Source organism: Pinus tabuliformis, chromosome 5_2, assembly GCF_031772625.1.
Source record: "Pinus tabuliformis cultivar Carrire ecotype Pingquan chromosome 5_2, CPIR1, whole genome shotgun sequence".
NCBI classification, from domain to species: domain Eukaryota; kingdom Viridiplantae; phylum Streptophyta; class Pinopsida; order Pinales; family Pinaceae; genus Pinus; species Pinus tabuliformis.
Window position 1 is genome coordinate 15,248,063 of NC_142306.1, and position 71,529 is coordinate 15,319,591.

General features: G+C 38.9%; 2 protein-coding genes and 1 pseudogene across 3 annotated transcripts; 1 reads left to right on the forward strand and 2 right to left on the reverse strand.

Moving 5' to 3' along the window:
- Nucleotides 1-47,301: 47,301 nt before the first annotated feature.
- On the reverse strand, nucleotides 47,302-49,298 carry LOC149157244 (RING-H2 finger protein ATL13-like). The gene is made up of 2 exons (XM_089433692.1): nucleotides 49,102-49,298; nucleotides 47,302-47,944 (listed from the first exon to the last, which is right to left on the reverse strand). Exons 1-2 carry the CDS (start codon nucleotides 49,296-49,298, stop codon nucleotides 47,302-47,304), a joined length of 840 nt encoding a protein of 279 aa, XP_089289818.1.
- A 1,640-nt stretch (nucleotides 49,299-50,938) lies between these two features.
- LOC149157245 (uncharacterized) lies at nucleotides 50,939-51,568 on the reverse strand (annotated as a pseudogene).
- LOC149157246 (uncharacterized) lies at nucleotides 51,547-52,759 on the forward strand. Of its 2 annotated transcripts, none has more exons than XM_089435698.1 (2): nucleotides 51,547-52,396; nucleotides 52,599-52,759. In XM_089435698.1, exons 1-2 carry the CDS (start codon nucleotides 51,589-51,591, stop codon nucleotides 52,619-52,621), a joined length of 831 nt encoding a protein of 276 aa, XP_089291824.1. In that variant the 5' UTR covers nucleotides 51,547-51,588; the 3' UTR covers nucleotides 52,622-52,759. The 2 variants fall into 2 exon arrangements, with proteins under 2 accessions (XP_089291824.1, XP_089291825.1); XM_089435699.1 differs by having other exon boundaries at nucleotides 52,611-52,759.
- The last annotated feature ends 18,770 nt before the right edge of the window (nucleotides 52,760-71,529 follow it).

The window sequence follows — 71,529 nt, forward strand, 5'->3', positions numbered from 1 at the left end:
AATTTTGATTGTTTAAACATAGATCAAACACTGATATTACTGCAACAGATTAATGCATGGGCCAGTCAAAGAAAATTTGACCTCAAGACTATAAGAAAGGATGTAGTCATACAAGTGACATGGGCACTAACAGGGAATGCTAGACTTTGGTGGGAAACATTAAAAAGCTCTGAACAAATGGCAATCTTATAAAATTAAGATCCACTTGAAGCAATGTTAATGGCATTATCCCATGCGTTTCTTGGTAATCTATCAATATATTCTGACTATTATGAACAAAAGTTCACGAGTCAAATGTTGTGCAACCTAGATTTGTTAGATGAATACTATTGCACCATGAAAAAGTTGTACTATAAAATCTTAGACCACCAAAATATTGCACATCTACGTCATTATATAGCATCAATGCCAAGAAAAATTCCAGAGCTTGTTCACCAAGCACTATCCTTAGCTTCTTTACAACAACATATTCTTCAAATTCTTAGGAACGAGTGTGCATCTTATAAGACTTGAAAGAATGTCATGAAACAGCTAAGTTTTAGTCCTAATCTTTGCAACTCTTTCTCAGAAACTTACCACTTTGGATGCTTTAAGAACTTCTCCAATAAGAGTTCTCATATCTCCCAAAGACAAAAGTGTAAGTGCTCCAGCCCACGACGTTGATTCCCTAACCATTCTAAACGAAGGAGCATCAAGGAAGAAAATTCCCCAAGAATAGATATGTATTCAGAAAGAGGTCAAAACCAGCTAGAGAATAAAAAATGTTTCATTTGCAGGAGAAAAGATCACTAGGAAAATAAATGTCTAGAAAATAACAAAAGAGGGATCTAGAATAAGGTTATGGAACTGTTCAACTCCTCACATAATCCAGCTGATTGGGATTTAGTCTGTGACTCAAATTCTAAATTTGAATACTTTTCTGTGAATACTGATTCTGATAGTGACATTGAAAATGCATTTCAAAAAATTTTAGTAATAAATGATCCTACAAGTGAAGGCGATTGTACATATCTCTCTGATTGCCTTATGTTTTATTTTAATAAGACTTAACAACAGATAACTAGTCTTTAGAGATAGATTGATTCACTCAATCCAAGCCTATTTATCCCAAGGAGACGAAGCCAAGAGAAAATTGATGCACTGACTATGGAGTCCCAGCCTGATGAAGACTTTGTTCCTAAAGAATGGTTTAGGACAGATTCTACACCAAAACCCAACAGAGACTCTGACCACAATGATGTCCATGAAGACATCATAAAACTTGAATAAAGTTTATGAAAATATAGACAACAATTGGTCAACATAGTAGAACAGATTCAACTAAAGGTCTAACAATTAGACGAACTCAATTATAAATTTGTATTGTCTATATTTGACAAGACACACACACCAATTGGACTGAGCATAGAAGAAGAACCACAAAAAGAAATCAGTGGCATTGGAGATATTATGGTCATTCCAGTTTCCATCAAGATACCAAGATACAAAAACTATCAGTTGGATTCCCAAAATGACACAAGAGCCATGAGTAGTTGCTACAATTACAAAGCTATCCCAACTTATTACTAGAAACCAACAAAGGTACATTTCAAAGTTATTAACAAACAACTCATGAAGATTTCTTATGTAGCTCATGATTTTCCTATATATATTTCTTCAAAAATTGTATATGTTACTTTGTATAATTACCATACTGGATCTGATATCCTTCTTGGGCAAGATTTTGTAAAAATACACATGCCTATGATTGTTGATAAGAACCAGATCAAATTTAGTGTCCAAAATGAGAAAGTATTTGCCCTTGCGACAAATATATACTCTATTAGGATTCCTCTTGATAATGTGGATACAGTCACTGAAACTATTGAAGACTTGTCAAACATTAAAAATATTATCAAACATACTAACCTTCATGGGCAAGAAGTTCTCAAAGGCATAATGCACAGAAGAGCATCTTGATGCATTTTGGTTCCGAGAAAAGTATTTTTTTTCACTTCCTTTCAGAAAAGGGTTTGATCACAAACCAAAAAAGCATCTGCCAACCACATGAGCTCTACAAAGCAAAATTTGTGCCAGCAAGAAATCAAACAACTCTTGGATAGAAGATTAATTGAACCCTGCAAAAGTTCGTGGGTGTGCCCAACCTTCTATGTCAACAAACACTCAGAACATAAAAGAGGAAAAAAGAGGTTGGTGATCAATTACAAGGAATTAAATGAAGCATCAGAACCCATCAAGTATCCTCTACCCAGCAAAGATATTCTTCTTGCAAAAATCTCAGGCGCTAATGTGTTTAGAAGGTTTGATTTGAAAAGTGATTTCTGGTAGATAGGCATAAATCCTAAGGATAGATATATGACCGCCTTTGTTGTTCCAGGAGGGAAATACCAATGGACAGTTATGACATTTGGCCTAAAGAACACGCCTTCTAAATTTCAGAAACGCGTGGAAGATATTTTCCATAATTTTGATTTTATTATTGTTATATTGATGATTTTTTAGTTTTCAACGGAGACATAAAACATCACAAGAAGCATTTGGAATTGTTTTAGCAGGTTGTTTTTAAGCACAACTTAGTTCTATCTCACACTCAGGATAAGTTCATCATTTCTCAAACCAATATCGAATATCCTGGACTATATATTTCCCAAGGGAAGATTCAACTACAATCTCATGTTCTGCAATCCCTATTGAGATTTCCAGACCAACTTCCTGATATCAAATCTGTCCAAAGATTCTTGGGATGTTTGAACTATATTTGGAAATTCTACCCGTAACAAGATAAGGATACCAAAATTCTTTAGCAGAGATTAAAAAAGGATTCAGTATGGCTACCACAAATGACTATAGCAGTTCAACGCATAAAAGATGAAATTAAGGATTTTCCTTTCATTTTAGAAACGGATGCTTCTGACTCTTATTGGGTTGCTATTCTTCTACTAAAGCATCATAAGAGAGATGAGATTTGCGCTTATGCTTCAAGAACATTTTCGCCAACTGAATTGAATATCCATCCTCCTATAAATAAATACTAACTGTTAAGAATGGGATTGAAAGATTTTGTCTTTTCCCAAAAAGTGTGCATTTTACTGTCAAAACATATGAAAGGTATGATACAAAATAAAAAAATGTTGGAACAAGGGAATTCCCGAGTCCTAAGATGGGCACTCTGGCTCGAAGGATTTGATTTTGATATTATCTACAAAGCAGGAAAAGAAAACTATCTCGCTAACATGATGACCAGAGAAGGAACAAGAGATCTAAAGGTTATATCCATAAAAAAAATCGAGATAGGAGAAATTTCTTCAAAACCCCAATCCCAAATCGATTTATGCCCATTATGTCATTATCAGTTCTACTGGGATTGTTTTTCCCAAAAAAATTTCCATTACCATTAGAGATCTAGAAAATGATTTTAGAAAAATGGTACAATTCCGAGGATGGGAGACAATTATAACATCAACTGGAGCCTCATTAATAATAATCATATCTATATTGGTCAAGCCATGGAAAACCACCCAAAAATTGTTTATATCTTTTATCCAAGTATAACTTGGATGGATTATTATGGAATTCTGCAATATGCCAGAGCTTGGGGAAGAATTTTTATTATAATGTACTATGAAGATGTTGTTTCCCCATTCAGACACTGGAGCCAATGGATGGATTTGTTGATGTATTCATTTGTTCCAAGGAATATGATCTTGGTAAAGTAAGCCCACATTGGACTTTACCTTTTCTTCATAAAGATAAGGAAGAAGGCAGTCTGAGATATGATATCTTTTGATATGATCTTATTTATCAAGGTACCACAATATTGATCACCCCTAACATCTCTCCGACAAGCCATCACTTCAACATCAACATCCATTATTTTTTAGAAATCAGTATTCTACCAGCCAATTTTGATAATTTTATAGCATCTTCATCTTTTTCACCTTGCTTTGGACATGAGCCACCTTGGCTCGCTCAAATCATACCTAGAATAAATCTTGGTCCTCATCATGAAGTACCCACTGATTTTGATTATGAATATGACTCTGATAGAATTCCGAAAGGATAGGATTGGTAGACTCTCATTTCATCTTTCTCGACTTTCGAGGGGTTCACCCATGATTAATATCCTCTGTGTAGCATGGTTTGCTTGCTTTCGTGAGTGGTGCACAACTTACTTGCTTTCGTGGGTTCCTCCTCAGGAATCTCCACTATGTTTACTTTTTCGTAATCTTCTTTACTTGATTTCATGGGTTCCTCCTCAGGAATCTCCATTATGTTTACTTTTCTGTAATCTTCTTTACTTGCTTTCGTGGGTTCCTCCTCAGGAATCTCCACTGTGTTTAATTTTTTGTAATCTTCTTTACTTTCTTTCGTGGGTTCCTTCTCAGGAATCTCCATTGTGTAAAATTTTCCATAGTCCGCTTTAAGTCTTATCTATAGAAGGACCTTGTGAAAGTCATATCTTTAAGGAAAATCCTGGATGATTTGTTTTAGATATGATTCGAAATGAGCATGTCTTTAAGGACATACCTGGATTATTTCTTTTGGGGTTGATTTGAAATGAATAATCTAGAGAAACTAGACTTCCCTAAAAATTCCTATATAAAGGAAGGAAGGGCTCAGTATTAATTACTTGTAAAATGATCAGAATATTTCTATAATAGAAAAGAAGGATTTCGGTGTGAATCACAATTGAGTTTTTGTGAATTTCTCTGTGATTGTTTCTTTGTGAGGTTCTATCAGTGTGAATTGCAATTGAGTTTCTGCGAATTTCTCTATGATTATTTCTTTGTGAGCTTCTACGGTGTGAATCACAAAAGTGGTACTCAGGAATATATATATACATATATATATGCGAGGTTAAGAGGCTCTAAGGAAGAGTTGAGGATCATAGAGGATTCATTCGAATCCTAGAATGAGAATTGATAATTAAAATGAATAAAGGAAATAATAATAACAATAATCCCATTCTTCTGACAATACAAGAAGAGTTGGATTAGAGTGTAACAAACGGTCCACCGAGGCAGGTGGGGTAAGGTTGTTATAGATTTAAGCCAATCCATTTCTGGGTTTTTGTGGGTTCGGTGAGAGCATCTCGTGAATAAAATTTCAAAGCATTCTGAAGAGTATTCAGCCCTGAGATCATCATTCCAGTGAATAGCCAACAAGAAATTATTTATGGGTAGTGCGCAGATCACTTCGAGGACACTTCCACACTTGGGTTTGAGCTCTTGCCTATTTTTTCTTAGCTTTCATAGCAAGCCTAGGTTATATCATTTCAGCTCATTTTATGTATTTGTTCTCAATATATTAATAAAATGGCTCACAATCTTTTGTTGGTGTTTATTGTGTTTTGATTTGGGTTGTGATTCCTTATCTCTTTTGTTGTTCCTTGTACAATGTTTTGGTATTACTGTTAATTTTTCCATTAGGAATATTAGAACTTTTATGTAAATGGAGTTTTCGATTGGTATTGTAGTGCACATTTGCTCCAGTTCAGATGCGAAGGAGTTACAAGGTTTATATGCTTTTGGGGTATGTTTATTTCTTGCCATAGGTGCTTCTACACAGTTGGTGTGGGGTATGAAAAATATGGAGCAAAAGAGTGGCATGACCTAAAGGCCTGTTATGGGTCTCTGTGTAAGTCCTCACAGACCCTCTCTTCGATGTTTAGTATATGCTCTATTTAGACATTTATGGTTATGATTGGTAGTTTTTTCTCATTAAATTTTTGGGTCTTTCCTTCTCAAATTATGGAATTCCATTTTTCTAGATCTGAGCTAAGTAAAGGTCAAAGCGGGTAGGCTCAAGTTCCTTTTCAAATTTTTATAAAAAAATTATATGGGAAGACCTTAATATTTCGGGTGAGGAACTTAGACATTGTTAAAAAATGAAAAAAAGTAATGGGAATAAATGGGCATACCAGTCCTTTAAAAAAATATACAATTTGAGGGGAGGGTTCTTGAAAATTTAAGCCGTATTAAAGAATATCATATACAAAGGGAATCCACTATTATACTGAATATGGGGATGAGAGGTATTAAAAAAAGGAACAACCACCTCTTTTAAAGAGGTATTAAAAAAAAAAACCCTCCACCTCTATAGAATAAATACAAAACATCTCGGGACAATACTATCCTTGAACAAATGGAGCTCCCCCCAATAGTGGAAATTGATTTTGCAGAGGCAAATACCCTCTTCTCTACCATGCAAAAAAGGCAACCATTTGTTGATTTAATGGGTTTTGGCCAAAACCAAAAGCATTACATCAATGGATATTCTCCTCATGGACAACTAACTATGACCTATACCTATGCTCCAAAGGATTCTTCATTTTACATTTTGATACAGAGAAAGAATATGATTTTGTTTTAAATGAAGGGCCTTGGTTTTGGGGAAATGTTGAACTCTTTATAACCCCATGGTTCTCAGAATTTGATGCAACAAACATGGTGGTCTCAAAAATGTCGGTTTGTGTAGGCTCGCAAATCTTCCTCTTTCTGTTTTGCACCATAAGGTTCTAGAGGATGTAGGTAACACTTGGGAAAATTCAAAAAGAGGGACAGTGACAGAACTGAGAAAGGCATTTTCACCTTTGCTAGAATATGCATGGAGATTGATTTAAGAAAAGGCTTACTAAATCACATTATTCTGAAACACAAAGATATCCAGTGGTCCTAATTTATGGACTACGAGAACACAATTTCAAATGTAGGTACTATTTCCAGACAAGAAATTTGAAGAACAGATGCCCACACATAAAAAAACTCCCAAAAAAAAGGCAAATAACCTAAGAGGATGGTAGTTTACAAACATATATACTCTTGAGATGGAAGAAGAACAAGAAATCATGGAAAATTTAGAAAAAGAGGAAGGGGGCATTCAAGATCATATTGATACTACTTATAATCAGTGTGGGACATACGCAATCCCGATACAGGTGACAAAATTAGAACAAAAAATGAATCAAAGGGAGGATGAAATAGGGGGTATAAAGCAAGCCCATGTGTCAGAAGGATTAGAATCAGACAAAGAAAACCCACCAGAGTCATCGATGGGTGTTTTGGCCTTGTTTCCAGTGGATCCCAAGCTCGAGGTCTGGCACGTGGTCCAAAAGAAGAAGGGAAAGAAGGGGAATACTGGTGATGCATACATTATTTATTCTCCCTAATTGTACTATATTTATTTTTATTTTTTACTTTTTTGTCGGAAGAATGTAAGCATATAAACTAGTAATATAATCAATGAAATGATTAACCACACAAGGATTTGGGTAGATCCTTGATGAATGCACACTTTTTGTATGTATATATAAAATGTATTTTCTTTTCAATATGAATGAAATAACGAGTTTCTTTTTGCAGGAAAAAAATGTAAAAATTAGTGTTTTTTTGATTTGGTATAAATATCATTTTGTTGTCTTTTTTATTTCTAAACTATAATGTACTAATCATTCACATTATAAACAAAAATAGAGTACAAGCATTAGAGTGAGGAATAATAGCCTATAGGAAAGAAACCACTCAACAACTCCGAGTTTCACCAATTTGGCCATTATGGAAATAATCTAAACAAAAATATATAGAAACAAAGGTCCCAAAATAGGTCCATGCATCTTTCTATTAACCTATGCCTAAGATATTGTCAAAAAATACAATAGATAAAATGAAAAAAATCCTTAACTAGAATATATGGCCTATATTTGTTGAGATAGTGTCATTATTCCATATTCCTCAGTAGTAGTGGTAAGGGGAATGCTAGCTAACAACAAGTCCGTTACTCAATCTACCTTGTCTAAGATGACGGGGTTGGTAGTATTGGCACTTGTATTTTTTTTTTATATAGAAAAAAAGTGCCTCAAGGGCCAGATGTGAAGTTCTTTGATATTGTTGCTAGTTATTTTTGATCATAGGTTTGACGCTCTTCAATTCCCTTGGGGTAAGGCCCCGTAACTAGGGCCGAGGGTTTACCTAATTTACCATCTACAAAATGTGGAAAAGTACTCTGGGTTTCCGTGCTTTCATTAGATATATATATATATATATATATATATATATGTTAAATTTGTAGATGAATATATGGTTGTATAGGTTGTGTTAATTAATTTAAATTTCAATTTAGAATTATATAATCAATGTTGTGGAAATGTTAAAATAAATTATATTTAAAGATTAATTAATACTATCAAAAGATCAATGAAATTAATAGTAATAGATGCATATTTGTGTGCATGTAAATAAATCATGAATTATGAGATACAAAGGCATGCTATTATGATTTATCACCATGTGTTATTTATGTAGTAGCCCTTCTCATTTATATCATCATTTCAACACTAAAGAGTTTACATATAATAATGAACTTGGATGGCTTGTAATAGGGTTTCTAATGTCTTTTAAGCATAAATATAATCCATTTTTATATACTTCATATTGAAATGGTTCTTTTTTTGTATTGCATTTGGCTTGGGACATGGCTTCTAATGTCTTTTAAGCATAACTACAATCCATTTCATATACTTCGTATTGAATGATTATTTTTTTGTTGTATTACATTCATGTGGTTATAGTTGGATGATTAGCAAGGACATATTGACATAGTTATGATTCAATAGCTCTGGGGTTTGAAGGTGTTAATGGCAGGTGGATTTCCCAACCCTTCAACATTTTTTGGTAAAATGATTGAAATGAAATTAGAGTTGTAGAGACTTTAGGATGCATCGGATTTGAAATTCCTAGGCTAGGGGTGATCAATCACTGTCATTTGGTGGAGCCTGGGTGTGATTAGTCACTGTCATTTGGTGCATACTAGGGAATTGGGATCGATCATGTGGAATATGGACATAATTAGCATGTGCATAATTATAGTGAAATAGGGAGAAATATTTATGCAATTGGGATCGATCATGTGGAATGTGGACATAATGAGCATGTGCATAATTATAGAGAATTAGCGAGAAATATCTATACAAGTAGTTCGTCAATTTGTAAGTGTACATACAGAGAATTAATCAGGAATCGTAAAAGAATATTATATTTGAGCTTAGAGTGTATGGGTGATGAAATGCAATTTCTTTTCTTTTACTGCTTTTTATTATGAATTATTATAATTTTTATTATTAATATTTTTCATGGTTTTTATTATTAGTTATTTTTGTATTTTTGAATTGTTATTCAAGTTGAATTATTAACATAATACATTATTTTTGTTTGTATTAAAAAATAAATCCGTAAAGAAAAAAGAAAAAAAATTAAAAAAAAAAACCTGAAAATAAAAAATAAAAAATAAATAAAAAACAAATAAATATATATATATATATATATATGTTTGATACTTGTGAAATTTTTATTTTAAAATTATTATAATATATATATATATTTTTAATTTAATATTAATATCAAAATATTATTATTATAATTATTATTATCAAATATTATTTAATAAATTTAATATCAATAATAAAACATTGTAATATCATTTTTTATTTTTTTAAAAATTAATAAAAAAATATTATTATTATTTTAAAAATATTACATAAGCTATATAGATGATACATGATTGTGTTATTAATGTTAAAATTTATTTGGTGAAGAATTTATTTCTTTTGTTCTATAGTTCAAATTCCTAGAACCCAGTTATAATTGGTTTATTTGTGACATTTATGAAATAATTATATTTGATGAAATAATACGAATCAATCTTTTTAAGTTAATAATTCTCCAAAACTTCTCACTCCAATTAAATAAATAAATATTATTATAATTACATCCTTAAAAAATATTGCAATATATTATAACAATTTAGGTTTTATTATTTCATTTGGAATGATGTTATAAAGATAATACTTTTCATGAATATTTTTATTTAAAAAGTAATGTTACTTTTAAATATTTAGGAAAAACTTTTAAATGTCTTTTTTTTTTTTTTAAATTGATATTAACTTTTTTTAACATAAATTAAATTAAATTAATAAAGAAATTAAGATATTCTTATATTAATTTATAAATAATTTTTAATATATTGATTTTTTTTTTTAATTGATATTAATTTTTTAACATAAATTAAATTAATAAATAAATTAAAACATTCTTATGTTAATTTATAAATAATTATTGATATATTAATTTTTTAATAAAATAATGTTTATAATTTTAAAATATTTTTTTAATATAAAAATAAAAGCTCCGTAAGCTACCAACAAATACGTTGTCAGAGGCAATAAAACCCTGGGACACCATATACTCTTGTATTAGCTATGAGATGAACTGACACCGTGTACTCTTACGTTGGTTATGAGATGAACTCTGGGTTAGACTCGTCTCAATTGCCATTATCAACCGTAATTAATTATGGTTAAGTAAAATTGTTTTATTAGTATGATACAAAAAAGTAGTTACAGTGAGGCCTGGCCTCAAAAGTACTGAACATCATTCATCACACAGTAAGACTGTCTATCATTGACTGCCCCAACAGAGGGGAAACCAGTCCAAGAAATCAAAAAGCCCACACAGGGGTCATCAGTTTTGACCAAAAAACCAACAAAACATTTTAGACATTGCAGAGTCATAACCAGAAAAACACACAAACTTAACCATAATTGCCCAGTCATTAAGAAAAAGCATCCACCAGGCTAAAGCGACACTTGGTTGGCAAAAGCGACACCTAGCTGCCAAGTGTCGAAACTAGAGATTGTTTGGGGCAGGTTCTTCCACAATCGGACACGCATATTTTTCTGAAACATCATCCTCATCTAACGTGCCACTGCCATGTGCTGGATGAACACCCTCGATGCTACCTGTGCCCACTCGCGTTCCAGGCGTGTCACCTAGTTGACTGCCTAAGGCCTGCGTGTCACCAAGCTTGCCTTCCGCAGCTTGCTGGCTGCCAGCCAACTCTTTACCATGAAGGGTGGCTCTATCTTCGTCTGCTTGCTGATTGCCGGGATTGCGAATGCTCCTGATGCTTGGTTCTGCCCTGTTCGGCTCAACATTGTGCTCAGGCAGAGAGGTTGGCGGGTCAGTTTCTTCAATGAAAGTGATTGTAACAGTGGCTATGACGATAGGACAATTCAGGTTGTTGCGAAATTGGAATTGCATGGTATGTGGAGCTAGATGCAGAGGTAGGGGAAAATTGGCAGTGTGAACAGCCGCATCCCCCCTTCCTGTGCCATGGAACCTAGATTTTCCCCTTCCGCTGTGGGTGTTTGGGTAACGCCTAGAGAAGGAGCTATGCGAATTGGGATTGTCAGCTGAGGAAGCAGGGGAGACAGAGTCAGGGCTGGGCATTGCAGGAGGGCGGAAGCTCCCACAGCGAGTGCCTCCTCTCCTGCTTCACATTCAGTGTCGGACCATGGTAGGATTGAAAGCTGGGATAACAGTAGAGGTGATGGTGGAGTAACTGCGCGAAGAATGGACAAAGGCAGTCTGGCTTGAGCTAAGTTGCAGAGTCTGGAGTGGGAATAATGAAATTTGTTGCCCAGGTCAATGCAACTTAGCAACCAGCATCTGCTACCTGTTATAGTGCGCGAACAGGGCTCTGCGGCCAGCGGAGGGCAAACACAATGGATCAGTGGGGGAGGAATTGCATTATGGTCTGCAGGCGCCATAGCTATGAGTGTTGTGGTTCTGTCTCGACCATAGCATTCATTAAATGGCGCCTGCGAGGTGCCTTGAATGCGTCTTAGGTTAGCATGGGGGAAGATGCAGGTGGCTATGTGGCCAGCCCTTCTGCTGCCCAACCGTCTCATCATCTTAATGACCATGATAATCACCTGCATCCGAGTGCGTTTATTCTTCCTGTACCATTTCAATCTGCACCAATTCATTGTATTCTTGTAACTGAAGAGTAGTGGCGATAGTATTAAGTATGCCTGCATGTAAGGTCCTTCCAGTGTCTACTCCAATGTTAGCTAGAAGATCTGCTACTTTGTTTCCATCCCTATGAGTGTGTTTAAGGGTTACTACTCTATATGTTGAAAGCCATTGTTCAATGTGCTCTAATCGTTCTGCCAATCTCCAACAGCTTCCAACTTTGTGTGATGGAGTCCCCTGCAGTATCTGATTAACCATGTTAATGAGAATCTGAGAATCCCCTTCAATTATAAGTGGGAAGAAATCATGGAGTTGAGCAAGGAGAAGCCCCTGCCATATCCCTTCTAATTCAGCCGAATTATTCGTATCCCAACCAATAGAGCCGATGTAGGTTAGAAGAGGAATGCCCTTGTGATCCCAGAAGACTCCTCCGTATCCTGCTTTTCCTGCATTACCTTTAGATGCTCCGTCAAAGTTAAGTTGTATCATATGCTGGGGTGGAAGGATCCATCTATCTGGTGTCTTTCCTTGTGATGAAGTCTTGCCCTGATTTGCTTGCATATGGTTCCACTGAAGGTTCCAGTTTGCCCATATATTCTGTTCCTGTGGAATGGTAGGATAATCTTCTTCATACCATGTTTGAAGCATTAAGGTTTCCCGAAGGTTTTGACACATATTATTCCATAGGACTTCTAAAGGGGAGGATTGGTCCTTGAAGATGCGACGATTTCTTTCTTTCCAAACAATCCACATGAGGAAACCTGAGATAAGTTTCCATAAAGCGTTTAATAGTTTGCTTTTGTAAGGATTGATTGCCCAAGTACACACAGTGTTTGGGATATCCTCCTTAAATCGTCCATATTTTTGGCATCTGAAGCTAACTTTTTCCCATAGTCAATTTGCCAATGGGCAGGAATTTATGAGGTACTCAGTGGTTTCTTCCACCTGTTTGCAGTTGGGACACATAGAAGGCCCATGAAAGCTCCTTTTCCATAGGTTGTCCCAAGTGAGGATTTTATTTTGGCGTAGCAGCCAGAGGAAACTTTTGGCCAAATAGTGGGAGTCCATACTTTGTTCCATAGTGGGTCTTTGACTATTTGATTTCTTACAATTAAATTATAAGCCTTTTGTGTAGTGAAAGTTCCTCTCGCCTCATAACCCCATCTAATTATATCCTTCTTGTCAGAGTAGCATATTTTCCTATTTGATAGCTCTGTTTCCAGATTGTCCTTGATGAGCTGTGTGCCTTGCCTGATGATGTGATCCGAGTTCATCCATTGCCTGTATCCTAGTGTGTGGGTAGGCCTCCAGTGTTGATTTACCTTTACCATCAATTGTCCTTCCCAATCCTGTATTTGGTGGGGTTTGATCAGGTCCTTCAGCTTGGGTCTTTATTGCCATGAGTCTTCCCAGAACCTTGCATTATTACCATTCCTAATTTCCCAGAAGCTGTGTTGTTGAATTAAATCCTTGTGTTGTTTAGCTGCATTCCAGATTAGAGAGCCTAGGCCAACTTCTGTGAGTCAGATTAAGTTATCTATTGGTCGATTATTGGCATATTTTGCTGTCCAAAGGATAGCCCTGGGAGTCTGCGGTTCCGACATCCATTTCCACCATATGCGTGCTCCCATGACCGCATTACTATGTTGAGGATCACGAAGCCCAGTACCTCTGGAAATTTTCGGAAGGCATATTGTATCCCATTTTACCAAAGCCTATTTTCGCTTCTTTCCTGTGTTTCCCCATAAAAAGGCTCTTTGAAGATGTTTAATTTCTTTGAGAACCCATTTTGGCGCTGCCAAAACTGAAAAAAGGTAAGGCCGCATGGATTGTAGCATGACTTTGATTAAGACTAGACGGCTTGCCATGTTTAGCGCTCTATAAGTCTACGAAGAGAGACGGGCTTCCAATTTTTCCAAGAGCAATTGCCAAGATGAGTGCTTTAAAGCAGAATCTATCATAGGAGCGCCCAGGTATTTGGAGGGGAGAGCAACTATCATAAAGCCCATGATCCGAGCAATTGAGGATTGGGTTATAGCAGGGGTATGAAAGAAAAAGATCTGGGATTTAGTCTTGTTAATGCAAGCTCCATAGGCATCCGAGAATTTAGACAAAATGGTTTTTAATTTAAGGGCTTCCTGGATCGAGGGGTGGCCAAACAACATGTTATCATCTAGAATTGTTGGTGGGTGAAGGCAGGGGTGTTGGGAAAGGATAATCCTCTCAATTGCTGGGAGTGAAGAGCTTTCTTGATGCTTCTTCCCAGTCCTTCCGCCATTATGACGAACAGAAAAGGGGAGAGGGGATCTCCTTGTCGGATTCCTCTAGAGGAGTGAAAGGGGGTGGAAGGGATCCCATTGATCAAAATGGAGAAGAAGGTAGACGTTATGAGACTCATGACCCATCTAACCCAGGGGGGGTGAGAAGCCAAAAGCTATCAACATTTTTTGAATATACTTCCAGCTTAAACTATCAAAAGCTTTGGAGAGATTGATTTTTAGGAGCATACCTGCTTTTTTGGATTGCTTTAAGGAGTGAATAATCTCGTGAGTGAAAATGATGCCATCTGTGATTTTCCATCCTTCCACATAGCCTGATTACTCAGGCGATATGAGTAAAGGAAGCAAAGGTTTTAGTCTGGAAGCAATAACTTTGGAGATGATTTTGTATATGACGTTACATAGAGCAATAGGCTGGAATTTGTCCGGAGTTTGAGAATGTTCTTCCTTGGGGATGAGAGCTATGAAGGTTGCGTTCAAAGAGGGAAGCATCCATCTATTAGTTCTGGATTCCTCAATGACTTGCCAGACCTCCTCTTTAATTAGATCCCACAAGCTGTGGAAGAAATTGGATGTGAAACCATCTGGGCCAGGCGCTTTTCCTTCTTTGAGTTGTTGCATGGCTTTCTCCACTTCCTTTAAAGATATTGGCCTGAGGAGGAGCTGATTGTGTTCCTCTGTTATGATCTTTGAGACATTCTGAGTCATTTTCTCAATAGCCTGCACTCGATCTATCTGAGGTTCTTGGTGTACCTGCTTGAAATGAGTAAGAAACTCTTGTTCTACATCCTCATGTTTTTCTAGCCGTTCCCCTTGCAGATTCTGGATATAAGTGATGTTGTTATCCATTCTTCTTTGGATAGTAGTGCGATGGAAGAACTTTGTGTTTCTTTCACCCTCTTTAAGCCATCTAACTCTTGAGTTTTGTTTCCAAAGTATTTCTTCTTGCTTTACTCTTTCAGCTATTTGTGTTTGTAGATATTTTTCCCGCTCTGAGAGGTCTTTAGATCTTCCTTCCGTCATGATCCTCTGCTGTAGTTTTTCCATTTCTTGATCTAGAATGCCTTGTGCTTGGAAGATGTTGCCAAAGGTAAGCTGATTCCATTGTTTAATGTTGTTCTTGAGATTTTTGAGCTTTTATTGGAATTGATACATTTTTGTGCCATCCGAGGGTTTGAAATTTTTCCTAACCGTATTAATCAGGTTGTTAAAGTCTGGATGCGACATCCACAAAGCCTCAAAGTGGAAAGGCCTTCGTGTGGTGTTTCCTGGCCTTTGCCATTGAAATGTGATAGGCCAATGATCTGATCCTGAGATTGGTAAGATCGACGCGAGAAGTCCCCTCCAAGATGGATTGCATTGTCAGATACCAGGAATCGATCTAATCTAGAGGCAATTTTTTGTGCACCTGCTCGTTTGTTATTCCATGTGTATATTCCATTGTTGAATGACATATCTATGAACCAATTATCTTGGATGAAGTTTTTGAAGTGAATACTTTCATTGTCCAGTTTAGCCTTGCCTCCTCTTTTTTCTTCCATCTTTTTTATCCTATTAAAATCTCCTCCTGTGATCCAGATTGGATGAGTTCTTTTAGAGTTGATCAAAGCTAAAGTATTTAGTATGTCTATCTTATTCATTGCTTCCTGGGGGAAGTAGACATTGGTTTGGTGACCATGTACATTTGTCCCTGTAATATGGAAGGTTGCTTTAATGAAATGCTTATTTGCATGAATGTTATTTAGAGTGATAGCTCGTTCATTTCAAACTATTGCTAGTCCTCCTGATGCACCTGAGGCATCCACTACTACCGCTTTGCTGCCTGGTCATGCTTTTGCAAGTGTTTGGTCCAATAATGTAGAGTTACATTTGGTTTCCTACAAGAATAAAACTTGGGGTTTCTCCTGTTGAATCATGTTTTTTATCAGTCTGTATTTCCCGGGGCTGTTGAGCCCTGTGATGTTCCATGAAATGAGCTTCATGATGCACTGTTAGGTAGGGGATTGTAATACTTTGTAAGCTTGGAATATCTTCCCGATTCCACCAGCATTTCCCCAATGCAGATGGTTCTTTGAAGATCGATTTTCCTTCCTCTTTTTTTATTGTCTTTTGAAATGTTTTTACCATCCCATTGACTCCCAGGCTGGATGCCTAGAGATCTTTGCTGCTGTTCTCTAGAGAGGATGACTTCTAAGCTTTCCAGTTGCCTCTCTGGGATCTTGTCGTATTCTTTTTTCTTGCAATCTTGTTCTAGTTCCAGTAATTCCATATCCCCAATGTCGAAGCTCTCCGGCTCCTCTTCCATGTGTTGGGTCTCACTTCGTTCCGCTGTTGTTTCTGCTACAGTTGTGGTTTCCTGTTGCACATTATTAGCCTCCATGCCCTGAGTATTCCATTTCAGGGAATGACTGGGAAAGGCGGAGTTAAGGTCTGTAGATTGCGCAGACTTTTGGGCCTTCTTAGAGCTCGAGGGAGTGGAATGAGGAGTCATCTTGGGGATTTCCTCCGAATGGTCAGGGTTTTAAGAGTTATTTAGTTCCGGCTGATTCAGGGTCTCAAAGCTATTGCTTGTAGATGGCATAGAGGCATTGGTGACAAGTTTTTTAAGGCTTGAAGAGGGTTTTTTGTGATTCTTTTTACGGTTGGTGACTTTGGTAAACCCATTTGAGTCAGGTTTGTCCGGAGTGGAGGAGGTCGAGGTTTTCATATTTGAAGGGCAGTCTCGAAATAGATGGCCAAGGGCATGGCATTTCCTGCATCGAAATGGAACATGCTCATAATCTATTGGTTGTATCCATTCAAAATCATCATGGTACAGACTTACTGCGTCTAGGAGAGCTTTGTTGAGATGCATATAGACACATATTCGGGCATAGAAGGTATAACGCTTGAGTTTCGTCTCCTCCGCAATTTTAATGAATTCCCCTAAACCTTTCCCGATATCTTGCAGTTAGTCTTCATCCCAGTACTCCATAGGGAGGGAATAAAGGCGGATCCAAATTGGTGCCCAGCTTAAATCTTCTTTGTCCGGATTGAATCTTTGAATCTAGTCTCTCAGATATAAGCCTGCTGCGTTGAAAAAGTAAGGTCTTCCATCAAGGACTCTATTTCGGTCTTCTATAAAATTGAAAATCACCGTAAAGAAGCCTTTAGGCCCCAACTGCAAGGTAATGTGCCCTTTCGGTTTCCTCTTGGTTGCTATCTAGCCATGCAAAGCTTTCTCTGTGGGCCAAAAGCCTATAAACTTTCCAATCAACGCATGATCCCTCATGTACTGGATTTGAGTGTTGATCCGGTGACTTGGGAGTTCAATCTTAGGTCTTTTGGCAGCTATAGGCTTACAAGTTGCCGACGTCGCCTTGGAGCTTCATTCCTGTTCGTATTGTCAGGCAAAGTTTTGGGCTCTGTTCTGACATCTTCCTGGTGTTCCTTCCTGACAGCTTTTGTATGCATTGGAATGTTTTCAGCGTCATTGCTGGGAGGCGCCATATCCTCCCCCTGGGGGTTTTCCATTGCTTGCTTACTATTCCTTTGTCGTATAGTGTTTGTCTTATTACTGATGAGCGATGACAGATTGCCGTGGTCTGTGCAGGTCTGCCGTTTGCAGGTCTGTCCCAAACCCTAGTCGTCCATGGTCACCTCTCCGTTCTCCTCCTATAAAAGCACATAATTTTAATTTTTATATGCGAAAATATTTAAAATCAAAGTCCAAATAATAAAATCCTAATGTTTTAAAATATTATTAAAACCATATTAAATTAATGAAATAATTTATATAACAATTTTGAAATAAACATTAAATTCAAAAAATAAAATGTGATATTTGTATAAATTATGTTTTTTTTAATCTAACCTGAAACATGGCTCATCAAATATTTATATTATTTAGGTTGAATTTATGGATGAGATATAATGGGATGCTATGGAATGCAAATAACACTAAGAACGATCAATTCTATGGATGAAGGCCTGATAGAATTCACTTTCTAGAATACCGTGGCTACGTTTAAATTTCTTTAACAAAACACCCTAGAAGGTTGTGGCTACATTTAAATTTAAATTTCTTATTCTAAAAGGTTGTGGCCACATTTAAATTTAAATTTATTTCTTTGAAAACAAAGCACCCAACACCGCGTCCTCCAACCGTCGCTTCCTGCAACCGTCACTAAGGCGAGCGGATTTTTGGGAACGGGTGGGAAATCGAGCAAGGTGGAGCAACACCAACTTTGGTGAGCAATGATCCAACGCTCCAGTGAGCAATGACCCAACTTCCTGATAGCAAGCAATTGAAATTGTGCGGACTTTGGGAACAAGTGGGAAATCGAGCAAGGTGAAGCAACACCAACTTCAGTGAGCGATGCTCCAACGCCCCAGTGAGCAATGCCCCAACTTCCTGATAGCAAGCAATTGAAATTGTGAGTCTCCAGATGGAAGGTGTGGCTCAACATTGGTGGGATTCTCAGTTGGAATCATTCACTCTTGTGGTGGATCTACAGTCCTCTTCATCTGTTATTTCAATAGCACATCATATCCAGACTTAGGATGGACTCTTCTAGTCTTTGAAGAATCATTTTGACCCACTCGGTTATAGACAGAATTTCCTGGGTCTAATACTTATGCATATTGATAGTACCTCATCGCCTATATCTACCAGTCCAAAAAAGAAATCTATCCGGTTATCCAATTATACGCCTCTCATTTCCGCCTATCCACTGGACTGGAAGGATCACCCTTATTCCTACTATGAGGAGATAACAACTCTAGAGTAGCTGGGGAGAAGGACTAGATCGAGTAGTCTCTGATATTGAGGAGGAATTGCCCCGGGCAACCGTCTCTGAAGAGAAGCGCTGCTGGTATTTTTCAAATGCTGAAGTGGAGATGTTTTGTGGGCATTTTCATCTGCTGGACAATTTCTTGTGGCAAATCAAACTGGAATCGACTAAATTGGCAGTATTGAGGAGCTGCATGAGACGCAGGAGTAGGTTAAAGAGTGGCTCCAGAGTGGTTAAAGAATGGCATAAGCTTTAGTCTGATACTTCTTCTGTTGTTTCAATCTCCATTCAACGATGGAAAAGATAGCGTTGATCTACATCTCCTGAGCCACAAATTCAATGATTCTCGAGAAGAATACATTGAAGTCAGCAGGCCTATAAACTATCTTGGAAGGTATACCAAAAATACTTCACTTAAGTCACTAGGTGACATGTGACCCTAACAACAATTTGTGGCTACTTACGCTTTAGATTTGCAGTAAACCTAGAGAAACCTGCAACTAAACAACACATACGATCCAAAACAACAAACAACAATGTATATATCCAATGTAATAACCAAAATGGAAAGACTTTTAAAATGAATAAATCGTTTAATGATAACACCTGGTGAAGGAGATCTACAAAAACGGTCTGCAAATCCCCTTGTGTGGGATGGGTCCTTTGATGTACTTGATGCTTCAGTAATCGATTCTCTCTCTCAATGTGTGAAAAACCCAAAACAATGTGGAGAACTCAAATGGGATCTCAAGTGAAAAGAGACGATAATGATCGCGATGAAGAATGAATGGCAAAGCCTCATATTTATAACAAAGTATTGAGTTAATTTAAAAAATGAAGAATAATAAAATAATATTGATCAAATCAAGATCTAACCGTTAGGAATACTTTATTATATTTTTTGGAGAGTGAAAAGATATTCAAAATGGTCAAATATCTTTATTTATAAATTATTAACAAATAAAATGATCTAATAATTATTTCGCTAGGATTAAAATGGTGTCAAATTGAAATACTTATTAAATAGTGATTTAACAATTATTCCAATAATATAATTAAGGAATAATAAATAAATAGTGATTTATTTAATTATTCTTAGGCGATTTAGTCATATGTGACAAAGAAAAATTATCAAACAAGATTTAATAATTATTCCTAGAGAAAATTAAATAAATAATGATTTATTCCATTATTCTCATGGTTTTTTTAAATTTAATTAGAAAATAATTTAATAAAATTGGTTTACTAAATTATTCTCACGGTGAAAGTGATTTTACTATGGTAAAATTAATCATACATGGTGTATTTCAATCCGCCTAGTTAGAAATGGCCACGCGATCATTTTTTGGTGATAACAACAGTTTCATTTGGTGATCAAGTATAAGAAGGGCAACACAAAAAAGTTGGTTGATATGCTTTCAAGGCCGCCCACATCAAATATTATAGCTTTGGAGACTATTATGCACACAGATCCATTCACCCATGATGCATACAAAGAGGCATATTCCAAAAATGAGGACTTCAAGGAGGTGTATCAACAGTTGCAGAGTTAGAGTCACGTGCACGATGGCGACAACACTGTTGACTACCATCTCCAAGATGGGTTTCTCTACAAGCTAGATAAGCTATGTGTTCCTAAAGGTGATAAATTGTAGCTGATTAAAGAGGCTCACACCTCCAAGGTTGCAGGAAACTTTGGTGTATGGAAGATGTTGGGCTGTGCAACAGGTATAAGTTTACTCTTGATTACACTATATTTTTCCTCCTTTTTATGCATTTGTGCCCTGATGTAGTAAGATGTTGATAGAATTTCGATAAGAAATGAATGAAATTGCTTTTGATATGATTTGACTGTCAAAACTAACTTTCATTGCTTTTTATGCAGAAATCGGAAAAGGGAACAGTTGTTGTTCAAAAGGCTGAATAGCAAAGGCTAAACAGGGGAAAGAGCGCATCTTGTGCGGACAAATCAAGGAATGAATCAAGAGGATCAGCGCAAGTTGGAAGATTGTTTGATAATAGAATTTAGTTGCAAATTCCTCAGGATCCCCTGATCCTGAGGAATCACTTTTATCTCTTTTTCTCTTTTATTATAAAGAAGGGAGAAATGAATGAAGAAAGGATGGAACTTCTCGCCTTTTTACTTCAATTGTAATTTTAATATACCGAGTGTGATTTTGAAGAACACATCGTGTTGTAATGACATTTGAACTTGATGATTAATACATAATTTGAGTTGTTGTTCACTTGCGATATTCTGAAGTAGTTAAGCAGTATTCGCTAGCAGCTTGGGCCCGGTTACTGGTGGATTTCACTGCTGTTCCCTGTTTTATACTTTTACTTTTCCGTTACTACAAGTTTAATTATTCTACTTTACAATTGATTTACTTTCATGGTGTGGATTTCATGTATTTATTTCATTACTTCTTAATTTTGTCAATTGATTTCATTTATTTATGTTGTGGATTGAATTAGTTATTAAATAAGAATCATCTCTCATTAATTAAAAGACAGAGTGTTATTAATTAGATCAAATGCTTTATTTCTATACAGTAGTTTAGATTCAACTGAAAGAACTCTGTTATTGCTATGGTGCACTTGGTTGACGTAATTGCAATTAGAATCTCTTAATTAAGATAGAGTCTTGGTTTTATTTAAGATTGAGTTTTGATGATTGATAAATTCACTAAGATTGAGTTTTGATGCTTAGATAGATTACTCTCCTTGAAGTTAGAAGCTTGAGATTTATGATTTGATCCGTTTACTCTTGTATTGAATTTCATAAATTATCTTAAATCATTACTCTCCGTATATATATCATTTGCACATATTGTGTACACACTTGAAACAAAAAGACGTACCCAGGTTGATAATTAATGTGAGGCAATTAGGAGTTTTAAAAGACACCTTATAGCACCCAACGGAAGACCATGGCTAACTTGCATAGGTATGTGTATTGGCCCAAGATGCAAGAGAAGGTGGCTAGGTTCATAAGAGGATGCATGCTTTGTTGTACCAACAAGCCTAGCAATAGGAAACAAGGTCTATATCATCCCTTACCTGTACCTACTCGTACTTCGGAAATCATTTCCATGGACTTTGTGGGAGGTTTACCGACAACTGGGAATGGACATGACTACCTGTTCGTGGTAGTTGACAGGGTCAGCAAGATGTGTGTTCTAATGCCCTATAAAAAGATCATCAACGGAAAAGAAGCATCAAACTTGTTCTTTGGACAGGTCTGGGTGCACTTTGGGATACCAAGGAGCATCATTTTAGATAGGGACACAATATTTCTCAGCGCTTTCTGGACTACATTGCAGGAGAATATGGACACAAAGTTAAAGAGATCTACAACATTCCATCCATATATAGATGGGCAAATAAAAGTAGTCAACAGGAATTTAGTGCAACTTTTGAGGGGATATAACCAAAGTATTTGAAGACCTGGGATGAAAATCTGGTATATGTACAACATTTTTATAATAGAGCAGTACACACTTCTACATGAAAGTCCCCATGTGAGACTTGTTTTTGATATTTTCCACCTTCCCCTTTGGATATTGCATATGGGCAGCAAGGAGGAGTGAGGGAAGATCTTACAGGAGATGATTTTAGGGCTAAAAAAATTATAGAGAAGATCAGGGAAGTCCATCTACAGATACAAAAAACATTGCAGAAGTCGTAGGAGAAGTATAAGGCTAGGCATGATCAACATAGAACAGAGAAATCATTCAAGGTGGGAGACAGAGTATGTCTACAGTTGAACAAGGAGAGGTTGCAGGGGCTTGGTAAAAAAATAATGGCTCTAAGGCATGTTCCCTTTGAGATACTTGAAAAGCGTGGGTTATAATGCCTATCGACTCACTTTACCACCACATATGCGCATTTACTCAGTTGTGAATGTAGAGAATTTGAAACTCTATGAGCCTTCCATGCTAGATCAAGAAGAGGAATAGGTCCTCCCTTCTGTGGAGGATTTGGCACCAGATGCTCGGGTAGAGTTAACAAAAGATATAGTTTTGCAAAAGAGGTAAAGAACTAAAAGATAGGGGGCAACATGACCTTTGGCAGATTGGGTTGAAGGGACAACTTCCATGCAAAGCTAATGGTACACTAGAGAGAAAGTGGAGGAAAAATTTCCTCACCTCATTCAGTAAAAGCTTTTGAGGACCGAAATTCTCCCAAAATGGGGAGGTCTAATCTTAATTGGATCATTCTATTGTTTTTCATCCATATCCATCCATTTGGAGTGGAAAAAGAGGAGGAATTAGCTCACGACACCATTTTTACTAGTGGGACCTAGTTTGGCGAAATGAGGTCTCAAACCTTCTGGGAGCATTTTGAGGCATCAGAAGATGCTTTTTTGGGGGTAAAAGTTTGTTGCATGAATGCAACACCTTTTAATGCTATTCTAGACACAAAGATCTTTCCAACGCCGCAAGAAGTGCGTCAATCAGAGTCGGTATGCAAAATTTATGCCACTCAGATGTTGGCCTTCTTGTTTTCACACCTATAGTTCGGGAAGATGATGGTCAAACCCATTCTTTATGGAAAAGTGGTCTAGCCACGTGTTTGTGATGTAAAAGACTCTAGAAGAGTCTATATTGTAACTCTAGTTAAGAGTTTATTCAGTCAAAATTAACCACTAGTAGGCTACCAGGTTGTGTTATAACTAGTCACTAGGAGGAAGAGGAATTCCATTCTTTCAAGGGAATTTTGTTCCATAGATGAGAAAAGATAACCAAGAGAGATAGGAGGTAGAGCACACAGAGAGGATCTGTGCAATGTGGCAGCCCACAGGCCACAGATATTACTTCTTTGTACCTGCATCCATATTTCCAGACAAAGAAAGAGAGCGAAGCAGCCTCACCTTCCAGTTGGGTTTTCTCCTGAAAGGGTTTCTGAGAGAACATATCTTTTGTGTGTGTGTGGGTGTGCTTATTTTGTCCTTCTCTACTTTCTGCATAATTTCCATTCACATGCACGCACTAATTACAATTAAATCCACATATCTTAAAGTTTAATAAACTGTAATAGTGTAGAATTTTCAAAGTTTTAATATAATATTGCTAAATCTCTTGTGACGAACTGTCCCTAGTTAAAGACATTAGTATATGTTGGTTGTTGAAATTAAGTATTGCATTGAATTAATTGAACTATGTCTCGTATACGGGGCTAAATTAAGAAGAAAGACTTTGTTAAATAATTTTGAAGACTGAGATTTTCCCTAAAGCGTGTATGCATAAAGACTTACTTTTATTTTAGTTCTGTAGGCACCGAGAATATATAGATATGTAGCTAGTGCGGGTAAGCATTGGTAAAGGCACCAAATTTTTTTGTGGTTGGGCTAATACATTTAAATTCATCATGAATCTGATAAAGTAGAGGCATTGATTCACACCATAGAACCTCACAAAGAAACAATCACAAAAAAATCACAAAACGTCAATTGTGATTCAGACCGATAGAACCTCACAAAGAAATTCACAGAAACTCAATTGTGATTCACATCGAAATGCTTCTTTTCTATTATAGAAATATTATGATCATTTAGAAGTAAAATTGAGCCCTTCCTTCCTTTATATAGGATTTCTTTATGGGAGGATGGATATTTCAATTTAGTTGGAGAAAATGTTCCTGAAGCATAAGCACAAATCTCATCTCTCTTATGATGCTTTTGTAGAATAATAACAACCTAACAAGAGTCAAAAGATCAATTTCTAAAATGAAAGGCAAATCTTGTTCAGGAAGGGGCAAAGATGGTAAATCCTTAATTTTATCTTTGATGCGCTGAACTGCTACAATCATCTATCGTAGCCATACTGAATCATTTTTTAATCTCCGTTGAAGGATTCTGGTATTATTAGCTTGTTATGGGTAGAATTTCCGAATATAGTTCAAACATACCAAGAATCTTTGGACAGATTTGATATCAGGAAGCTGGTCTGGAAATCTCAATAGGGATTGCAGAACATGAGGTTGCAGTTGAATCTTCCCTTGGGAAATATATAGTCCAAGATATTCGATATTGGTTTGAGAAATGATGAACTTATCCTGAGTGGGAGATAGAACTAAGTTGTGCTTAAAAAAACTTGCTAAAACAATTCCAAATGCTTCTTGTGATGTTGTATGTCTCTGCTGAAAACTAAAAAACATCAATATAACAATAATAAAATAAAAATTATGGAAAATATCTTCCACTTGTTTCTGAAATTTAGAAGGCGCATTCTTCAGGCCAAATGTCATAACTGTCCATTGGTATTGCCCTCCTGGAACAATGCGGTCTTATATCTATCCTAGGATTTATGCCTATCTACCAGAAATCACTTTTCAAATCAAACTTTCTAAATACATTAGCACCTAAGATTTTTTAGAGAAGAATATCTTTGCTGGGTAGAGGATACCTGATGGGTTTTAATTCTTCATTTAATTCCTTGTAATTGATCACCAACCTTTTTTTTCCTCTTTTCTGTTCTGAGTGTTTGTTGACATAGAAGGTTGGGCACACCCATGAACTTTTGCAGGGTTCAATTAATCTTCTATCCGAGAGTTGTTAGATTTCTTGCTGGAACAAATTTTTCTCTGTAGGGCTCATGTGGTTGGCATATGCTTTTTTTGGTTTGTGATCAAACCCTTTTCTGAAAGGAAGTGAAAAAAAAAATACTTTTCCCGGAACCAAAATGCATCAGGATGCTCTTTTTTCCATTCTGTTCTAAGCTTATGTGCAATACCTTTGAGAACTTCTTGCCCATGAAGGTCAGCTTGTTTGATAATCTTTTTAATTTTTGACAAGTATTCAATAGCTTCAATGATTGTATCTACATTATCAGAAGGAATCCTGATAGAGTATGTATTTGTCGCAGGGACAGATACTTACTCATTTTGGACACTGAATGTGATCTAGTCCTTATAACCAATCATAGGCATGTGTCTTTTTACAAAATCTTGGCCAAAAAGAATATCAGATCGAGTATCATAATTATCCAAAGTAACATATACATTTGTTGAAGAAATATATATAGGAAAATCAGAAGCTACATAAGAAATCTTCATGAGTTGTTTGTTAACAGCTTTGAAATGTACTTTTGTTGGTTGCCAATAATAAGCTCAGATAGTTTTGTATTTTCGGCAACTACTCATGGCTCCTGTGTCAATTTGGGCATCCAACTGATGGTTTTTGTATCCTGGTATCTTGATGGAAACTGGAATGACCATCCTATCTCTAATTCCAATGATTTATTTTGTTGGTTCTTCTTCTGTGGTCAGTCCAATTGGTGTGTGTGTCTCTTGTCAAGTATAGATGATACATATTTAGATTTGAGTTTGTCTATTTGTTAGACCTTTAATTGAATCTATTCTGCTATGCAGACCAATTATTGTCTATGTTTTGGTAAACTTTCTTCAAGTTTTCTAATGTCTTCAAGGACAACATTGTGATCGAAGTCTCTATTCGGTTTTGGTGCAGATTCTGTCCTAAACCATTTTGTAGGATCAAAGTCTTCATCAGGTTAGGACTCCATAGTTAGTGCATCGATTTTCTCTTGGATTCATCTCCTTGGGATAACTAGGCTCGTATTGAGTGAATCCACCTGTCTTTGGAGACTAGCTATTTGTTGTTGAGTCTTATTAAAAGAAAACATAAGGCAATCAGAGAGATATGTACAATCGCCTTCACTTGTAGCATCATCTGTTATTGAATTTTTTTGAAATGCATTTTCAATGTCACTATCATAATCAATATTCACAGAAAAGTATTCAAATTCAGAATTTGATTCAGAGACTAAATCCCAGTCAGCTGGATTATGTGAGGAGTTGAATAGTTCCATAACCTTACTCTGGATCCTTCTTTTGTTCTTTTCTGGACATTTATTTACCCAATGATCTTTTCTCCCGCAGATGAAACAATTTTCTTCTCTGGCTGGTTTTGATCTCCTTCTGAATACATATATATTCTTGGGGAATTTGCTTCCTTGATGCTCCTTTCGTTTAGAATGGTTAGGGAATTTATGTCGTGGGCTGGAGCACTCACAATTTTGTCTTTGGGATATATGAGAACTCTTACTGGAGGAGTTCTTAAAGCATCCAAAGTGGTAAGTTTCTGAGAAAAAGTTGCAAATATTAGGACTGAAACTTAGTTGTTTCTTGATATTCTTTCGGATCTTGTAAGCTGCGCACTCATAATTTGAAGAATATGCTTTTGTAAAGAAGCTAAGGATAGAGTATCTATTGAGATACTTTGAGAAGATAGTGCTTGGTGAACAAGCTCTGGAATTTTGTCGAGCATTGATGCTATATAATGATAAAGATATGCAATATTTTGGTGGTCTGGGATTTTATAGTACAACTTTTGCATGGTGCAATATTATTCATCTAGAAAATCTAAGTTTCACAACCTTTAACTCATGAACATTTGTTCATAATGGTCAAGATATGTTGATAGAGTACCAATAAACTCATGGGATAATGCCATTGACATTGCTTCAAGTGGATCTTCATTTTCTAAGATTTCCAATTGTTCAGATCTTTTTAATGTTTCCCACCAAAGTCTAGCATTACCTGTTAGTGCCCATGTCACTTTTATGACTACATCCTTCCATGTAGCCTTGAGGTCAGCTTTTCTTTGACTGGCCCATGTATTAATCCGTTGCAATAATATCAATGTTAGATCTATGTTCATACAATCAAAATTAATGAAAAAGGATGATCCTTGGTCGTTAAAAGGAGTAGTTTCTTCTTGGGCTTCTACTAATGACATGTGATGAGCCCATTTAGAAAATGGATTGGTTTGGGACTAAGATCCAATATCAGACCCTGTAGTTCTTGCAGCTTTATGTGAGAAATTAAATGATTCATCTCTCTTATGTTTAGAAGACTCACCAATGTCTTCTTGTCCTGCCATCTTGATTCCATAAGTTTTGAACTTTTCTAACTTGCTTTTAATTAGATCTATCTTTTCTCTAGCTAATCTAGCTCCATCTGTTATTCTTCTAGTATCTACAAATTCAACATAAATAGATTTCAAAGATAAGATAGAAGATGACTTAGAATTTTTGAAATAAGAAAAATTCGGGCATTTAGCTTCGACTTCTTCATAATTGGGATGAGATTTGGGTCTAGGTAAAGAGTCTTGAAAGATAGACACTGCCTTAATGATAAATCCTAATTGAGTTATGATTTCTTTTAGTTGCTCCTCTTGCACAGTTTGATGAGCATACATAGTATCATATGTCTGGTGTATCATTCTGACATGATATTTGGCTAAATCATCTAAGTTTTGAGCCAACCATATAGACTGATAATTATTGTAATTGAGAAATTTGACTGGCTTGGTAGGTTCAGCTTCTAAAGATGATCGATAATGCAAGAACTGAAGATCACTTTGAACATAACCATTTTTGAATTTTGGAGTAGTATTTGTTGGCTTTAAGCTTCTCTCAAGAAGTGTGATTCTGTTTCTGGGTCTTTCTCTGGGAAGACCGTACATTTTTAAGTCAGATGTGGGAATCATGACACAGTCAGGACAATCAGAATGTTGACCATGGTGTGGTTGGGAACTGGATGGAGTATCAATAGTTTGATATTTATTTTTGGGATTTTTTGTATTATTTTGACAATACACACAAGACTGAGAAGTGATGGATTTATGCATCTGTACATGACTACCAAAACTAGTAGTAGGTATAGTAGAAATCGACAATATTGGAGGAATAGGAGTTTTGTTAAGTCGTGCTGATAGACTTCGATTTAATGGGTTTAGATTATGGACTCTGAGACTAGTTCTACGATCTCCTATGGGTACCACTCTCAACTGGTCGGATGTGTTAGATAATTGGGGATAATTTTTTGAGAGAGGCTAGTACGAACTTGACCATTCTTCAGGAAGAGTTAGCTCACTAAATCCAATCTGGAGTGGAGTTACATTGCCAGGGCTGACTATAACTCCTTCTTTGAGTGTTCATTTGTGTAGTTTGGAATTTATGTGGGGCATGCTTGATGTGAAAAAATGGATACAAATTGTGGTATGAAGCTGAGCTATCTGGGTACTAGGAGAAAAGTTAAACCCATGGAATTGAATAAAGGCTTGCAGGAATTCATTAATGTAAGGGTTTGTCAATGAGACCAGATAGTGAGGAATTACTGATGACCACGCAAGACCATTATTTAAATACTTTGGAAGCCTCCTATTAATGCATCATTAAAATCATTAGGTCTATAATCGATGACACAAGTTAAACATGAAGTATTTAGTCTAAGTCACACCAGAGGATTGATTCCGAACTGTATAAGCCCAATATGAATGTATTTAAATCCATTTTCAAGGCCCCACTCTACATCTTCCTTATGGATCAAAGGAACTTGGTAGAATTGCTCAGACAAGGAAATAGGAATATTCACAGAGGAAAATCGAAAGAGACTAGTACCTCTAAATTTAAACACTGACATATTATATATCTTATCCACATCAATATCTGGCAGAGTCCGGTTTGGCTAAGGATCAAATTCTTGAGTGATAACTCGTGTATTATACAATACATCCTTATTTTATTTATTTAATAACTGAGACAACCAAGACCATTTTTCTCATGTGCTTCTTTACGTGATTAAGAAAACAAATAATTTTTCCTAGAATCCATATAATCCAAAGAGAGAAAGTAAGAGACACCTGAAAAATCACAAGAATACTTTGCAATTCGTGGTCTAACGCCTTCATGCCTAAAACACAACCTCAACTGGTCTTCAACGGGGACTTATCAAGATGTACGACCTTCAACTTTCACCTACAACAGGTAACCCTTTCTACCTCTACATTGGTTTGGCTCTGATACCAAGTTTCGTTGATCCATAAGGAAGATGTAGAGTTGGGTCTTGAAAATGGATTTAAATACATTCATATTGGGCTTATAAAGTTCGGAATCAATCGTCTGGTGTGACCTAGACTAAATACTTCATGCTTAACTTCTGTCCTTGATTCTAGAGCTAATGATTTTAATGATGCATGGTCATCAGTGATTCCTCGCTATTAGGTCTCATTGACATACCGTTACATTAATGAATTTCTGCAAGCCTTTATTCAATTCCATGGGTTTAACTTTGCTCCTAATAGCCAGATAGCTCAACTTCATACCACAGTCTGTATCCATTTTGTCACATCAAGCATGCCCCCTATAAATTCCAAACTACACAAACGAGCACTCAAAGAAGGAGTTGTAGTCGCCCTTGGCAATGTAACTCCACTCCAGATTGGATTTAGTGAGCTAACTCTTCCTGAAGAATGGTCAAGTTTGTACCAACCTCTCTCCCAAAATTATTCCCAATTAGCTAACACATCCCACTAGTTGAGATTGGTACCATGGGAGATGGCATAACTAGTCTCAGATTCCAGACTCCAGACCCATTAAATCAAATTCTATCAGCACGACTTGAAAAAGCTCCTATTCCTCTGAGATTGTCAGTTTCTACTATACCTACTACTACTTTTGGTAGTCATGTACATATGCATAAATCCATCACTTCTTGATCTTGTATGTATTGTCAAAATAATACAAAAATTCCCAAATATAAATACCAGACTATTGATACTCCATCAAGTTCCCAGCCACACCATCGTCAACATTCTAATTTTCCTGACTGTATCATGATTCCCACATCTGACATAAAAATGTACGGTCTTCCCAGAGAAAGACCTGGAAACATAGTTACACTTCCTGAGAGAAGCTTAGAGCCAACAAATAATACTCCAAAATTTAAAAATGGTTATGTTCAAAGTGATCTTCAGTTCTTGCATTATAGATCATCTTCAGAAGATGAACCTACCAAGCCAGTCAAATTTCTCAATTACAATAATTATCAGTCTGTATGTTTGGCTCAAAACTTAGATGATTTAGCCAAAGACATTCTTTAATTCAAAGATCATGTTAGAATGATACACCAGACATATGATACTATGTATGCTCATCAGAATGTGCAAGAGGAGCAATTAAAAGAAATCATAAATCAATTAGGAGCTATCAATAAGGCAATGTCTAGCTTTCAAGACTCTTTACCTAGACCTAGATCTCCTCCAAATTATGAAGAAGTCAAAGCTGAAGGCCTGAATTTTTCTTATTTCAAAAATTCTAAGTCATCTTCTACCTTATCTTTGAAAGCTATTTCTGATGAATTTTATATACTTCAAGAATAACAGATGGAGCTAGATTAGATAGAGAAAAGCTAGATTTGATTAAAACCAAGTTAGAAAAGTTCAAAACTTATGAAATCAAGATGGAAGGACAAGAAGACACTGGTGAGTCTTATAAACATAAGAGAAATGAATCTTAACTTCTCACATAAAGCTGCAAGAACTACAAGGTCTGATATTGGATCTCAGTCACAAACCAGTCCATTTTCTAAATGGGCTCATCACATGTCATCAACAGAAGCCCGAGAAGAAACTACTGCTCTTTTAACAGCTACGGATCAACCTTTTTCATTAATTTTGATTGTTTAAACATAGATCAAACACTGATATTACTGCAACAGATTAATGCATGGGCCAGTCAAAGAAAATTTGACCTCAAGACTATAAGAAAGGATGTAGTCATACAAGTGACATGGGCACTAACAGGGAATGCTAGACTTTGGTGGGAAACATTAAAAAGCTCTGAACAAATGGCAATCTTATAAAATTAAGATCCACTTGAAGCAATGTTAATGGCATTATCCCATGCGTTTCTTGGTAATCTATCAATATATTCTGACTATTATGAACAAAAGTTCACGAGTCAAATGTTGTGCAACCTAGATTTGTTAGATGAATACTATTGCACCATGAAAAAGTTGTACTATAAAATCTTAGACCACCAAAATATTGCACATCTACGTCATTATATAGCATCAATGCCAAGAAAAATTCCAGAGCTTGTTCACCAAGCACTATCCTTAGCTTCTTTACAACAACATATTCTTCAAATTCTTAGGAACGAGTGTGCATCTTATAAGACCTGAAAGAATGTCATGAAACAGCTAAGTTTTAGTCCTAATCTTTGCAACTCTTTCTCAGAAACTTACCACTTTGGATGCTTTAAGAACTTCTCCAGTAAGAGTTCTCATATCTCCCAAAGACAAAAGTGTAAGTGCTCCAGCCCACGACGTTGATTCCCTAACCATTCTAAACGAAGGAGCATCAAGGAAGAAAATTCCCCAAGAATAGATATGTATTCAGAAAGAGGTCAAAACCAGCTAGAGAATAAAAAATGTTTCATTTGCACGAGAAAAGATCACTAGGAAAATAAATGTCTAGAAAATAACAAAAGAGGGATCTAGAATAAGGTTATGGAACTGTTCAACTCCTCACATAATCCAGCTGATTGGGATTTAGTCTGTGACTCAAATTCTAAATTTGAATACTTTTCTGTGAATACTGATTCTGATAGTGACATTGAAAATGCATTTCAAAAAATTTCAGTAATAAATGATCCTACAAGTGAAGGCGATTGTACATATCTCTCTGATTGCCTTATGTTTTATTTTAATAAGACTTAACAACAGATAACTAGTCTTTAGAGATAGATTGATTCACTCAATCCAAGCCTATTTATCCCAAGGAGACGAAGCCAAGAGAAAATTGATGCACTGACTATGGAGTCCCAGCCTGATGAAGACTTTGTTCCTAAAGAATGGTTTAGGACAGATTCTACACCAAAACCCAACAGAGACTCTGACCACAATGATGTCCATGAAGACATCATAAAACTTGAATAAAGTTTATGAAAATATAGACAACAATTGGTCAACATAGTAGAACAGATTCAACTAAATGTCTAACAATTAGACGAACTCAATTATAAATTTGTATTGTCTATATTTGACAAGACACACACACCAATTGGACTGAGCATAGAAGAAGAACCACAAAAAGAAATCAGTGGCATTGGAGATATTATGGTCATTCCAGTTTCCATCAAGATACCAAGATACAAAAACTATCAGTTGGATTCCCAAAATGACACAAGAGCCATGAGTAGTTGCTACAATTACAAAGCTATCCCAACTTATTACTAGAAACCAACAAAGGTACATTTCAAAGTTATTAACAAACAACTCATGAAGATTTCTTATGTAGCTCATGATTTTCCTATATATATTTCTTCAAAAATTGTATATGTTACTTTGTATAATTACCATACTGGATCTGATATCCTTTTTGGCCAAGATTTTGTAAAAATACACATGCCTATGATTGTTGATAAGAACCAGATCAAATTTAGTGTCCAAAATGAGAAAGTATTTGCCCTTGCGACAAATATATACTCTATTAGGATTCCTCTTGATAATGTGGATACAGTCACTGAAACTATTGAAGACTTGTCAAACATTAAAAATATTATCAAACATACTAACCTTCATGGGCAAGAAGTTCTCAAAGGCATTGCACACAATCTTAGAACATAATGCACAGAAGAGCATCTTGATGCATTTTGGTTCCGAGAAAAGTATTTTTTTTCACTTCCTTTCAGAAAAGGGTTTGATCACAAACCAAAAAAGCATCTGCCAACCACATGAGCTCTACAAAGCAAAATTTGTGCCAGCAAGAAATCAAACAACTCTTGGATAGAAGATTAATTGAACCCTGCAAAAGTTCGTGGGTGTGCCCAACCTTCTATGTCAACAAACACTCAGAACATAAAAGAGGAAAAAAGAGGTTGGTGATCAATTACAAGGAATTAAATGAAGCATCAGAACCCATCAAGTATCCTCTACCCAGCAAAGATATTCTTCTTGCAAAAATCTCAGGCGCTAATGTGTTTAGAAGGTTTGATTTGAAAAGTGATTTCTGGTAGATAGGCATAAATCCTAAGGATAGATATATGACCGCCTTTGTTGTTCCAGGAGGGAAATACCAATGGAAAGTTATGACATTTGGCCTAAAGAACACGCCTTCTAAATTTCAGAAACGCGTGGAAGATATTTTCCATAATTTTGATTTTATTATTGTTATATTGATGATTTTTTAGTTTTCAACGGAGACATAAAACATCACAAGAAGCATTTGGAATTGTTTTAGCAGGTTGTTTTTAAGCACAACTTAGTTCTATCTCACACTCAGGATAAGTTCATCATTTCTCAAACCAATATCGAATATCCTGGACTATATATTTCCCAAGGGAAGATTCAACTACAATCTCATGTTCTGCAATCCCTATTGAGATTTCCAGACCAACTTCCTGATATCAAATCTGTCCAAAGATTCTTGGGATGTTTGAACTATATTTGGAAATTCTACCCGTAACAAGATAAGGATACCAAAATTCTTTAGCAGAGATTAAAAAAGGATTCAGTATGGCTACCACAAATGACTATAGCAGTTCAACGCATAAAAGATGAAATTAAGGATTTTCCTTTCATTTTAGAAACGGATGCTTCTGACTCTTATTGGGTTGCTATTCTTCTACTAAAGCATCATAAGAGAGATGAGATTTGCGCTTATGCTTCAAGAACATTTTCGCCAACTGAATTGAATATCCATCCTCCTATAAATAAATACTAACTGTTAAGAATGGGATTGAAAGATTTTGTCTTTTCCCAAAAAGTGTGCATTTTACTGTCAAAACATATGAAAGGTATGATACAAAATAAAAAAATGTTGGAACAAGGGAATTCCCGAGTCCTAAGATGGGCACTCTGGCTCGAAGGATTTGATTTTGATATTATCTACAAAGCAGGAAAAGAAAACTATCTCGCTAACATGATGACCAGAGAAGGAACAAGAGATCTAAAGGTTATATCCATAAAAAAAATCGAGATAGGAGAAATTTCTTCAAAACCCCAATCCCAAATCGATTTATGCCCATTATGTCATTATCAGTTCTACTGGGATTGTTTTTCCCAAAAAAATTGCCATTACCATTAGAGATCTAGAAAATGATTTTAGAAAAATGGTACAATTCCGAGGATGGGAGACACAATTATAACATCAACTGGAGCCTCATTAATAATAATCATATCTATATTGGTCAAGCCAGGGAAAACCACCCAAAAATTGTTTATATCTTTTATCCAAGTATAACTTGGATGGATTATTATGGAATTCTGCAATATGCCAGAGCTTGGGGAAGAATTTTTATTATAATGTACTATGAAGATGTTGTTTCCCCATTCAGACACTGGAGCCAATGGATGGATTTGTTGATGTATTCATTTGTTCCAAGGAATATGATCTTGGTAAAGTAAGCCCACATTGGACTTTACCTTTTCTTCATAAAGATATGGAAGAAGGCAGTCTGAGATATGATATCTTTTGATATGATCTTATTTATCAAGGTACCACAATATTGATCACCCCTAACATCTCTCCGACAGGCCATCACTTCAACATCAACATCCATTATTTTTTAGAAATCAGTATTCTACCAGCCAATTTTGATAATTTTATAGCATCTTCATCTTTTTCACCTTGCTTTGGACATGAGCCACCTTGGCTCGCTCAAATCATACCTAGAATAAATCTTGGTCCTCATCATGAAGTACCCACTGATTTTGATTATGAATATGACTCTGATAGAAGTCCGAAAGGATAGGATTGGTAGACTCTCATTTCATCTTTCTCGACTTTCGAGGGGTTCACCCATGATTAATATCCTCTGTGTAGCATGGTTTGCTTGCTTTCGTGAGTGGTGCACAACTTACTTGCTTTCGTGAGTGGTGCACAACTTACTTGCTTTCGTGGGTTCCTCCTCAGGAATCTCCACTATGTTTACTTTTTCGTAATCTTCTTTACTTGATTTCATGGGTTCCTCCTCAGGAATCTCCATTATGTTTACTTTTCTGTAATCTTCTTTACTTGCTTTCGTGTGTTCCTCCTCAGGAATCTCCACTGTGTTTAATTTCTTGTAATCTTCTTTACTTTCTTTCGTGGGTTCCTTCTCAGGAATCTCCATTGTGTAAAATTTTCCATAGTCCGCTTTAAGTCTTATCTATAGAAGGACCTTGTGAAAGTCATATCTTTAAGGAAAATCCTGGATGATTTGTTTTAGATATGATTCGAAATGAGCATGTCTTTAAGGACATACCTGGATTATTTCTTTTGGGGTTGATTTGAAATGAATAATCTAGAGAAACTAGACTTCCCTAAAAATTCCTATATAAAGGAAGGAAGGGCTCAGTATTAATTACTTGTAAAATGATCAGAATATTTCTATAATAGAAAAGAAGGATTTCGGTGTGAATCACAATTGAGTTTTTGTGAATTTCTCTGTGATTGTTTCTTTGTGAGGTTCTATCAGTGTGAATCGCAATTGAGTTTTTGTGAATTTCTCTATGATTATTTCTTTGTGAGCTTCTACAGTGTGAATCACAAAAGTGGTACTCAGGAATATATATATACATATATATATATATGTGAGTTAAGAGGCTCTAAGGAAGAGTTGAGGATCATAGAGGATTCATCCGAATCCTAGAATGAGAATTGATAATTAAAATGAATAAAGGAAATAATAATAACAATAATCCCATTCTTCTGACAATACAAGAAGAGTTGGATTAGAGTGTAACAAACGGTCCACCGAGGCAGGTGGGGTAAGGTTGTTATAGATTTAAGCCAATCCATTTCTGGGTTTTTGTGGGTTCGGTGAGAGCATCTCGTGAATAAAATTTCAAAGCATTCTGAAGAGTATTCAGCCCTGAGATCATCATTCCAGTGAATAGCCAACAAGAAATTATTTATGGGTAGTGTGCAGATCACTTCGAGGACACTTCCACACTTGGGTTTGAGCTCTTTCCTAGTTTTTCTTAGCTTTCATAGCAAGCCTAGGTTATATCATTTCAACTCATTTTATGTATTTGTTCTCAATATATTAATAAAATGGCTCACAATCTTTTGTTGGTGTTTATTGTGTTTTGATTTGGGTTGTGATTCCTTATCTCTTTTGTTGTTCCTTGTACAATGTTTTGGTATTACTGTTAATTTTTCCATTAGGGAATATTAGAACTTTTATGTAAATGGAGTTTTCGATTGGTATTGTAGTGCACATTTGCTCCAGTTCAGATGCGAAGGAGTTACAAGGTTTATATGCTTTTGGGGTATGTTTATTTCTTGCCACAGGTGCTTCTACACAGTTGGTGTGGGGTATGAAAAATATGGAGCAAAAGAGTGGCATGACCTAAAGGCCTGTTATGGGTCTCTGTGTAAGTCCTCACAGACCCTCTCTTCGATGTTTAGTATATGCTCTATTTAGACATTTATGGTTATGATTGGTAGTTTTTTCTCATTAAATTTTTGGGTCTTTCCTTCTCAAATTATGGAATTCCATTTTTCTAGATCTGAGCTAAGTAAAGGTCAAAGCGGGTAGGCTCAAGTTCCTTTTCAAATTTTTATAAAAAAATTATATGGGAAGACCTTAATATTTTGGGTGAGGAACTTAGACATTGTTAAAAAATGAAAAAAAGTAATGGGAATAAATGGGCATACCAGTCCTTTAAAAAAATATACAATTTGAGGGGAGGGTTCTTGAAAATTTAAGCCGTATTAAAGAATATCATATACAAAGGGAATCCACTATTATACTGAATATGGGGATGAGAGGTATTAAAAAAAGGAACAACCACCTCTTTTAAATAGGTATTAAAAAAAAAAACCCTCCACCTCTATAGAATAAATACAAAACATCTCGGGACAATACTATCCTTGAACAAATGGAGCTCCCCCCAATAGTGGAAATTGATTTTGCAGAGGCAAATACCCTCTTCTCTACCATGCAAAAAAGGCAACCATTTGTTGATTTAATGGGTTTTGGCCAAAACCAAAAGCATTACATCAATGGATATTCTCCTCATGGACAACTAACTATGACCTATACCTATGCTCCAAAGGATTCTTCATTTTACATTTTGATACAGAGAAAGAATATGATTTTGTTTTAAATGAAGGGCCTTGGTTTTGGGGAAATGTTGAACTCTTTATAACCCCATGGTTCTCATAATTTGATGCAACAAACATGGTGGTCTCAAAAATGTCGGTTTGTGTAGGCTCGCAAATCTTCCTCTTTCTGTTTTGCACCATAAGGTTCTAGAGGATGTAGGTAACACTTTGGGAAAATTCAAAAAGAGGGACAGTGACAGAACTGAGAAAGGCATTTTCACCTTTGCTAGAATATGCATGGAGATTGATTTAAGAAAAGGCTTACTAAATCACATTATTCTGAAACACAAAGATATCCAGTGGTCCTAATTTATGGACTACGAGAACACAATTTCAAATGTAGGTACTATTTCCAAACAAGACATTTGAAGAACAGATGCCCACACATAAAAAACTCCCAAAAAAAAGGCAAATAACCTAAGAGGATGGTAGTTTACAAACATATATACTCTTGAGATGGAAGAAGAACAAGAAATCATGGAAAATTTAGAAAAAGAGGAAGGGGGCATTCAAGATCATATTGATACTACTTATAATCAGTGTGGGACATACGCAATCCCGATACAGGTGACAAAATTAGAACAAAAAATGAATCAAAGGGAGGATGAAATAGGGGGTATAAAGCAAGCCCATGTGTCAGAAGGATTAGAATCAGACAAAGAAAACCCACCAGAGTCATCGATGGGTGTTTTGGCCCTGTTTCCAGTGGATCCCAAGCTCGAGGTCTGGCACGTGGTCCAAAAGAAGAAGGGAAAGAAGGGGAATACTGGTGATGCATGCATTATTTATTCTCCCTAATTGTACTATATTTATTTTTATTTTTTACTTTTTTGTCGGAAGAATGTAAGCATATACACTAGTAATATAATCAATGAAATGATTAACCACACAAGGATTTGGGTAGATCCTTGATGAATGCACACTTTTTGTGTGTATATATAAAATGTATTTTCTTTTCAATATGAATGAAATAACGAGTTTCTTTTTGCAGGAAAAAAATGTAAAAATTAGTGTTTTTTTGATTTGGTATAAATATCATTTTGTTGTCTTTTTTATTTTTAAACTATAATGTACTAATCATTCACATTATAAATAAAAATAGAGTACAAGCATTAGAGTGACGAATAATAGCCTATAGGAAAGAAACCACTCAACAACTCCGAGTTTCACCAATTTGGCCATTATGGAAATAATCTAAACAAAAATATATAGAAACAAAGGTCCCAAAATAGGTCCATGCATCTTTCTATTAACCTATGCCTAAGATATTGACAAAAAATACAATAGATAAAATGAAAAAAATCCTTAACTAGAATATATGGCCTATATTTGTTGAGATAGTGTCATTATTCCATATTCCTCAGTAGTAGTGGTAAGGGGAATGCTAGCTAACAACAAGTCCGTTACTCAATCTACCTTGTCTAAGATGACGGGGTTGGTAGTATTTTCCCCAAATGGTTCTACCTATCCCACCCTTAGGTCTCCCTTCAAAGTTAGTTCCACTTTGATCTGTGTAGAGTCCTCAATACATGTAATATTTTTTGTACTCTATCATGTGCTACAACTCTTGAAACATAAACTGGCAAGCATTTTGCATTATTTGGACTTGGGAAATGGTGTATTGTCTTTTAGAACAAAGGAATTCAAAGATGTTGAAAAGGGAAATCAAAGAAGAATTGTGACTCCTTCAAAAAGAGATTTCAAGTCATTATGAATTTAGCCTTAAATAGTTGTTGCCTAAAGTCTGTTGGCATTATGATTCAAGTGTTGTCCTTGATGGCAACTCACTCAGAGGTTGGTACAGGTGCTCAGAGACTGGTACAGGTGATGACAACTTATCTAGTGGACAAATCTCAGTACAGCAGGACAAGAAAGAGATATACGCAGGTTCAGCAAGGCGAAACAGCGTGTACACGCAGGTTGGCTTCAGCAAAAGCGCGTGTATGTGGAAACGTACCTTTGGTCCATGGCGGTTAGTCCTTGGAAGTTGTGCCTATGGTTTCGGACCATTGTGTCTCGACGGGCGTGTCGATCCCTAGTATTGAAGTTGATGGTATTGTGTTACTATGGTTTTGGCTCTTGGCATTGAGCAAGACCTAAGGCTATATAAGGAAAAGATCACTAGGCCAAAGAGAGCAAGTGTGAGCAAGTGTGAGTGATGAAGATCTGAGAAAGTGTGTGATCCAAGTGCTGGTTATGGGTTGGTGATCTGAACCAAGGTTTCACCCATGTGGAGGATGATGAATGATGGAACGAGATCTCAAGGCTTGGAATGATTATCTTCATATGGTTTGACTCTGGATAGACTAGATCTACTGACGCATGTTTATTATTATGATCTGGGTATGCTTTGATGTCTGATATAGCTGCAGAGTTTTAAGGTTGAATTTATAGATCTGTACGCAAGTTGGTTTTGGTAAAAGAGCGTATACACGCAGGTTGGGGTCATCCAAGTAGCGTATACAATGTGAAGTATGATATTTGAATATGGAGCTGGATCTGGTTGTTGCTATGATTGTCTGATGATTGTTGACAGGGTTACAGTGATTCAGAATTGGGTGTTTCAGTGATTGATGATGCAGGTTGTGCTACAATGATGATTGTCTTATGGATCTAGTATGAAAATGTATGAAACATGGTCCCGGGTAGATCGTAGGCCGGCACCTACGTATTGGTAAACATATCAGCCAGTACAAGAGCCAGGGGGGTTGTAGCTCCCTTCCAGGAGCAGCTGGAAAACGAGTGAAGGTTGTAGCCTTCTGTAGGGTTGGCACCTACGTACTAGTAAATGGATCGGCTAGTACAAAAGCTATGAGGGTTGTAGCCCTCTGCAGGTTGCAGCCTGTGTGCTGGTAAATGACTGCACCAGTGCATTGTAAAAGAAGTTTCTTATTAAAGAAGAAAGAGACGAATTGCAGCAGGTGGTTTTCACCCACATTGGGTTTCCACCTTATATCATGGTGTTCATGTGTGTGGCTCTTGTGTGATGTTCTGTTCTGTTATTCTGCACCTGTTTACTGTTAATATGCTTAATAATGATCTGATGCATTTACTGAAGATTAAGATAACTGAATTATAAGATCTCTGGATATACGCGGGTTTCATTAGACACAGTAGCGTGTACACGCGGGTTCACTTAATTGAAGTAGCGTATATGTTTCTGAGTATGAAATAGAAAAGTTTGATTGATCTGATAATACTGATTCACCCCCCCTCTCAGTATTATTTCCAACAATTGGTATCGGAGCAGGTCCTTCAGAGAAGCTTGATCGCTTGAAGGAGATTCGTAGAACAATGGGGAAGAAAGCACGTCAGAAGAAGAAGACAGCTCAAAAGAACAATGACAACCTGTCGTTGTGTGGAAGCAAGTATTCAGATCCAGAAGCACCTCAGATTGAAGATGGACAAGCAAATGAAGCGTCAGATCAAATCATAGATCAACAAGATCTACCTAGCAAAAGGGAGAATGCCCTCAAAGAAGAAATCATCAGATTAGAAGAACAGTTGGAATGTGCCTTCAAAGTTCGAGAAATGCTGCTAGCACTGAATAAAGAGCAAGAAAACGAGATCCTCAAACTAAGGCATCAGTTGGATGAAGAAAGGAAAGTTGGAGAGACCTTGAAGAAGCAATGTCTTGAAAAAGAAGAACAACATCAAGTTGAGGTAAATATCTTGAAAAGCAAATTAGAAGAAAAGGATAAGCTTTTACGATTTCAAGATAGCTCTAAAGTCTTGGATGATATTCTTAGTAGTCAAAGATCTCCTGCTATCAAGACTGGTCTTGGTTTTCATGAATATGTTGAAGGTGAATCTAGTTCACAAGGTGAGGCAAGAAACTCTAATGAGAAATCTGAAATGCCCAAAAAGGAACAACCAAGGAAAGAAATTCCTCAAGGAAGATTCTCTACTCATGGACGTGATAGACGATTATTTCCTCCACTGAATAATGTTGAATGTTATGTGTGTCATAATCTTGGACATGTTGCAGCCATATGTAGAAGAAGACGGTTTCAAGACCATCATGCAGAAAGATCATCACATTCAAGATACTTTAATGGATATTGCTTTTCTTGCAATATGTTTGGCCACAAAGCTGCTGATTGCTACAAGAGGAATATGAAACATGTAAGATGCTATGCATATAACAAGTTTGGACATAAAGCAAGAGATTGCAGGAACAAAGCTCATGATAAGAAGAAATCATCAACATGCGTGAAGATATGGAAGAAGAAGGAAGTTCAGTCAGAAAGATGTGGCACAGCACAGGGTACTCAGCACAGCACAGACATAACAGACTCAGGGGGAGCTGAAGGTATAGAACTTCAGTGTTCTGATTCTCATACGCAAGTTTCATGAAGACAAGTCGCGTATATACGCGAGTTACATGCTGCAAAGTCGCGTATATGGAGAAAGGGCAGCAGAACAGATGGTTATATGGAGAAAGGGCAGCAGAACAGACCCAGGTTCAGTCATGGTTGGCTCAGGCTCAGGGGGAGCAAAACAGACTCAGGAAATGGTTGGCTTACACTCAGGGGGAGAATATTCTTCGAATAAAGCATTGTTGGCATTATGGTTAGAAGGTGTTGATAAAGTCTATGAAGCTAAATGATACATCTTACTGTTTAGGAATGGTATTGCAGGCTGATGCTTATGGTACAGATCATGATGCTGTTGATGGCTTTCATAAGTCTTGGTCTAGATATTTCATCACTATGTCATGTATCTCTTTTATGATGTCAAGGTCATGTAACGGCCTATGTTGGTTTCCCCACTATGCCTGGGATGAATGATGAAATGTTCATGTATTATCATGTATCTTCACATGGTTAGGTGGATGAGTCAATATTGGGATATCCCCACTAGGTTGGGTGATGAATGTATGTTGAGTCTTTTGGTGATAGGAAGGTCTTCTATGATGTATAAGTCTTTGTTCTTCTTGAAGAACATCTTTTGCAGATCTTGCCTACAGTCAAGGGGAGCATGAACAGCACAATTCAGCAAGAGCAGGATGGATAGATTGGTACACTTTGGCATACACAAAGGGGGAGCACATTTGGAGATTTCAGCATGTACTCAGGGGGAGTATGGACAGCAGTATGGACAGCAGAAGGTATACCAAGGAAGAGAATATCTTGGTCCACCCTTTGCCCTTGATGTCAAAGGGGGAGAGTGACTTGGTGTGGTGGTTGCCATCAAGTCCAAAGGGGGAGATTGTTGGCATTATGATTCAAGTGTTGTCCTTGATGGCAACTCACTCAGAGGTTGGTACAGGTGCTCAGAGACTGGTACAGGTGATGACAACTTATCTAGTGGACAAATCTCAGTACAGCAGGACAAGAAAGAGATATACGCAGGTTCAGCAAGGCGAAACAGCGTGTACACGCAGGTTGGCTTCAGCAAAAGCGCGTGTATGTGGAAACGTACCTTTGGTCCATGGCGGTTAGTCCTTGGAAGTTGTGCCTATGGTTTTGGACCATTGTGTCTCGACGGGCGTGTCGATCCCTAGTATTGAAGTTGATGGTATTGTGTTACTATGGTTTTGGCTCTTGGCATTGAGCAAGACCTAAGGCTATATAAGGAAAAGATCACTAGGCCAAAGAGAGCAAGTGTGAGCAAGTGTGAGTGATGAAGATCTGAGAAAGTGTGTGATCCAAGTGCTGGTTATGGGTTGGTGATCTGAACCAAGGTTTCACCCATGTGGAGGATGATGAATGATGGAACGAGATCTCAAGGCTTGGAATGATTATCTTCATATGGTTTGACTCTGGATAGACTAGATCTACTGATGCATGTTTATTATTATGATCTGGGTATGCTTTGATGTCTGATATAGCTGCAGAGTTTTAAGGTTGAATTTATAGACCTGTACGCAAGTTGGTTTTGGTAAAAGAGCGTATACACGCAGGTTGGGGTCATCCAAGTAGCGTATACAATGTGAAGTATGATATTTGAATATGGAGCTAGATCTGGTTGTTGCTATGATTGTCTGATGATTGTTGACAGGGTTACAGTGATTCAGAATTGGGTGTTTCAGTGATTGATGATGCAGGTTGTGCTACAATGATGATTGTCTTATGGATCTAGTATGAAAATGTATGAAACATGGTCCCGGGTAGATCGTAGGCCGGCACCTACGTATTGGTAAACATATCAGCCAGTACAAGAGCCAGGGGGGTTGTAGCTCCCTTCCAGGAGCAGCTGGAAAACGAGTGAAGGTTGTAGCCTTCTGTAGGGTTGGCACCTACGTACTAGTAAATGGATCGGCTAGTACAAAAGCTATGAGGGTTGTAGCCCTCTGCAGGTTGCAGCCTGCGTGCTGGTAAATGACTGCACCAGTGCATTGTAAAAGAAGTTTCTTATTAAAGAAGAAAGAGACGAATTGCAGCAGGTGGTTTTCACCCACATTGGGTTTCCACCTTATATCATGGTGTTCATGTGTGTGGCTCTTGTGTGATGTTCTGTTCTGTTATTCTGCACCTGTTTACTGTTAATATGCTTAATAATGATCTGATGCATTTACTGAAGATTAAGATAACTGAATTATAAGATCTCTGGATATACGCGGGTTTCATTAGACACAATAGCGTGTACACGCGGGTTCACTTAATTGAAGTAGCGTATATGTTTCTGAGTATGAAATAGAAAAGTTTGATTGATCTGATAATACTGATTCACCCCCCCTCTCAGTATTATTTCCAACAAAGTCAATAGGAACAACTTGAGAACAACAATAAGAGAACGCCCAAGACGTGTTGTAGCAACAAGAGTGATCTTGTGTATTTTATAGGATCTTTGAGACAAAGAATTACAAAAATTCGCATCTACATTTATAGCTTTGATGTGCTTTGTCTCAGAGTTCTATCAACCTACAATACACTCCTTTTTGGTGATGCTCTAAAACATCTTTAATATAACTACATTTTTGTTTTGGCAAACTCAACAAGTTTCATAAGCAACTCAAATCTTCATGCTAAACTAATTGCTTCTATCTTACTTGCTCATACATATGACAATGTTTCATCTTTATTTTTGCCACAACTTGTTTATTACCTTTTCTTTACCCAAACATGAATGACTAATAGTTTATCTAACAAATCGTCTTCTTTGACATCTCATTTTTAATCTATCACTAGACCAACTCTTATATTGAGATACAATATTTGTTTGTTTCCATATATAAATTGAACAAATATTTCTCCTTCTAAACTTAATAGCTTGACTTATCAACATTCAACTTTTTTACCAAATTCATTTAAAACGACCCTACAAAATCATTTTTTACACTAATATGATGAAAAACAACCTTCTTCATTTTAATTCAAACAGTAACATACATTTAAATTCAAAAACTAATATCATTTACTTGCAGATTTGTTATAATGTACAAAACCGCATAAAAATAAATGACCACGGTTATGAAAATTGGATTTTGGTTGTTACTCACTATATATGTTTTTGTATAACTCGTTCCACTGCCCTCAGCCTGCTGTAAACAAATTTTACATGCAGTAAACAAGAGGATAACTTTCAGATGTTTTAAACAACCAAAGCATACACTTCAATAATCAACAATAGCTATGATATGGCTGACTACTTAGTATCTAAGTCAACGCAATATAACAAAATTGTAAACTAAAGGAAGGCAAAACGGAAATAAGTTATATATACATATTAATTTTCATACCGTAAGTATTCATTAAAAAACAGTGAGACTAGCTGAAAATTAGACAAAAGCCCTGTGGCATAAAAGCAACAATCACAATTTTAATAGAACAGTAACTGAATATTGCCTACTCACGTAAATATAGTCAGCAATGAGAATGCATAAACCCTTTCCCAAGTTTAAACTTATTTAGAAATAAGAATATTAGCAAAAGAAAGCTACGAGTATGTATGTACTTCAGAGCTCGTAGAAGTTGGTACAAGGAAAATTTATAATGTTCCGGCATCGAGTCATCATTTGCCTTAAAAACGCGGTGTAGATCTAATTCCATATGTTCAAATACCACGTAAATGTCTTTGGATTCCCACCTTAACATAATGTGCTTGATTTCAACAATATCATAATGTCGCAACAGCCTCAAAAGCTTAATGTCAAGTAAAATCCGGGTTGCTTCAGAAATATGTTCAAAGATGTTATTTATTTTCTTGATTGCAACTTTCTCCCCAATGTGAGTATCAATTACAGAGCATACAACACCATAGCTTCCTTTTCCTATAACCTCCTGAATCTTGTAGTGATTTTCTTCACCATATTCAGTGAAAAACTCAACCTCTATAGGGGTCTACATCAGGTGAATTGCATAACAATCGGATTTTAAACCTTACATCGTCTTCACAAAATGTGATATGTGATATAAACTGAATATTTAAGAAAGAAACAACTAATAAGATCTAACAAGAAGAAAAATATTAAGCAGAGCAAAATGACATGTTCTAGGCCTGAAATTTCCATGACCTCTCTGAGATGAAAGCAAGCCAACAACATTCCCTCAAAGCATGAAAAGATTATCGAAATTAAACTACTGTGAGTAGTAGCAATATAACAAAATTGTTAAAGCATTACATACAAACATATTTAATATTTTTCAGCTAACTGGAATAGAAAATTTGAAGTATGATACATTGATATATTTAAAAAATAGTGCTTCAAGGCAATATAAAAAATTTCTTAAAATCATTAGCTACAAAGATATTTAATATTTTTCAGATAACTGGAATAGAAAATTTGATGTACAGTATATGTAATAAATAGTGCTTTGACAGAGAGTAAGGCTTTCAAGAAGAGAGATAGTTGCAGGAATGGAAACTTTTTTTGGTGATAAAAAGTAAAATCACAAAACATGTTCGTTTTTAATACAAATCACTTTTGTTCTGCCACATACCATGTTGCAGATGTAGATGGAGGAACTGCTCGTTTTTGTCTACCCACTAACCAATTGATAGTCCTCATCCCAAAAGATGCAGTGACCTCGCTGGTGCTTGTTGTATAATCTGTACTGGAATTCTCCCTATCAGGTATTGGTTCACAACTTCACACACATTCAAGTTGGCCTTGGCCTTGGCCTCCCTTATAAGACCGGCATCATCCTTCCATCCTGCAAATACTTCTGTCTCAGACATTGAGCGTCTATTGGCCCCGGTTGCCTAGGTTTGACATCACCTAATACACCTAATCTGAAAGAGAAAGCTCTCCTCGAACGACCCAACTTCTCCAGTGATCCTGGTTGTTCCCCTGTATTCATTTTACGCCACCTGTTACTGTTGCTGATCTCAACGTTTCTCTCGTTTACCTCAGTCGTCCTGTGACCCTCACTTTCCAGATCTATATCCACAAATGCATCTCCATCTCTCCATGTATGCGACTGATTGACCTTGATTAATGTTCTGCTCTCAGAGACAAAGTCCGGGGAAGGAGTCAGTTGGTTGTGGCTCATTTCTGCATATTGTGGTATGCATTCTGAGAAAGCATGTCTATGCCCTGGTGTCAATAGTAGTCTAATGGCCGTTTGCCTTCTACAAGGGGCAACCGCTATGACTACGTATCATCTCCGAACGTCCCTGCTACTTCCTCGAACATTTCCTGTTTCACTCTTTCTACTATCTACGGTATTCCTAAATTTGCCAAGTTTTATAGGCATTACCATAACCTTCCCCCTTTCGTTGTTATCCTGCACCTGAAGATTACATGGCTCTTCTGGGCCTTGAGGGGCCTGAGATTGAAACTGGTTAATCCCCACTTGTTGTATATCTCCACAAAACGCCAAATGGTCCTGCAAATGGGATTGTTCCTCAGCTTCTCTGTCTCTATTTTCATCCCCTGACTCAAATCTCAAGCCTGGACCTGCAGTGGGGAGATTTGAGAAATACTGCAGCAGACTTTCTCTACACATTGGGCAAGTGGAATGAGATAACAACCAGGTCTCAATGCATTCTAAATGAAAAGCATGGCTGCACTTGGGAAGCAAACGTATCTTATATTCTGCTTGAAACTCATGCAGACAAATTGCACAATCCGAACCTTCTTTGAGTCCCTTGACAGCCTTGTATAGAAAGACTGGTAATGCATCAATGAATGCCTGGTCAACCCCTGCGTCATGGAGATGAAACAGCTGCTGCAGTTGCCCTTCGATTGCACCTATGCCCCCTGAGCTGTTGGAGTCTCTATTGGGAGCTCTTGCCAAGTATCTGATTAAAACGTGAAGACTAAAGCGAGAAAAAATGTACTGTCAGGATTATAATTATCAGAACAATGCTTGGGCTAATTTGGTTGTCGTCATCGAGCTGTTTGGATGGTGGATTCACAGGATGGGAACTGAAGTCAGAAGGATAAGCTTGAGGAGGTGGGAAAAATGAGGAAGTTGCAGTACTGTAGTGGAAAACTGACCACCTTGCTGCTTCTGCTAGTGAAAACGGAATAGGCTATAGTGCCACTTTTCGGAGATTCCGGTCATCCGAAAAGCGCACTATTCTTGAAGATGCAGAGTTCGCTGTGTCGATGCTCTTTGGTGGACAGGGTGCTCGACCACAGTTGAGGATGATCACCGGAAATGCTCAGTGCGGTGAATTGGGGATTTCTGTGGTTCTGTGTGCGCGTGGAAGCAGGGGATGTTGAGATGCAGGTTGTTAGGTGTTGCAAGCAGGGGAGGGAGGGTGTGGCGGTAGTTCAAAATTGAAATTGAACGCGATAACATTAATGCAGGCGGCGGACGGTAACGGAGGCGAGCTAAGCGGACGGTAACGGAGAGGGGTCCCGGCGATGTCAGCTGATTGACTGAGGAGTAGTCTACCTAGAAGCGGAGAAGGAGGGTGGCGGAGATAGGGGAGGGTGGCGGAGGGCGGAGACATTCCCGGTGGCCGGAGCCGGACGATTTTCCGGCCGGTGACGGAAAACGGGCCATTCTACCACCTAGGTAGACTACTCCTAATATATATATTTTTTAAAATTTAATATTAATATCAAAATATTATTATTATAATTATTATTATCAAATATTATTATTATTATTATTTTTTTTTTTTAAGTAAGGTTAATCTATTAATATGATACAAAAAGTAGTTACAGTGTTTCTTGGCCGTAAAGGGACCCGGCTTCAATCAACACGCAGCCATGAAAGTTGTCTGAGACTGCCCCAACAAAGGGGAAACCAGTTCAGAGGAAAATATGTCCAAAATACAACCAAATTTAACCCACAGTTTCCCTGACGAGACCAACCGATCAAAACCAACATCAAAAACCACCCAAAAAACAATAGTTTATCCTGACTGGACCAACCAACCAACAGATTATCCTGAGGACACATAACACTGGACAAAACTAGACCAAGAACTAAAAGAAATGCCACCTGGCAGACGTGACACGCGTCGCAAAGTCTTCCGGAGCAGGTTCCTCCACAATTGGACACGTCCAGTCATCCGGGTTGTCCGACTCGCCACGTCGCACCGCTTGATGGCCTTCCTCCCTGCTTCCTGCCTCAACCTGCGAGCTCGACATGTCAGCCAGATGGCTCTCCACGGCCCGTGTGTCACTTTGAATGCCCATCTCAACATGCGAACTGCGAGCAATGGCTTTACCATGCCTTCTGTTCCGACCTCCATCACCTTCCTATTCGTCATTGTTGCCCCTGTCCCTGCTTGGGCCAGCTCTGTGCGTCTCCTCCGTGGAAATGGTTATGGGAATGTGCTGCTTAGTCTCTTCTGTGATGGAGATGGAGACAGTGGCTACAATAACCAGGCAATTCAAAGAGCTACGGAACCGAAACTGCGTTACCGGATGCGGAGGCAGAGGAAAGGTTGCAGTGGAACAACCGTCGTTTCGCGTCTTGAGCTGTGGAGGCCGGCTCTGCCTCTGCCACTCCTGGTATTCGGACATTGACTTGCAACACTGTGCTGGTGGGGATTTTCGGCAGAGGAGGCAAGGGAAGCAGAGTTATGGCTATGCAAAGCAGGGGAGCGAGAACTTCCGGCTCGCGTGCCACCGTGTCGGCTACGCATTCGGTGGCGGACCATGGTGGAAATGGGAACAGGTAAAGAGTCAGGAGGAGCAAAAGAGGAATTGACAGAAGAGCTCTGCGCAGAAGTTACTGAGCGCTGGAGGACGTGAGCCGAATTGCAGAGGTTTGTATGGGAATGGTGGAAGCCATTACGCAAATCAATACAACTCACAATCCAGCATCTGCGCTCAGTGCTGGTTTGTTCAGTCGGCTCTCCCGCCTGCAGAGGGCATGCACAGTGAAACATGGGCAGAATGACAGGAATGTTCTCCGGCTCCATGGTTATGCAAGTAATGGCCTTGCCTCGACTTGAGTAGGCATTAAATGCCGCCTGCGAGATGCCATGAATGTCATTCATGATGATCTTGGGATGGTTGCAGAGGGCCATGTGACCGCCCCGCCTGCCATCGCCCCATCTCATCATCTTAATAACCATAATTAACACCCGCATCTTGGAAAAGGTTGTGGCTACATTTAAATTTATTTCAAAAATCAAAGCACCCAGCACCGCGTCCTCCAACCGTCACGAAGGCGAGCGATTTTCGCGATTGCAGCTCGTTCCATAGATATAGAAAAATTATTGCCAGAGTCAAAATTGAAGCAGAGGCAGAAGTTATTCGTTGAGAAATATGTAGATACAGACTTATATTCGCAAACATAGAAACCCTACACAACAACGCAGATGTATTGTCAAAAATATTTTACGTTATTAGGGTCATTGATTTTCATGTTTGCGCTAGTCGACAATGAAGCCTATGTAGAAGGGTAACTCTATTTTTTTGGTTATGATCTTAGAATATTTCATTGCTGGAGTATTTAATCTAATTTCGGGGAGATATATTTAATCTGGTTGTTAATGTATGTAGCATTCTTGTAAAGACATTGGAATGGAATAAATTAAAGACTTAAGTCGATATTGCTGTGTGCGCTATTGGATTGTTGTATCTTCAAACGTTACCTAATTAAACATAATTGTTCCGTTTTCTTCTACATTTAAATTTATTTGAAAAATCAAAGCACCCAGCACCGCGTCCTCCAACCCCGCTTCCTCCAACCGTCACGAAGGCGAGCGGATTTTCGAGGAATTGCCCCGGGCAACCGTCTCTGAAGAGAAGCGCCGCTGGTATCTTTCAAATGCTGAAGTGCAGATGTATGTGCAAGGACCCCAATATGGGCAAAATCGGAGATGGCAAATTCTGTGAGTGTTTTTGGCAAATTCCTATAATTTTTATCCCATATAAATGGACAGGACATGCAATCTGTGACTTGTCTGTAAACTAATGAGTCCCATTGCCCCTAGCAAGAGGTTCATGCGCGAGTGGATCATCGTCATCATCTGAAAATCCTTGCACTTGTACATGACTTAGTTGCTGGAACTTCATGGGCCTTGCTCCTCCCTTCTTGAACAACTTTTTCCCCAAAGAAACTGCAATGCCTATAGCTCCCACTGCAATTACTACAGAGACAAATGGAACAAGCCACTCATTTCCTCCATCTGTGTATTCCATTGCCTCGGTGCTTGGTGCTGTGTTATTAAGGACGTCAATTTTAGTTGGCAAAGAGCAATTAGCATTTCCTCGCCAATTGGGAGGGCAATCACACAGGCTGTCTTCTTTTATACATTCTGCTTGGTGAAAGCAAAACATATTTCCACACGGAGCTCCACTGTGTTCACAATGCTCTCCAATAAATCCAGGTGGGCAGTTGCAAGTGTAGGTCTCTCCCTGGATAATCTCATTGCAGCACCGTCCATGCTCACACCAGAATAATTTGTCCCATCACACATCACTTGCTCCTCGTCACAAAGTTTACCCCCAAAATATAGATTTCCAAGTTACGATGCCTGATGGTATGAACACGGAACATTCAAATAAAGATACATCATCTGGGGAAATTGAATTTGAAAGAATTCCAACTCGTATTGTTGAAGTGAGGACACAAGATTTGGTGCCTGTATTTGATCATCTTCAGGATTTTAAAGAAGTCCAAGAGGCAAGAGCTCCTTTTCCTGGAAGCATTCCAAGTGCGAAAGCTATGCACATCCATCAACTTAAAGATGAATACACACAAGATGGAGTTATTGGTATGAATCTGAATTGCGTACAAATACAACGTTCAAGCAGCAGTAGTAGCTGCAGTTTTCTTGGTCATTTTTCTGGGACACCGTCAATGGTTGCAAATGGCTGTCATCAGGGTTATGAAGATTCTCAGGAACAATTGGAGGGTGTGTTTTATTTTGATTCTTCAGCCACCTATGGTAACTCTACCCTGAGGCCAACATTATCTCAGAATGCAGCAGTAGCACCACTAGAGTCATCCTTAAAGAACTTAAAGGTAAATAATCAGGATTTCAATGGGAAGTCTACTTGTCAAGCAGAAAAGCATTTAAGCACAGGACCATCGCCAATGGATATTCCTGGATGGAGCAGAGTTGGTACTGGCAATATCCAGCACTTGGTTGAAGACCATACACGCTGTGCGGATCTTGCAGTGAGTGGCCATCTTGAAGGAATTCTGCCGCAAGATGGGATTGAGGCTGCTGGAGATGCTTGTAACATTGAACGTCAGAGCAAGGAGGGGGATCTGGAGAAAGTGGACCACGATGAGGATGCATGGGAAGGAGGCATGTTCCCTTTTTGTGATGAAGGTATGCCACTTTTATTTTGAAATTTAAGGTATGCTTTTATTAAAAAATGTTTTTCGATGTCAGTGTCGTTAAGAAGATTTCAGTAGAACTTTTCGATGTCAGTGTCGTTAAGAAGATTTCAGTAGAACTAATTGTATATCCTGATTTAACAGAGTGAGCAGGAATTTTTAATTGACTTCTCTATGTTATATGGATTTTGCAGGGAGTCCCGTAGGCTGTTGTTGATTTGTTGTATAAGTTGGAGTCTAGAAGAGGGCTCTCATATGTTTTGTGGGCATTTTCATCTGCTGGACAATTTCTTGTGGCAAATCAAACTGGAATCGACTAAATTGGCAGTATTGAGGAGCTGCATGAGAAGCAGGAGCAGGTTAAAGAGTGGCTCCAGAGTGGTTAAAGAATGGCATCAGCTTTAGTCTGATACTTCTTCTGCTGTTTCAATCTCCATTCAGCGATGGAAAAGATAGCGTTGATCTACATCTCCTGAACCACAAATTCAATGATTCTCCAGAAGAATACATTGAAGTCAGCAGGCCTATAAACTATCCTGCCAACAATTCTTGCTCTATTCTTGTCCTGAAACATGATTTCGGCAACACTTATGGCAAACCTCCTGTTGAAGTATCCTACAGCCCACCTGCAGAATGTTCATACTTAAAATTTAAAGAGTGGCTCCAGAGTATCGGTATTGGAGAGCACACAGCTGGAGTAGAGGAAGGGCACGATGAAGATGAACATGATGAAGAACTGGTATCCTCATACCAAGAAGATGAACATGATGAACTGGTATCCTCATACCAAGAGGAAACCCATCCAAGTAAAAGCAGGTTTGCAAGTTCTTAGAGGTTTCCAAACTTTCTTTTATGCTGGAGTATGGGCCTAAGTTTAAAGAGGAGTTTGTCATGGTTAGGCATCTTCCAAAGATCCCCACGGAAGAGGAGTCAACAAAATGTAACAATTGCTGGTGGCTCTGCTATTGTTGCAATGAAAACTGGCAGAAGGTATGGGCTGTGCTGAAACCTGGGTTCCTGGCATTTTTGGCAGATCCCTTTGATGCCACTCTTTTGGATATTATTATCTTTGACGTTCTTTCTCCTTCGGATGGAAACGGAGATGGCCAGATACTTCTAGCAAAGCTGACCAAGGAACGCAATCCTTTGCGTTTTGGATATACAGTAACGTGTGGTAACAGGACTGTGAAGATAAGGACAAAGGGATCTGGTAAAGCTCGTGATTGGGTGGCAGCAATTAATGATGCAGGGCTACGGCCTCCTGAAGGATAGTGTCATCCTCATCATTTTGGATCCTTTGCCCCACCAAGAGGTTTGACTGCTGATGGCAGTGAAGTTCAGTGGTTTATTGAAGAAGCTAAATATGAGATATTCATAGCAAGTTGGTGGATATGTCCAGAGGTATATCTGCGTCGCCCTATGATGTTAATGATGTTCAGCCAAGCCTACTCACAGCTCGGCTGATTTAAAATTCTTTAAAAAAACACCTATTCTAGAAGGCTGTGGCTACATTTCATTTAAATTTCTCTGGAAACACACCCAGCCCCGCTTCCTCCAACTGTCCTTCATTCAGCCAGGCCAACTCATAGCTCCGTTGATTTAAAATCTGTATGTTCCTCTTCTCATAGACTGCTATTGGATTGATCATTCTACTGTCATTGGAATTTCTTTATATTTCAATTGTCGGTATTGGATTGATCTTTCTCCTCTACTTGGAATTTCTTTATATTTCAAATACGTGCCTGTATGATATGTTTCTGTTTCACGCGCCTGCATGTATGTCATGTATTTTTTTTCTGGAATTGATTTGTAACGTCTGGCTTTTAGTTTTGCTTGTTGAACTATAGGTTTTGTGTTTTGGCAGTGTACTGTATTTTTTCCATGATGATCATTACGGCTGGAAATGCGCACTAGATCGATGTCGTGTCAAGGTAATAGAAATCATGCCGCGCTTATTGATAGTGTCTCAAATAAATTTTTACTTAATTCTAAATGTTAAGGGTTCATGATTTCTAGGTCATGAAAATCTAGATCGAAATAGGACAGAGATAAGAGGAATTCCAAAATCTTTCTCACCTCAAGGTAGCACAGGTACGAAATTCTCATTTCTATTTTAACAAAAAGAACCACAAAATTTTCAATGAAGAAATTGAAATTTATTCTTCATGAAATTGATTGAAATTTGTTGTTCATGCAACTGATTTTATGAATGGACAAATCATAGTTATTTATGGAAGGTTACATTTCTTCCTCTTCATTTGAAAAATTTAAAGAAAAAAATTGTTCCAATTTAACTTCTGTATTTAAAATTAGAAGTCTATTTACAAAATTCGCTATAATTACAATCGGTTTACTAAGTTGATGAATCAGTTTTATTATATATGTTAAATTGAAACATAATGTATGCTCAGAAGCATTAAATGATGGTTGTCGTTCGAGAAATATTTGACGGGCCGAGGCATTCGAGAGAACGAGGCACGGGACGTCAAAGAAAAAGGGTTACCCAAAAGGTCGTGTTCGTCCTTACTGTTCTTGGCCTTAGAAGGGGTGGGCGGTTAAGATCCTATTGAGGAGATTCTTAATCCCAATAGAAAATCTCCTTCACTTTGCCTAGGTTCTAGGAGTAGGAGGTTAGTGGGTGCTTTATCATATGTCTACGAGCCCCAAAATCTACAGTCTATCATTAAGGAAAATGGTTCTCGGGAAAACTCTGAGGCCAACTTTTTCCCTGCTATAATGAGGCAATACCTCTGCTGTTTTAGTCGAGTCTGTCGATTACGATAGCCTTATCCCAGTGTCTTTATCGGTCTCCTGTTCCCAAACTTTGCTCCTGGTTTAGATATCCTAGTATAGTTGGTTCAAAAAGTGGGACTATCAGTGGCAGGCCAAGTGAGCCTAGCTTGGCTTGGTTCTAAAGGAAAGAAGGCAGAACCAAGGAAAAAGCAGAACTATCCGTGGTAGGCTAGCAATCTGCCATGCTTGGTTCTAAATGAAAGAAGGCTCAAGCAGAGCCAAGGAAAAAAGTGGGGCTATAAGTGGCATGCTAGGAATCTGCCCTGCATGGTTCTAAAACAAAGAAGGCCCAAGCAGAACCTAAGAAAGAAGCGGGGCTATCAGTGGCATGCTAGCAATTTTCCCTGCCTATTTCATGGTAGTTCTCCTATATGCACGAGACTTGGCGGGCAATATCTGCCTGCCTTCGTGACATAGGGGTGGGATGCATAGCGAGGGATGAAGCACTGAGCGAGCTAGTCATAGCGAAGGGGTGGCCAGAGTGATGGGTTTTATTTTTTTGGTAGCCTCGACTACCTATGCCCACATGGGGAACCACCAATAGGAAGCATGTGGAGATTCAAGTGCCTAATCGATAGCCTTAATGAATTCATATGTGCGCTGCAGAGGTTGGCTCCGACAGCGTGGCTGGAATCATGGAGAAGCTCCTCCCATAAAGAAAAGGTTACCAACTATACAATCCTTGGAATGGATGAACCGTGGGAGGTTTCTATATTATGGAGGTCCCAATGCATGATGTTCCTTGACTTGCACATCTGTTAAATAAAAAGTATCTTGTGTTTATACCAATAGAATAAATTAATCTGTAACTCATTTAATGAGAGGAACCATCATAGTCGGTGAGGTGGAGCGAAGATTTGATCCATATATTTACGTTACGCTTTGATTCGTCCAACCCCCTTTTAGTGTATATATAATAGAGTTGGAAGGTGTAGGCTTCCATCTATATATAAGGTTTAGGTTTCATGATTCCAGCTAAGATAGATATAAACACCTGAGCTTATCCATTTAGTCACATTTTCCGAGATTTTTTTTTAGCAAAGGAAATGAGTGACTTTCTTTGGTCTAAAATATGTTAAATAAATGTGTCATGTATCAATTACCAACTATTTATATTTATAAAATAAATATATAATTTATTTATATAAGTAGAACCATTTTATATTAAACTTAAATAAGAAGTTATTTAAGTATAGACAATACTGATAAGCATGATTCATTTGTATGAGGAGAACTATCTAACATTAAACCCTAATGAACTTAATCACATTTAGGTAAACATAGATTGTATTTAGAACATAGTGGGGTTTCTTTTGAGTGAAACTTTTTTTGGGACATATCAATTTCTATAATTAAATTAATGAGGGATGGATGCATGTTTTCATTGTCTCTCAACAGTTTCATGGCATGGATGAAATTAACTTTTTTGGCAAGAATTTGTGATGATTATTAACATTTCCATGCATTGAAAATGATCATGAGGATGAGATACACTATAGGGATGGTTTGGCGTCATCATAATGTTCATTGCATATAAGGTCTAAAGTGGGAAACTTCTCTAGCTTGGTTATCCTAGGAGACTCATCAAAGCATTTGTAATCATCTCCGCGAGGGTTGCAAACCATGTCCTAAGTATGAATAGACATCTCCAAGACTAGTGGGGTCTTCTATTGCTCTTTCCTTTTCCAATTTATCCTCTAGATAAGTGTGGCATGATCAACTTGAGATCTTCTTTACTTCTGATAACCTCAGTTCTGGAGCACATATGGTTCCATGCCTATTCCTTGGCACTAGACTTTTGAAGCAAAGGAAACTCATTTATAGGAAGCTATGACAAATTAGTGTTCAAAGTATGATCCATTAGTTTGGCTTCTCTACTAGCAATCTAAGGATACCAATGACAACTTGACCTTTACATTTCTTCCTCTTTTTAATGCAAATTTTAAATTAAAAAAATTTCTAAATCTTGGGTTACGAGCACTACATTATATATGATAATAATATGACATACATTTAAAAAAATCCATTTATATGGTTGTAAAATGTTATGTATATAGTTATTGAGAGTTATGTTCCAAAAACTTAAAATAGGGTAGGACACTTCAAATGTTTCCAAACACTAGCTATGGCATCCACCATGAACAACAAACCATAACTATCAAAGATGGCCTAGCAAGGCATCACACCAAGTTACTTGTAGCCACTTCAAAGGATGAACAACAAACTAGCATGAATGACTACAAATCCACTGTTAATTTCCCACATACATCATACAAGTCGTCTAGGAGATTCTCTAAGTTTACATTAAACAAGGCCTTCAAGCATAGTGCTACAGATATTTGATAGGGATTCATTGCGACAAATCCTAGATCCTTCTCACCCAAGGGCATCAAACCCTAGCACATCATGTCTTCTCTAGTTTTTCCCTGTCACAAACCCTAGTACCTTCAACCCTTGCATTGAAAAAACTATAAATACTTTAATATAAGATCATTGACAAAACGTATTGATTAGAATACTACTCAATTTATGATGATGCACAAAAGTTGTTAAATTAACATATATAATCATTACTAGAAACTACTCAATTTCAATGGGAAAGATACACTAAAATCAGATTTACAAGTACACAAATTGCGGATAGCAATGTACTTCATTTATAGAACAAATGAAGTTACAAGTACATACCAACCATAATCCTGTCAAAGGCTAGGACACTCCAATTTGTCTCCAAACCCTAGCTAGGCATTCCACCATCAACAAAAAAACCATAACTAGCAAGCATGACATAGATAATGCGATCTGTTAGATCCACCAGATGCCCTTTGCGTCGATAAACAACTAGTAAGTTGAAGCCCAACGTGTGTCATTGATCTCGCTTGATTATAGTTGTTGGATCTAAACTTACATGATACAATCTCTCCAAGCATACTGATCCAAGTCTTCGATGGGGTCTCTTCGCCACATATCCTGGTTCCTTGTCACCCAAAGATATCAAACCCTAGTAGATCATGTCTTCTCTAGATTTTGGTTGTCACAAACCCTAGCTCCTTCAACCCTCACATCAATACAATTATAACGACTCTTATATAGTCTTATTAACGAAACACAATTATTTGTTGACTCCTATACTCAATTTACAATGATGGGCATAAGATGCTAAATTAACATATATGAGCAACACCATAAACTACTCTAATCTCTATGTGACTATATGGTAAAAATTAGATCCTCAACTATAGAAATTGTGGATAGCAATATACTTCATTCTACAAACAATAAAGTTAGAAGTACAGGCCAATTAGCCTATGACAAGTTGGTACATGTCGTTCATGCTTGTCATAGGATAGGACACTTCAAATGTTTCTAAACACTAGCTAGGGCATCCACCATCAACAAGAAACCATAACTAGTGAAGATGGCCTAGCAAGGCATCACACTAAGATACTTGTTGCCACTTCAAAGAGTGAACAACAAACTCGCATGAATACCTACAAGTCCACCCTTGATTCCCCACATGCATAGCCCAACGAACCTTAGGTGCAGAAAAGGGTGTACATTGCCTATGTGCAGGTTGATGGGGGATGTTAACTAGGAGGTTGGAGGATTCAAGGGTTTGATATAAGGACTTGGAGCATACTTGGCAAGGTCAAAGAGTAGCAAGAACTCTTCGAGCCGCATGAGTCTGAGAACGTCTCTTTACAGTTGACTAAGATGCCCTAGAGGTAGTGGCATATGTTGAGGGATCACAAGTGCAGAGAAGGGTGTGCATTCTTGGGTGCAGGTTGATTGGGGGTGTGAGCCCATAGGTTGGAGGTTCCTATGGTTTGGCACCTTGGTATGTTAATGGTACCAGATGTGTAAGCGGATTTGGCTGAGTAATTACCCAATGGTGTCGAAGCCCCAACTCGGGGATGACCCATTGTTGAAAGAAAAAGAACAATGTGGACACATGGAATGCTTCCAAACCCTAGCTAGGGTATCCACCATCAACAACAAACCATAACTAGAAAACGTGGTCTAGTGAGGCATCACACTAAGCCACTTGTAGCCACGTCAAAGGGTGCACACCAAACTAGCATGAATACCACCAAGTCCATCATTAATTTCGCACTTATATCATCTAAGTCCTCTAGGAGATTTTCTAAGTTGACATTATAAAAGCTCTTCCAGCATAGTGATCCAAGGATCCACGTGAATAATCCAGGGCCTAATTGGGGGCTAAGATGCATTCTAGGCGTTTAGGGCAAGTCATGCAAGCTAGTTTGTGTCCAATGTGAAATAAGCAACCTTAATTAGTACAAGAAGTTATCTTTTAGTGAAGCAGAGCTACAAAGGGGAGGCCCGTATGTCTAAATACAGTTACAAAACTTCGTTACAAGAAGATTTGATTAGAGGAGTAAAACAATCGAAATGTTTGCCAAATTTTCTGAATTTTCTTTAATTTCTTGAATCATGTGCCTAATCTACAAGATAAGGTATCGAATTCAAGCATTCACTTTCCAACTTGTACACATGTAAAGAGATAAATCCTCCTGTGATGCTCTCTACATTAATGGGCTTGAAGTGTTAGACAATTCACATGATGAGGATTCTTGTTGTCCAAGTTGAACATATAGTGCACGGATGCTCTTACTCAACGCATATGCTCTAATGCGATATAATATTTACTTGGTCAAATATCCTTTATGCCAAAATTCCATATTTGATTCCCCACGAGAATGTTAAAGGGGAATGTTGTGGATGTGTTGGCGATTTCTTATTTTTGTTGCCAAGGAATTCTTAAGGTGGATGTTGTTGAGTTGGCTGCTCTGCCTAACATATGATCCTAATGGAGATATGCTAATTGTTGCCACCTTATTACCTTTTGGAGAAATATTGGCAAAGCTTGACGTAGGGATGCAACGACCCTTGGATGTCATTCATTAGACAACCTTAGTTTAAGGCTATGGGCCACATTAGTGTTAGTGGGTGCCCACTAACACTAATGTGGAACATAGCCTTAAACTAAGGGTGTCTAATGAATGACATCCAAGGGCCATTGCAATATACAAGAGAAGAGTCAGGCTCTCACTCTCCCAGGTGTACACATGTCAAGAGATCAATCATCACGTGTTGGACTCTCCAAGCATGGATTCCAAATGTCAAACACTTCTCATAGAAAGGATCCTTGTTGTCTGATTCAAGCATCCAATCGTCCAATCATCTTACTCAACAAATTCTAGTCACTATTATATTAAATTAGCATTTGTACCCAACATTAGAAACTTCTTAATTTCCATGGGAATATACTCTAAAAGTCAGATCTACATGTATAAAATGTGTGGACATCCGGGTACTTTCGTTATACAACAAATGAAGTTACAAGTACATACCAACTAGCTTATCAAAAGTTGGCACAACATGTCCACTATGCTTGAAAAATACTAGGACACTTGGAATTCTTCTAAATCCTACATAGGGTATCCACCATCAACAACAAACAATAACTAGCAAACATGGTATAGGAAGACATCTCACTAAGCCACTTGTAGCCACTTCAAAGGGTGCCCAACAAACTAGCATGAATACCACTAAGCCGACCATTAATTTCTCACTTATCTCTTCGCCACATATCCTAGTTCCTTGTCACCCAAATATATCAAACCCTAGTAGATCATGTCTTCTCTAGATTTTGGTTGTCACAAACCCTAGCTCCTTCAACCCTCACATCAATACAATTATAACGACTCTGATATAGTCTCATTAACGAAACACAATTATTCGTTGACTCCTATATTCAATTTACAATGATGGGCACAAGATGCTAAATTAGCATATATGAGCAACACCATAAACTACTCAAATCTCTATGTGAATATATGGTAAGAGTTAGATCCTCAACTACAGAAATTGTGGATAGCAATGTACTTCATTTCTACAAACAATAAAGTTAGAAGTACAAGCCAATTAGCCTATGACAAGTTGGTACATGTCGTTCATGCTTGTCATAGGATAGGACACTTCAAATGTTTCCAAACACTAGCTAGGGCATCCACCATCAACAAGAACCCATAACTAGTGAAGATGGCCTAGCAAGGCATCACACTAAGATACTTGTAGCCACTTCAAAAAGTGAACAACAAACTTGCATGAATACCTACAAGTCCACCCTTGATTCCCCACATGCATAGCCTGACGAACCTTAGGTGCAGAAAAGGGTGTACATTGCCTACATCGATATATGTCTCTCGAGCTAGATAGTCGGGCGGGATGTAGTACCTGAACCACAAGACCTGCTAACATCGGGTGAGTGACTCTAGCTCTCCAGACGCTTCTTGGGGGTGTTTATAGTAGTGAAGGTGTGGCCAGAAACAGAAACTTAGAGTGGTTTAGGGTGTTTGGCTTAGGCCATCTCACCCCCGGTAAGCTTGTTAGATATTTATCAAACCCCAATTAAGGTTTTGTCTTTTCGTCATTCTTGATAGGTTAGGCATATATCGATACATAGATATCGGGATGAAGGGAATTTCAATCTTTTCCCTAATGGGAGGTAAGGTGAAGGTTGTAAGGGCAAGGGCTCACTCGAACTAATTCCGCCTTAGATATTGGTGATTCCGGCCGGTCAATAGGCTCTCGAACGGGAAAAGATGCTTGCACCGGCCAAATTGATTATGAAAATGGTTCAAATACAACCGCGGGTCAATAAGGTAAGCAACTTGCTCAACTAGCTAACCAAACCAAACCTAATCTAACGCCTAATGAGATCTCCGCTCATCTCATCTCATATAAAGAACCAATCTGTCTCTAACCCCAGAAGACACTGAATCCGGCATGAGCCAGCCCCAATCGAATTAGCAGCCAAAAGTAGAAGTCTTTTTTGCTACGAGCTCAATATTTGCATTAGGGTTCTCCTCAGGGATATAAGGGTTTCATGAGTTTGATGTTGAGCCGCCATCCAAGCACGAAGACCTTCGTGAAATAGAATAGATCTCAAATCCCCTACGGTATGACGGTTAGACAGTGATAGAGAGAAATGCTTTTTCAGGTTGTCCTTCGTGGAGATAAATGACGTTGATAGATAGACGGGATGACGGTGAGATGATGAGATAGCTGAATGCTGAAGGTGTGTAACTCCTCTGTGGAGCATAACTAGCTGCTCCATATGGTAGAGTTGTGTTGGCTGAGACCAGAGATAGATGAATGCTTCCTCAGGCTGGCTGGCTTCCGGTGGTGATAGAGATGAGGGTGATATAGATAACGGTGAAATGCTCTGGCTGACAACCCCATTCTTATTCTGTTTCAACCCAACCAGGGTAGAGCCCCCGAAGGGCAACTCTAGTTTGATTCTTCTTTTTCTTTCTTCCTATCCATAAGCAAGGTCAGCATTCTGACACGATTCTTCTTGTCCGGCCTTAGGGATCAAAGGAAAGCTCTTCTTCCTCTCCCTATGGTCGAGCGGCCTAACGACACCTCTTTCTTTCCATCTGGTTATTTCCATAGTGCTTATCTTGAACCAGCCAAAGTGATCTTCTGTCTTCTAGGCCGTTAGGAGGTAATAGTGCATTGCTTCTTAGTACTGTCTTACACCAAAAGTCCCTTCTTAGTACTGTGTCCCACCATCAAGCAAGCAACACCGAAGCTTCAAGCATGGTTAGCGAAACACAGCAACAATTAGGGGATTCAAAAGCATGGTAAATCAACAAGAATCTCGGAATCAAGAACAAGGGAACAATCTGGAACAAATGAGCCACAAAAGGCATTCTCCCTTAATCCAATTGCTTCTGCCACCACCCACTGGGCAATCGTCTCACGGATCACAACTCGCCTGAACCTGATGTTGGCTTAAGAAAGTAGGGGTCCTAATTGACAGGCATAACCCTTTAGCAGAGATCCCGTCAACTCAGAGTAGCTGGATACGCCACCTTTTAGTAGTGAATTTCCCATATCTCAAGGCGTGGTACGGCCGGCTGGTCTTGCTTGCTGGTATGGCTGGATGGGATGGATGGCATCGCTGGGATGGCTGGCTGTTGGGCATAAGAAGGTAAGCTGGTGGGCCTGTAGCTGGTGGACTGAGACGCTTATCCTCTCTCTTTCCTAGCCGCATCAAGCGGTAAGTACGAGATACCACGAAAACCACACTGATCCAGTTGGTCTCATATATAACATGAGATGACATTGATGAGGGAGGGGTGAGACAAGAGCGCGGTTTCACTTGCTTGGCATATCCAAGTCCATGGCAAAGAAAGAGTTCGGAGCGGCGGACCTTTTCGCACAGACAGCGAATGAAGGCCGGGTGACTGAATGAAGGGTGGGTGGAAACAGTAATAGGATATGTCTGCAGTATGTGCAGCAAGCAAGAATCGTGATAGTTGTCTAGGTGGGCCGCTGTTCTCGCCTGAACTATACCTTTGGGGAGAGTGACCCTTAGAAAGAAGGTCCAGGGGTCGTTAGAGAGAGTGTTAATCATAACACATGAAGTAAAGAGGATAAGTCATCTTCATTTGGATGACAGTCAGGCAGGGGTGCTCAGCTTGTAATCTTTCCTTGTTCGCCGAATGAAGGCCGGGCGGGTGGAAGGAATCAGAGTTCTATCTGAGGAATAGGAGCTCAGGCTGCACGAGTAAGTCAGTGATTCATCCCATTCCTTCTGGGCAGGCTTAGCCCGGCCTAGTGTTCAGAGACAAGCTCCGGCTTGACAAAGAAAGTGTATTATTGATAAAATAGAAATGTAGTGAGTGATATGTTAATGATAAGTCTTACTAAAGGAGTAAGGTTGGTGAAGCAGGTGGGTAGAAGGCTCAAAGTACGAGACCGAGTAAGGCACTGCCAGGAGGTTCAGAGCCGATTGTCACTAATTCACAAATGTAACTGATAGGATGCCGAGAGAGAGAACCTAATTCACCACTGGTATATGCCAGTCGGCCGAGAGAGGTGTCCTTAATAGGAGGCCCTTTCACACCATGTTTCTGGATGGCCCTTTCACCCTTCAAAGGCCCACTTCTATAGCCGAGAGGGAGAAGTGACCCCATGAGTTGAGACTCGCATATCTACGTCCTTGCCAATTAGTCCGATGTGAAATAAATCCCATCTAAAAGAAATCTCTACATCTCTAGCTAGCTCTCCATGGGTTTCTGGTGCCATTGAAAAAAGAAATAAATAATAACAACTGTCCATTCTTGTTCAAAAGAAAGAGAAGAAAAAGAAGCCTAAAATATGATAAGAGCTCTAGCAAAGAAGCTGCTTCTTGTTGTGTCCTTTGAAAGAAGGAGGAAGACCTAGGGCCCAAGGAAAGGAGGTGAGGTACGAACCCGCTCGCCTTAAATGGGGGAAGCCGAGGGCTTTTCACCAAGGCTGATCGATCCCGATGAATTGATTGATTGATTTGATAGCCCACATCTTTACAAATAGGCGTTCCCACGGATGAATGAAAGCTTCACCACCGGCAAAGAGGATTAGGCCATGATGTTACCGCAAAAAGAATCCCCCACAACGTGAATCACCTAACACGGGCGGGAATAAGCCACGGGATGGTACGGCAAGGGAATAAGCTACAGGACGGTGCGGGGTCGAGTTAGTTAGTCACAGAGTATATATAATAGCCGGTAGTAGATCCAAGAGTCAATCACTCGATGCCCACCAGTCATTGTCCCTAGTAATTGGCTTTTATCCATTGCCGATAGTACCTAGTCGTAGTTACCGTTGGAAGTATTAGCTAGAAGGTAGATGCAGCTAGGCAGTGCATTAAGTTCTTGTCAATCAGGAATTAGGTCTAGTCCATGGAAAGACTCATTGGACACTCAGTTAAGTGCATGAACCTCTGGTCAACATGAATGAAGCTCTGGTCTGCCCGTGAATGAAAGAATGAAGCTCTTTTCAGTGCAGCAATTAGCTCTTGTCGGTGCAGCTAGCCTACTATAATTAGGGGGCAGCAGCATGATGAAGCTATGGTTGGTGCAGCTAGAAGTTATTGCCTTGAGACAGAGAACATCATTCCAATAAGAAGAGACAGGAGACCTCGACCCTCAACTAGACCCAACCGTGGCCCTCGAAATAGACCCTACGAACTCTAAGAACTACACCCTACACGGTACGGGGCCGAGTGAGTGAGTCACCATTGGGTCCATAGCTGATTGACACTCATTCCAAATAGAGAGTAACAATCAAATCCCCATCTCACGTCCCAATACGAGGTGACATCCGCAGAAAAAGACCAACTCCCCTACTCCCTAACTCCAAACTACTACTCCAACCACCTACCCTACCTACACCGCCTACCCTACACCAATCACATCGCTTAGAGCATACTTACTTGTGCTTACCCAGTTGAGCCTTGCTTTTCTCCTTACGGCCATACACATCCAGTTCTCTTCACGCCCAGTCCCTACAGCCCTCAGTTCTACCTACCTGATGTGATTGATCTATCTTCCCGCCTGCCTTCCCATCGAACCAGCACCAACATCGATTCACCAAACAATTCACCACCGACATTCATGACAATTCTCCACCATGACTATGACTCCTACCAACATCCAGCAGCACGATGATACCAACAACAAGGAATTCCTACAACTAGACTACCACTATAAGGACTTGACTACTAGAGACTGGCCTCTATAATGATACTCTTGAGAACTCTTGGTCTTCTTTTCTCACTAGAGCTGACAGTAGGAGCTATTCACTAACCAGGGCCATAGAGTAGGGCAACGGGGGAAGGGTTCTATTTCACAGGTGAAACCTAAACCTAAACACCCTTCTCACCATATATAGGGAACCGGAGGAAGAACCTTGAAACTATAGTGGGCCCTACCTACCTAACCCTTAGAACAGAGAGCAATGAGTAGGAAAGATACATATCCTACACAAGCAAGGAGTTTCACCATGATGACCTACATTCAAGACGTTGTCACCCTACCCAGGGCGCCCAGGAACCACCTATTGAATTGATAGCGGCCTCAGGAAAGAACCCTCAGGAAAGCGTAAGCGGGGTCAACAACGGAGCGGGGGATATATTAGATAGCTTAGAGCTCCCTCACTTCATGGGTCGTAGCTAGGAATCAGAGAGAGATTGAAAGGCCTTATGCCATGTAGCGTATATAATATCATCAGAAAAAAGATCTATTATATATGTCATTATTGACCGATAAGATGGCGGAGGTTTGAACATCTTTCTCTCAATTTACTTATTGGGTGGGGGGGCTCTCCTCTCCCTCTCCTCTCCTCTCCCTTATGGTCGAGCACCTAAAGGTGATGGCGGCCTTAACAGTCGAGCCTGCTTACGCATCCTTATCAGTCGAGCCCCCTAAAGGGTCCTTAACAGTCGAGCACCTAAAGGTGATGGCGGCCAGTCGAGCTTGCTTACGCATCCTCTCCTCTCCCTCTTGGGTTTACTTATTGGCCCCCCCAAATAAGTAAAAAAAGGGTCGAGTACCTAAAGGTCCTCTCCTTAACAGTCGAGCCTGCTTACGCATCCTTAATAGTCGAGTACCTAAAGGTCCTATGGTCGAGTACCTAAAGGTGATGGCGGCCAGTCGAGCCTGCTTACGCATCCTCTCCTCTCCTCTCCCTCTCCTCTCCTCTCCCTTATGGTCGAGCACCTAAAGGTGATGGCGGCCTTAACAGTCGAGCCTGCTTACGCATCCTTATCAGTCGAGCCCCCTAAAGGGTCCTTAACAGTCGAGCACCTAAAGGTGATGGCGGCCTTAACAGTCGAGCCTGCTTACGCATCCTCTCCCTATGGTCGAGCACCTAAAGGTCCTTATGGTCGAGCACCTAAAGGTCCTCTCCTCTCCTCTCCCTAATGGTCGAGCCCCCTAAAGGGTCCTCTCCTTAACAGTCGAGCCTGCTTACGCATCCTTATCAGTCGAGCCCCCTAAAGGGTCCTTAACAGTCGAGCCTGCTTACGCATCCTTATCAGTCGAGCCCCCTAAAGGGTCCTTATCAGTCGAGAACCTAAAGGTGATGGCGGCCTTAACAGTCGAGGCTGCTTACGCATCCTCTCCCTATGGTCGAGCACCTAAAGGTCCTTATGGTCGAGCACCTAAAGGTGATGGCGGCCTTAACAGTCGAGCCTGCTTACGCATCCTTAGCAGTCGAGCCGATGGCGGCCTTATTAGTCGAGCGTGCTACGCACCCTGCCGGTCCTCGCCCTCTTAATTACTTATTGGTTAGTGGGGGTCTTTAGAGCGGTCCGTCCCTCACCCTCACCCTTGCCTTTTCTTATCTTATCAGTGCGGGCAAGCAATCAATTCCTCAATTCAATTGGATACGCCTTCACTTGGCCGCGAGCTCGTATCCTTCCTTGATGTCTTTAACGAGAGCCAGGGAGATGAGTATAAAGCCAAGGAGATAAGCACATAACTCTTTTCATTTTCCTTATTTCATTAATAAGGTTGGTTTCCAGGCCAAGGTTATACCTTACTTTAATAAGATGAAAGTAAGTAAAGAAAGACTTCGAAGATAAGGCTCTAGAGGGCAGACGGTCCTGGGCCTTAACCTAAAGTCTTTGAGGGGAATAAATAGAAGTGTCCTGTGCCGGTGTGGGCGGTAAGATCCTGGCCTTTTCTTTCTTCCCCTCAAGAGCCGAAGGTAAGGGAGAACCTTACCTGAGCATGAAGGTAAGGTCACTTACCTTAGCTCTGCTCAGGAAGATAACCTGACCTGAGCTACGGGAAAGAAAGGGGATAACCTTCTCTCTCTTTTTTCGGTATGCCGCTCCGCAAGCAAGGAGTGCCACGAGCGGAGCGAGGAACAAAGCGCTAGGATCGAATCATTATATGTACGTATCCCATGCGGAATCCTATCGGTTATACCTCCCCCCCCCCTATAGTCAGTCGAGTATAACCTTGCGGTATAACCTTAGATAGATTATGGATTCTGGTGGTTCTTAACAGCGATGGCTATTCATTTGAGTATTCGGGTGGCACCATCAGATTCTCAACAAGGTGAAAATCATCGAATCACCCATGTACATGTTCCTGCAGCTCGGATGAGTATACCTGTTCATATTGCAGTGGCTATCAGCAGTTTCTTGCTCTCATTAACAAAACATCCCCTTTTTCCCCGCTCTCCCGGAACCGGTACAGAAATAGGTGCTTTCTCCACATTGTTGACCTCAGTAACTGGAGGGTTTCGGGGGAAACCTATGTGGGGCACCTTTCGGGTGTGGGATGCTCGTTTAACCCCTGTATTCATCTCGTCTCTTATTTACCCGGGTGCATCGCGTTCCCAAAAGCTTCCTGTCGAACCGGCTCCTATTTCAATCCGTGTTGGACCGATAAATATACCAATAATTAAGTCCCCCGTCAACCGGTGGAATACATCGCATCAACCTGGGAGCATTAGCCAATCTGGTACATCGATACATGTTCCTATGCTCATTCCAATCTTGTTCAACTTTGCTAACTTCCTCTTTCCAACCCGTATCTTGCTCGTTTTGGAAACACGTCTTCCTATTCCATCCTTTCCCGAATCTCCCTTAACGGAAGAAATGGAAGCTCGAGGATGGGATGCCAAAACCTAGTTCACTCGCTGTTCCGAAACCCCCTTATTATATATAATAGTAGCATAGAATGTACAATTCGCTGGGTCCAGATCCCAATCCTTTGTTAGCGCCCGTACCAACCAAGCGGGCATCCCAACAACTACTTATTGGTTGGTTGGGGACTCCGAAGGGTTAAGAAGATCTCATTCATCGGACCGAGCTCATCTTATTTCTTCATTTCATAGGGGGGGGGCGCAGAGCTTAGAGAGAGGTCCGCTCACTTTCTAAATCAATAATCGAGCACAGCCTTGAGCAATATATAAACCCCAAAATGGTTCGTTCGGGTGCTGCAGGCAATAGCATGTGTAGAGGGGGGAATGAATTGTAGGGTCAGGCCATGCATGATAGATATGGCGACGTGAGATTGATTTGACCTAAAATGATCGGCTGCAGAACCCGCCCTATTTGTTCGTTCAGGCAGGGGAAGAAGCATTGCGCGCCATCATGCATGATTGAGCAAGCAAATATAAGTGGGGTGAGGTTAGTAAGGCTGCTCTATTGCTAACTATTTACCCACCCACCCCAATCCCCGAAGAATTGCCGACAACGGAGGGTGAGGAAGAGGTGCCGTAAGGCCGCTCGACCAACCTTTAGTTACTTATTTGAGAGGGGCCCACCCAATAAGTAAAATGAAGGATGGCTCACCTGACAACGGAAGGTGAGGAAGGATGGCGAGGAAGGTTATACCTATTGGTCCCCCCTCCCCTATAGTAAGTAGCGAGGGGAGGGTCTAACCTTGCGAACCTTCCAGCCAGTGAATAAGCCAACGACGATCCCGAAGGAGGGAGAAGGAGGAGCCCAAAAAGGAGATCGGGGGAAGGAAAAATTGGACAATTATGCCATTCGGGAGAAGTATTCTACAGAGGAAAACCCAGGACATCGGGAAGAGATCTCCAGAGATTCTTATCTCATTCCATTCCAGTGGCTCGACCAGTAACCAATGGCGAAAACCCAAAAATCCATGGTTTCCCGGTAGAACCCTATTTCGACCAAGTTGCAGAACCGACGACGGCGAACTAATGGATAGAAAGGAGAAGCAAGGTTGGTTCTCCGCGCAGCTTGCTCATAGTGCAGGTCCCACTTGTATATTGTATTTGACCGAGAAAGCACCGGGCAATATATGGTCGGAGTTTATACCTTCTCGGGACTCCATGAGCCAAAATATTATTCCATCATACGGGCAATACCAATATACTTTAGTAGATCATATGGATGTTGAAAAAGCGTCTGATTTGGAAAACGAATCGGAATTGGAAACATCTCTCTTCCATTTCCATTTACCCAGTTCATATCCTTGTTTCGTGTGTTCCCCAATCTGATGAGGGGGTTAAGGATTTATATCCCGGGAATGACTTGACCGAATTTCATTTGTGGAGGCCAGAATGAAAATTCTGTCACTCTAGATCTAGCCTACACAAATTCTTTCTGTTATCCCGGGTGCAGAGCAGATTTGTGAATTTGTTACGGCAACTACGATCGATCCATAGTGCCTTCCCTTCTACCTTCGCTAGCTAGATTGAGGGAAGAAAATAGTATCCTGGTCTTACCAAAAATAGCTAGCGATTTATATAAGAGTATCCTGGCCCTTGATTTCTTCCCCTCAAATCGCTAGCTAGAAGGTTATACCTTACCTGAGCTATAAGTGATGACCTTACCAGAATGGCCTTGCAATGCCTTCCTGTAACATGTAAGGGCCTTGCCTTATGTTTAGAAGTATTCGCCTAACGACTTTTCTTGATGGGCTATGAAAAGAACAATTTGCTAAATCAAAATAATAGATACATGTTGCAATTACCAAGCTTGAGATAATATTGAAATAACTAATTGCAATTACCAAGTGTTTTTGAAATAAGTCTTTGCACATTTTGCTCCTACAATCAATTTATACTCCTGACTGAGGATGCGTAGCTCCACCGATGTTATGTGTGCTTCTTCTGATGGATCTATGTCCCTGCATGGATCTGTATGCTCTTCCTTACCTGTGTTCACCGATTGATCTGCTCCTCTCGACTGATATGTGCTCCAGATGATGTTTGGTTGCTTAGGGGTGTCCATTAGGTTGTACTTCCCCCCGTTGTCAATATGTGCTTCCCTCTGTCTCTCTATGTGTGTTTACGACTTTCGTGTTTCTCCCAATGTGTATGATTGGTGCTATTTGGAACGAGGTGTGAATGACGTGAACTTAGTGTTTGGTTGGTACCATGGATAGATTTTCGTAGCAAGTGAGCATTGCGATAGGATTTGCTTGTAGGTTCGATTGCTCCAGTAGCGTAGGTTCTGGGCGTCATAGGGTGCGCAAGCAGGCTCGACTAAAAGGAGAGGGGAAGTACCGAAGATGTATATGATTCGGTAGTTTCATAGCCAATTTGTAGCGAAAGTACCGAAGATATACTGGGCTTTGAGGGTAGGTGATTTAGGTAAGGTCTTACTTTGGTTTGACAAGCATGTTAGAGAGATAGCTAACAGGATCCAACGAAGTGGGCAAGCTAGGCTTCAACCAGAAGTAGCACCTTCAGTAAAGAGAGAAATAACTGGCTGCTTGTAGTCACGCTTCAGCATGTTCCTTAGGTCAGATTCTTGTTCACCTTACCACAGGCCTTGAGTCACGCTGCGGGTAAGGCCTTATAGGGGGGGGTAGATGGGGTCTGATAGGATCTGACCTTTACCATTGATTTGCTGGTTTATGTTGTTCATCCGCTGTGAGGGGCAGGCTCTTCTGAGGAGGCGGGCTTCTGCAACCTCACCTCACTTATACGCTTTCGACGACGAATGACTAAATTCGTGTCCCTATTCCATACCAGCCAGATTTC

Bases quoted from the DNA above. Each gene is read 5' to 3' on its own strand.
- LOC149157244 (XM_089433692.1), bottom strand. From the start codon at position 49,298: ATGGGCATTCAAAGTGACACACGGGCCGTGGAGAGCCATCTGGCTGAC. The intron at 47,945-49,101 runs GTGGCATTTCTT...CGTTTTAATCAG, and splicing joins ACGCGTGTCACGTCTGCCAG to ATACTTGGCAAGAGCTCCCA.
- LOC149157246 (XM_089435698.1), top strand. From the start codon at position 51,589: ATGCCTGATGGTATGAACACGGAACATTCAAATAAAGATACATCATCT. The intron at 52,397-52,598 runs GTATGCCACTTT...TGGATTTTGCAG, and splicing joins GTTCCCTTTTTGTGATGAAG to GGAGTCCCGTAGGCTGTTGT.